We start from the raw sequence: 66,801 nt of genomic DNA, 5'->3' as shown, positions 1-66,801 counted from the left end.
ATTTCTTCATTTATAATTATCCCCGATTTATCAGAAAATCTTTTCCTAAGGACTGAAAACCATGTGCCGTAATAGAATAAAATAAAATCAAGGTCATAAAATGAACTAAAGAGGGGCCCTCTGGAACTCCCCAGGGCCGTAGCTAAGTCTCAACAAATTTTTGGATTTTTTCAATCCTTTTGAATTGTTTTTTTTTTTATTTTTGTGGGGGCCCCTAGGCATGTGCCTACGATGCCTACCCATAAATCCGGGCCTGCTCACTACGAGAAAAGACTAAACGTTAACCATTACTAAAAAGACGAATTTTTTTCTTGAGTGAAAAATGCCGCCCCAAAGAAGGTGCCGCCCGGGGCGGACCGCCCCTCCCGCCCCCCCTAGGTACGCGTGCGGTGCGCGCTAAAGGTTAAAACCGTTTCTAGTTCAAGCCAGTGGCGTAGCCAGGGGGGGGGGGGGGCGTATGATTGTATGTACAATTTTTTATTTTTGGTTTTACTTTTTTTAATTGTGTGCCCTCTCCGAAACCAAATCCTGGCTACTGGTTCAAGCGCGCGCTGCACGCGGATTTTAGGGCGGAGTTATTCTGAAACCGATTAATTCATGGCCCATGCGAGGTCCTTCGTTCAACGTTCTTGGTATTATGACGGTTTTTGAAATGGCCACCGGGCGGCTTTGGGGCTTTTGTGCTTTGAAAATAAAATGGCATCTTAAGACCGAGCGGGAGGCAACAATTCTAAATTGATTTACTGTTTTTCCTTTTAAATTAAATTGACAATGTAATGTCATTTTGAAGTTACAGATTGTTTAACTAATTCAGTTAAACAATAAATATGAAAAGTTGACAGGGAGCTCAGACCTTTTCACACGAGCCAACTTTTCAAATCAAAATGCTCAGTCAGCAAAAATGGATCAGTGATCCATTTTTTTCTCGCGTACTTTTTTGCTGGATCAACTCATCGAACTTTTATTCACACGAACCAACTAGATGAGTCAACTCAAGTTGACTCATCTAGTGGGATCAAAAAGGCCGAAAAGAAACTTGAGTTTGCAATCTGGATGATAAAGTGTTTTAGCTTCGGCTTTGCTAAAAGCATGGGCCAAATAATGATAAATCATTAATGATTTATCATTATTTGGCCCATGCTAAAATGCAGTCTGCATGTTTTTTATTATTCATATTAACTGGTTTTCATTAAAGAATGAAATAAATTTGTTGTCTAGGAAATAAATGTTATTGTTGAAGGAAAACAAATTAACATTATTGCTCTACCTGAGAAAAAGTATTGAAAACTCTTCTGGAAACAACCAGACCTGTTTCTGTTTTGTTTCCAGTATAATGACAATAATAATCTAATATTGGATATTTATTTAAAAACATAATTCAAATAATATAAATATTAGCATAAGTCTATAATTTTGTACCATAAATTTGTCACTATGGGGAATATTTTACTGAGAGCTAGTAACGGAGTGACGTCATCACAAGAAGAGGGAGTGGGGCATTTCCCCATTTTAGTGATTTTTGGTGATTTTCGAATTTAAATGTACATAATTATTTTACATTAAGACCGACTTGGTGGAAAATTATATTTTGAGTTGGAGCTGATCATTTCTGAAAGTCTACGTTTTCGGTTGCATTAAGAAATTTTAATTTTAAGTGAGATTGCTGGCCAATTCGCAGGACCCTACAACCCGCGTACGCACTATTGTCATATTTGAATTTCGTGCCAATTGATACAGGCGCCATCTAACTCGTTCGTGTTTCGCTACTTTATTTCCCAAACCAGGTATCTCGAAAAATTCGTTTTGTCTAAAAATTGTTTAAAATTAAGAGTGTTCGCGTTTCGCAACCTTATTTCCAAAACCAGGTAACTCGAAAAATTCGTTTTGTCTAAAAATTATTTAAATTAAAGTGTTCGCGTTTCGCAACCTTATTTCCAAAACCAGGTATCTCGAAAAATTATATTCCGTTAAAATTCCTCTTGGTTTTATTAAGTTAATGTACAAGATGATTGGAAATTTCTTCAAATATAATATATATATATATATATATATATATATATATATATATATATAGATAATACATCGGGTGGACTGTAAGTACTTAAATGTCCGTGACATATTATTAGATTTAGTTTCTTCTCTCTTTAAGGTCATTATTACAATTCGTAATACAATACGTGTTGGAAAAAGAAATATTTCAGGCAAACATCATCTCTCATTTCAATTTTGACGACGGGAAAAACCGTTTCTTCGGCTCCGATGTTCACAATGACTTTTTATAGTATTAGCAAAAATCTCTCATTTACCGACTTTTCGTAGGCCTTATTATATGGAATAGTAGGCCCTAGGCACTTTGCCTAGTCTGCCTAATGGATAAGGTGGCCCTGCGAAAGTACATAATATATCTTTTACTACAAAAGTATCCGTTTAAGCCGTAGACACCACGGTATCAGGCCCTATATGGGGGGCGCCAGGGGATGCTCAGCGCCCCCAAATGAATACTTGAGCATCCCCAACCCGACTGACCCAAAAAAATTGATTGATCAACTATCAATATCATATAACATCGGTTACAGGTATTTTTAATAAAATATTCTGTTTTCAACGAAGTCGAAATTCATAAATTAAATAATAACAAAATAAAACCAATATTTACTAATTTCTGGAGTGGGAGTTAAAAATTACGATTTTTAGTACCAAGGCATTGGCGCCCCCCAAAATCAATTGAGCGCCCCCAATTTTTGGCGGTGGTTACCAGGTTACGGGTCTGCATGGTATAGAACCCTGGGGTTTCGCGGAAGGGTCACAGGGGTTCCGAGAATTCGCAGCGCGGCCATCTTTGTTTGTGTCCATAGCAAAAACCAATTGGGAACCGCTGTAACAGAATTTCTATCGGCATGAGACTAGTGTTTCTTGCACTAATGAATACAGGGACGTTTCGATTCTTTTAGCAGGCGCCAAAACTCCACTTTCTATCCCTCAAGTGGGGAAAACAGGCGTCACAGCGACTGCACAAGTGCGAAGGTAGCACCTTGGAGGATTTGGGTTTCACCTGTGTGTTTTCGGCCGCCGAAGCCCCGCCTTCAGAATCGGCGTTATATACAACTCACACCATCTGTGTTGGAATGAATACACGATTTCGACATTTTTAAAAAACATAAACCAGATGGAGCGAGGTCTAAATAACGGGGAGACCTTCGCACATGCGCAGACTGAGTACCACATTTTTAAGTCGGGTGGGGGATGAGAAGAAGTGTGGTTTACGTTTTAAAGGAGCCGAAACCTCGCTGTATTACTCCAAGAGAGTTTCAATAGCGTCAGACGACGTTAGTTTTAAGGAACCAATGCGATGCCGGGACGATTTGATTGATATTTAAGGGGACGAGCATACTGCTAGAGCGTGATGTGAACTGGGAGAAACGCTAAATATAAATAAATTTATTCTTGGTACATAAGTTATAAGGCTTATGACGTAAAATGCGTACAGAATTTTTCGGAATAAAATTTTTAAAAGTCATTATAAGAACGAATTTCCTTCGAACTATCCTGCTCCAGTGATGAGCGCGCTCCTCTAATTTTAGCGGTTTTTGTCATTTTGAAAAATGAGCTATAAAATATCTTTTTAAAAGAGCGCAAAACAGAAATGATAGGAGCGAAAATTTTACCTATTAAAATAGAGTGAAAACTGTACCGCTCAAAAAAGAGCGAAAAGTAAAAGTAGCAAAATTTTAACCGCTCAAAAAAGAGCGAAAAGAGAGGAGCGACACATTAACCGCTCTAAAAAGAGTGAAAAGAGAGGAGCGAAACATTAACTGCTCAAAAAAAAGAGAAAGAGAGGAGCGTATATGGAAAAATCAGCGGAAGTCTGCGCGGGTACATATTTCAAGCGAATAACGTTACCAGTTATCACAACATTAACATTTTACAAACATCATAAGTAATATAACCAATTAGGCAAAATTTATCACCGAAAAACAGTTCGTTAAAAACATAATAATTAATTATTTTTCAACGGTTTCGAAAAAAACCATATTTAGTGGTATAGAGTTATTTTGTTACTTCTCATAATATACTTCTGGTCTAAGTATCATCATTAATTTATATTAATCACGTTCACTGTACCAATTTTGGACAGTGTTGGGCATTTTTGTCAAAGAGCCGCTCAGCTCATTCACCTCTCGCACTCGCTAGCATAATATCCGCTCACGCTCGGGAATTTTTGAGTGGTAAGATAAGCGCTCCTCTCTTTCCGCTCTTTTTTGAGCGGTAAAATAAGCGCTCCTCTCTTTCCGCTCTTTTTTGAGCGGTAAAATAAGCGCTCCTCTCTTTCCGCTCTTTTTTGAGCGGTAAAATAAGCGCTCCTCTCTTTTCGCTCTTTTTGAGCACTGAAATTGGCGCTCCGCTCATTTTTGTTTCGCGATCTTTAAAAAAAAACATTTTGCCGCTCAATTTTGCTCATAATAACAAAAGCGCTCACAATGAGAGGAGCGGTGCCCATCACTGATGTTACGCTTAAGAAATGTTTAGATTTAAGTCTATATAGCTACGTTCACACTTACCCCGAAATTCGCTTCGTTTAGATAACTGATTTTTAAAACCAACGTGAGAAATCGCTTCGTACGTGTTTGTTCGGGAAGCAACTCGTCCAAGTCGGTTCGCTTAGAATCGCTTTCAAAACGACAAGGCAGGGAAGTAAAATTGCTCGTATTTTCAAAAATAATGGGGATAAAATTCTAAAATAATGTCAAATTATATTACTATATGTATAGTAAACATGATTAACTAATTGTTTTGGGATACATTTTAGAATTTTCAAAATTCTAGTCATAATTAGAAATGGCGTTAAGCCTTGGCTATAAGCGAACCGGGTGAAGCGATTTCGCACGTGTGAACTAAGAATTAACGTAGGCGGTCAAAACTGCCATACAAACCGACCTAAACTGGGTTTTAGGCTCTAGTGTGAACGTGGCTTATCTGTCACGTTTACTGTACCCATTTTGGACGAAACCAACATTAAAGAAATCGCGACTTTAAGCTCAAGAAATTTTAAGATTTAAGTCTATATTCGTCACGTTTACTGTACCCATTTTGGACGAAACCTATCATTAAAAAAATCGTGACGTTAGGCTTAAGAAATTTTCAGATTTAAGTCTATATTTGTCACGTTTACTGTACCCATTTTGGACGAAACCTATCATTAAAAAAAATCGTGACGTTAGGCTTAAGAAATTTTCAGATTTAAGTCTATATTTGTCACGTTTACTGTACCCATTTTGGACGAAACCTATCATTAAAAAAATCGTGACGTTAGGCTTAAGATATTTTCAGATTTAAGTCTATATTCGTCAAGTTAACTGTACCAATTTTGGGGGCGAACAATCATCAAAAGAAGGCGACTATAGCCCCCCAAAAAGTGTACGGAAGAATGCATTATTTCCGCCCATTTCTATCACCCTAAAAGAACACGCGAAAACGAAACGTAAAAAATCTTTATCATCTTTTATAATTGCTTTAAATTATTACCTCGGCTTCGGCAAAATAGTCTTAATGTCTTAGTCAGCCCTAAACAAAATATGCGAGGCGTATACAGTTACGAAAAATGTTGAACAAAGTGCGTCTAGGATCAGCATAATCGCATCCTCGACACTCATCGCCTAATGGGAATTCTTCGTAAATCACTGCTCGCTTTCGCTGGAAAACATTACTCGCGTTTCATCTTCCCCGTTAGCGGCACGCGTCGACAAATTCTTCCTCATTAAACCGTACACTCTCATGTTAGTCGTGCATTAGAACCAGCGAGTTGAGGATTGCCAACCGAGTGTTTACGTAAAAACGAGTAGCTAATGTTACAAAATGTTGCAGAAAGAGTTGTTGAAACCTTTAAAGAATCTCTTTGTGTTATTGTTAGCTTCACCGTTGTACACCTTAGCGCCGACTTCCTTAAAGGACTTACAAACTAGTGTGGTATTCGAGAATGGATTGGGCAGTAAAACGCAGACGGTGAAGCACGTTACAAAGTCCGTGGTGCAACTCGTATTTGCCACGTTTTTGTCCAAAAAATTCGGGGTCAAGTACATTTTGGTTATAGCAACCATGGTGAGCAGGGTTGGCAAGTTTTAAACAAAATGTTTAAAACAAGGGTTTAAAACACGTTTAAAACAAATATTTTAAACAAACACCAATTTGTTTTAAACGTTTTAAACTATCTGTTTTAAACATGTTTTTTATAAGGTAAAGTTTCATTGTTTTTTTGTAATATTTTGGTTATTCAATATGAGGGAAAAGGTAGAAAAAACCATTCCAAGGCTCTAAGAAAGGTAAATTGTATTGATAACGGCTAGTTGGATTTTAAGATTATCTGAAAAGAGCGACTGAAAGGGCTCGATATGATTTCATAAATTTCCTACCAGTGCAAAAACCCTACGAACGCGTTGAATTTTGTCTTTTTGTTTAAATAGAATGTATATAGCGGCCAATATATACATCTACTTGGGACCCTACCTATGCACGAGATAAGAAACACGGCCGGTCTGGACAGATCGGGTTAATACCAACTAGGCAGCACTCCTAGATAAAAATTAAGGGATTCGGTCGATTTTTTTGAAATTTTATGAAGTGATGGAAGTTTTAAGATTATAGAGGTATCTAAGTTCTTATTTTTTATAAAATTGTTTATTTGTGATAATTTATGACTGCAGACGTGCACATTTCAGTAAACCAAAACTAAAAACCATGTGTGGATAACTAGCTATTTCCCTTTCTTAGTACTTTGCGACCGAAAATTCCAGGATGATAGCTATATTGAAAACTCTACTACAGGTTAGGTAGTATTTGCGTGGGGCATCGAAAACCCTTAGGCCGTCATGGCCCGTCAATGGTTGGTCGAAATTCTTGTCTAGTTTAAATAAGCGTGTACTCTTTAGATCTTCGCCCTGTGAGTTTATTTATAATACCATAAGTGGCATAATTACCCTAAGTGTGCCAATAGGAGCCTTTCCCACAGAAAATCTTCAATTAGAGCTGGTTCTAAAAAGACCAAAGAAACGTAGGACTCGCAAATTTCGTCACTGGAAAACATGACGTCATTTACGTCACTTTCGTTAAACAAGGTATCATTGAAAAAATCATCTTATTGATACACTTAGGGTAATTAGGCCACTTATGATAATACGTTTAATGATACGTAATATTTCTTTAAATGAGTTTACTCGTGAGTCTGATTCATAAGTATAATGAATAGTTTAAAACGTGTTTTAAACATAGTTTTTTATTGTTTATTATGTGTTTTTTATTGTTTGATTTAAAAACAGTTAAAAACAATGAATCTTGTTTAAAACAATAAAAAACATTGTTTTTGTTCTTTTTGAAAAAAACAAGGATTTTGCCAACCCTGATGGTGAGGTGCATTTTCCCGTTCGCTTTACTCTATCCAGCCTGGTATGTACTCTATCCATCCGCGCTAATCGATGGAATGGCCGCTGCACCTATGAGTTCAACCAGGTACGTTTGTCTTGTTAGAATTTTGTAAATCTTTATGTTGAAAATTAATTTCTGTAGTATCTGCATTTTTTAAATCCAAAATTTATCGATATCAGTCGAAATCCATATTTTACCGATTTTTCAATCGATATAATATATTTTATGGATATTTGAATTTTATTAATACATCAATAGAAATTTTTATTTTACCCATATCCGAATGTTGCCGATAATAAATCAATAGAAATTTTATTTTACCGATAAATCAATAGAAATTTTATTTTACCGATAAATCAATAGAAATTTTATTTTACCGATAAATCAATAGTAATTTTATTTTACCGATAAATCAATAGAAATTTTATTTTACCGATAAATCAATAGAAATTTTATTTTACCGATAAATCAATAGAAATTTTATTTTACCGATAAATCAATAGAAATTTTATTTTACCGATAAATCAATAGAAATTTTATTTTACCGATGAATCAATAGAAATTTTATTTTACCGATAAATCAATAGAAATTTTATTTTACCGATAAATCAATAGAAATTTTATTTTACCGATAAATCAATAGAAATTTTATTTTACCGATAAATCAATAGAAATTTTATTTTACCGATAAATCAATAGAAATTTTATTTTACCGATAAATCAATAGAAATTTTATTTTACCGATAAATCAATAGAAATTTTATTTTACCGATAAATCAATAGAAATTTTATTTCACCTATATATCAATCTAAATTCGTGTTTTTCTGATATTCTAAGTCGTCATATCCGTAATTATTTATATTTCAATTAATATCTTTCTAAATGTGAAAATAAAGCAATTTTTTATTGATCTAATAATATCTGAGCGTAAATGTAGATAATATAATATCTGATCTATCGTAGTTATTTCGGTTATATCGGTTGAAAGCACTAACTATATTGCATTATTTTAATCGGCAAAAACAGAGGCTATCGGAGACTCAAAAAGAGAAGTCGGGTTGAGTTGGCCCCTGCTAAAAATTTCGACTGGTTCCACATTTAAAGCGCCATCTAGTGAGACTAGTGACACGAGCTTTATGCAGAGTGATGAAGTATTCATAATTTTGCTTTTTATTGTGTTTAATATTGTTGATATTTGAAAAAGTAACTAATTTCAATTTGGCTAAATCAATGCGAATTATCTTTTTGTGTTAACTTAATTTTTGGGTTATTTTACCACGTTACTAATGCTATGAATTATCTTGATTTTCATAGTTGTATGCGTACTCATAATATGACATTACCTTACGTTATAGTAGATTATAAAGTGTACGTCATACTAAAACATTTAGCAGAAGTACATAAAATATTCATACGAGAGAAGTATCCCTCTAGACTAAAAAGATTTCACGGACATTTAAGCACACAATCCCTCGATGTTTTAAATTATTTAAATATATTATATAGGGGCTGAGAAGAAAAACTGAAATACAAAGGATAATTTTTTAAATATTTTTTTTTTAAATCAAAATGTGGTTCACGGGTTCTGATATATACATACCACCTCGGTCACCAGATAGTCAAAAACGACAAAATTTAAAAACAAGTATGCCGTAACCTAGCCTTCTTCATAACTGCAGTCTTATTTATTTCAATATCTGGTGGCGTTCTTTAAAAGGGACTTTCCTTACAAGTGACGTTCCTTACAAGTGACGTTCCTTACACGTGTAGATCCTTACAAGTGACGTTCCTTACACGTGTAGATCCTTACAAGTGTAGATCCTTACAAGTGACGTTCCTTACACGTGTAGATCCTTACAAGTGACGTTCCTTACACGTGTAGATCCTTACAAGTGACGTTCCTTACAATGGACGATCCTAACAAGGGACGTTCCTTACAATGGACGATCCTAACAAGGGACGTTTCTAGCAAGGGACGATCGTAACAAGGGACGTTCCTAGCAAGGGTCGACCCTAATTTAAATTAATTATAAGACAAACCGAATTTTTCGATTTATAAGTATAGCGAAACGCAAATATTTTTTGGAGTTAGATGACAATAGTGCGTACGCGGGTTATGAGTTCCCGCGAATTGGCCAGAAATCTCTGACAGGCTGACTTATCCCTGACTTTTTACGATATTAATTAAATCCCTGACTTTTTCCCCAATTTGAGAATCCCTGACTTATCCAGGTTATCAAGGATATCCAGGTTTCGTACGAACCCTGAACTTGTAACTTCGTCTTGAAGGCCTATCGGCCGAAGTGCCTCGTGTCGGTTTTAACCAAGGATCCTATATGTTAGAAGGATATGACGCGAGGGACGAAAAATGGCAGCGCCGTCGGTGGGTCATGCGCGATAGAGAATCCGTCTTTAGAAACAAGACGTCCCACGTTTACAGGCTCTCTTAATATCGACGGCGCTGCCGGCGTTTTGAAAAAACGGGCTGGCCGGAGGGCTACCTATCCTTCTAACATATAGGATCCTTGTTTTAACTTAATACATACGCACCATTTTTTTCTTCAGAAAAGTATTTTGAAAAATAAGCCGCAGCTTGCGAATAACATCAGCAGTAAATGGAGATATATTATGCAAGACATATGGTTAGGCGTGAGAAGCGTTTCATGTACACGCTATACAGTAATTTAACACTGCACGAGAAGGAAAAAATTTTCCTGAAGCAAAAATTAATACACTTTTATTCCACGTATATGCTTTCAATAGGGAGCTCCTTGAAAAATTGGATAGTAGGTGGTAGACTAAAGATTTGAATGCAAAAATAGTAGAACATACCCAAAAAAAGTGCCCCATTGCTCCGTAAGTTATGATATACTTGTAACTTCAGCTTTGGTAAAATAATTTGCAAAAACTTCGGAAAAATTGCTACCGAGCTGAATTTTTGCAGGTACCTTCATTTTTAATAATATATAAAATGCCAAAAGTCCCCATCATTTGTATGTGAGCACAATTTTTTCTGGCAGGAAACAGGCCCACAAAAATGGGTTTGCTGAAAAAAAAGCGTTTATTTAATAGGCTACTATTTTATCATTCCAATTTTTTTGTTTACCACCTATCGGTAAGGGCGGTGGCGCAATGGGAGATGTTAGCTCTGATCAAATGGTCCTATCTCCAATTCCGACTTCGGTCAGGTTTGGGCTGGAAACTGAGCTTCGACTCCGGCTAACGGAGAGGGTCCAGGCAAACTGTGTAGCCTGCTGTGGGGTGGCGGGTAGAGACGAGTCAGGCCACCAATTGAATTGGGCTTTTTATGCCCGACCCGGCCCGAGCCCGGCCGGGTCAGATAGAAATTAATTTTAATTTTTACGGGTCGGGTCGGGCAAATTTAATTTTTGAAAATTTCGGGTCAGGCTAATTTTCAATCGGGTCCGGGTCGGGCCGGGTTTTTTTATTTTAAAATTAAATGGACCGGGTCGGGCCGGGCCAATTTTCAAAAGGGCCGGGCTTTTAAATAAAGGCGTAAAGCTTGGTTTCCACCAACGCGCGTAAAGCCCCATTTTCATGCTCGCTGGTAGCGGGTAAAAATCGACAAAATCCGCTTCCGCTACACATTTTTTCACTTTCCACGTCGATCTGTTTCAAACAGATATTTTAGCTTCATTTTCACGCTTGCGAGTGGCGGAAGCGAATTTTGACGATTTTTATCCGCTACCAGCGAGCATGAAAATGGGGCTTAAGAGCGCGTCATAATGTTAATTTTTTGTCGCGCGTAAAAACGTTTGCACGTTTCAAAGTTGAGTGTCGCTTTTTGACGCGTGCTGGTGGAAACCAAACTTTAAGCTTGTTTTCCACTAGCGCGCGTCATAATGTTATTTTCTTTACGCGCGTAAAAACGTTTAAACTTTTCAAAGCTGAGAAACGCGTCTTGCGCGCGCCAGTGGAAAACAAACTTAACCCGCGACTGCGTACTGCGTAGGGCGTGTGAAATGTTTCGGCCCTTCGGGTGTTGTACGAAGAGAGATCGAGGAAGAGAGAGGGTGTGGGTGAGAAATAGACGTAGTGACGTAATGCGTAAGTACTGCGAGCAACGCGACTAGCGTCTATTGACTATCATTTCAAGGTCGTCTCAGTCGTCCGATTAGCCTAAACTTCTCTTACGTTTAGTTTTGGTTTTACTTTCGATTTCCCGGCGTTAAATTGCGAATTTGCAAGTCGCGTGTCTCGGCATACTTTTAAAAAATATAGCTAAAAGAATTCTAGGTATTCCCGCGTCAGCGGCGTCACAAACGAGTGACGAACGTGAATTTCCCAGCACGGGACTGACACTTGGTCCTCGAAGAAAAAATTTAAAAGGTTCAACTCTTTCGCAACTAACTGTTCTTCACAAAAATGGTTTAAATAAATAAATGCCTCTTGTTATATTTTATATTGCACATCTACATCTACACTATATAATAAAATGAAAAAAAGCTTCATGCTATGTGTTGCGGCGGTTCTTCGGGTCTTACCGGGTTTCCGGGTCGGGTCGGGTTTTCGGGAATTATCTGGTTTTCGGGTCTAGTCGTGTTTCCGGGGCGTGCCGGGCAAAATCGATTTTTTAATTTATCGGGTCGGGCAAAAATTATTTTTACTTTTTACGGGTCGGGTCGAGTTAAATTTATTTTTTCGTTTTTCGGGTCGGGTCGGGTCGGGCCGGAAAAAAAATGGGGCCGACTCGTCTCTAGCGGCGGGTCTCCGTATGAGGCGCAGTGGTCCTGTTTCCCAGCCTTTTGGGGCATACCGGGATATCCGGTGCCAGCTGTGCCGGTTATGTGGACCGTGGTGTGCCCGTCTTTTCCCTTTAGGAGCTCTCTCCAAAGGGTATGACTCTTTACCTACGTAGGTAGGGTGTCGGCTGGAGTTGCTATAGCATCCATTCTTACTCCCACTGCTGTGTGCGAAGGGATGATTGGTTCCCCCATTGCTGCACCTAAGCACCTTCTGCTGGGTTGAGTGGCTTGCGTCAAAGGTGCGACCAACAGTAGTAGGGTACTACCTCCCATGCTGGATTTGTCACCTGTCCGGGCTTATGGACCCTGGCGTAGGACACTATGATGATAGTTACCTGTTACTAGGTACACGGGGCTATAAATTCTGACACACCACCTATCGGCGAAAAAATCCATAATCCAAAACCGTGAAATATTGTAAAATATCTCCTAAATTTACAAATTAAAGATTTCCCCATTGAAAACATTAAATTTGTTTGTTTTAAATTTGGTACCAAGAACTCGTACCCTCATTTTGGAAAAATAAACGGCTTGAAGAAATTAATAACCTGACTTTTTGATCAGTAAAACAAAATCATCCGTAATTCAAAAACTTTTTTTTTAAATCCATGAACCCTGCATTTACAGAATCGTATGATTTGTAAATAGTATATTTAGTACTTTCATCAATCTTTTCTTAAATTTATTCTGATTGGTTATCCCAAGGAACCTATCTGAACTGAACTGCTATAATTGACTCATCAGATTCTGTTAGCTGAACAGTGGTCTGACTTCTAACAAAGGAGAGTACCTGAGGTGTTTATCGCTGATTTTGTTCAAAGTTGGGCGTAATGAGATATGAAATTTCCCAAAAGGAGACGTTGCACTACCCATTCAATTTGCCGTGGCAACCGAAAATGTTTTTGAACACTTAAAGCAAAAAAATCTCGATTTAAAAAAGCATTTGATTTTTTAAAATTTTTTTAAATTTTAAATTTTTATTAGCCATTTCGTGCTTAAAATTTCAACTGGTTCCACATTTAAAGCGCCATCTAGTGAGACTAGTGGCACGATGAAAAAATAATCGAGCATTAGGAAGAATGATGAAGGATTCATAATTTAGTTTTTTTTGATAATTTATGTCAGATACTCGTATACCATGGAACTGGTGGAGTCCTTCTCGAGGGAAAGTGGCAAGAAACTGTTCTTAGTGTCGTCTGTATTCTTCGGCGCTCTCAACTTCACGAACTCTTTGGGACACATGATCGGTTGCTTATTTTCCTATTTCGTGCTGAGCCGGAACGACCAAACGCAAATTCAAACCAGCGACGATCTGTCCTTATGCGGTTCATCATTCTGCGACGACACTGGCATCGCCAACATCAGTCGCTTCCGGGAATTACCGGAAACTACGTCGTACGCCCTATACGGCGGATTTGCCAGTTGCACTTTCCTGTCCGGGTTGCTGATCCTGTTCTTCTTGGATCCGCAAGTTGAAAAGCATACAGAGCAAACTAATTCATCCGTGGCCAAAGTGTCCCTCACGGACACTCTACAAGTATTCAGCGACAAATTTTACTTGCTACTGAGTCCTACGTCCGTTTTTAAAGGCATGATGGCCGGCTTCGTCAGCGGAGAATTTTCCAAAGTACGTATTGACAAGAGGTCATTCTACTCAATGAACTATCGACCATAACAATGGCTTTGTCTTTGCAGGCTTACGTCAGTTGCACCTTCGGCGTGGACCAAGTTGGAATGGTTCTACTTCTGTTCACCATTACCGATTGCCTGGGTTCTTTCGTCAGCAGTTTCGTCAACAGTCGATTAAGCCGCGTTTTATCACTGATCTTCGCTTACGTATCTACAGCGTGTATATTAATAATTCTTCTGGTGTGGGAGCCACGTCCGGACCAGAAGTACATCCTGTTCTTGGCTTCGGCAATCATGGGATTCAGTAACGCCGTGGTTCGATGCCAACTCACTTGTAAGTCAATGTGTTCCTTACGTTTTTTTTTTAAAAAGGCCAAATGTTTTTGAAAAACATTGTTGGTCAACGAAAGTCGCAAAATGAGTTGCTCCGTGTGAATATTTCCACAACGTGTTGACCAGGTTTTTTTTACTCCAAATATTTAAACTATTAACTTTCGAGCACATCCTTTAGATGGCACAAAACTAATTGAAAATATTAATATGACATACCTTTACTAATATAAATTGATATATTCGGTGGTTGACAAGGTGTTTTCGCCGATTAACGCGTGAAATCTCAGCTATTATTTCGTGGAGAGCGTGAACAAAAACGAACTCCAGTCGAAAATTTTGCTCACCAACCATAGACGAATAATTACTGGACTCAAAACCTAAGAAAAATCCCCGGTTCCACAATTTGCATCGCCCGTCAGCGCTCCTAGCGAGAGAATCGCGGAATGTTTCTATCCAAATACGAAACACGTGCGTAAAAATGTCAGATGACCCGCATTCCGTCGTCTGCTCTGCTGTTTTTATTAGAAGTGAGGCTTTTGAAATTTTAATAAGCTTTAGATTATTCAGTAATAATTGTATAGTAATAAAAATGAATAGGTAATGATCTAATGAATTTAAATAGGAAGTTCGCTTTAATGTTATTGCATATACAGTTTGCGTGAAGGTTTAAATAGACTATAAATTTAAAAATGCCTAGTCAAAATGGAAATAAAGGTGTAAGCTTTGACGATAATGACGAGCTAAGAACGCTAGACCTAACGTCGGCCGCTAATATTGGGCACGTGTTTAGTATTTGGATAGAAATCTATCCAATACTTGATACTACGGGCTACAAGCGGCGCTGCCGTAAAATTACCAAGCGCGCCATTTAGTTTCGGGTCCAGTAATTATTCGTCCCAGCACCAACTAAGTTGACCAAAAATGTTGTCTCTTCAGTCAATGTGTTCTTAATCTTAACTTGGACTAAGAGTTAGGGACTGCGAAAAAAGAAGTTTAAGTTACGTCTAACTTGCAGTGGTGTAGTCCTAAAAAAAGAACCGGGGCGCTACCTGGGTACAGCCCACTTTGATTTCGCGCGTAATCGAAATGGGCTGTACCAGCCGCTATAAATGTACGGCCAACTCCGATTGTTAGCGTGATCGAAGCTGGCCGTACATAGGTAACAAAATTTGTAATAAATTCACACACCCTCGAGAAAAATGATTTACGAAATTGAATTAAGGCGCGCCCTGGCAAGTTGAAAAAAAGAGGCAGGGCGCCCTGGCAAAATTATAATTGAGAAAAGCACCGGGGCGACACCCTGGCCCAACTACACCACTGCTAACTTGATGATAAAACGGTAATCGTGAATCGTTCCAAGAATTTCTTCATCCGTGACCTTGAAGATTACTAATTTTTTCCCGCAGCGTTCTACGGTCTGTTATTCAACGAAGTAAAAGAGGCTGGGTTCAACATGTTCGCCATCTTGGAAGATCTGGGTGAAATCATAGCTTGGGCTTACAGCAGCTACTTGTGCGTTGAAATAAAACTGTACATCTTAGCTCCGTTCCTCTTACTGGGGCTGTTGGGATACGTCATCGCCGAGTACGTCCATGTTTCCGGCGAAAGACGATTCTCGGTTACCGACCTCCAGGAAGGACCGTAAACCGAGGCTTAGTCTAAAAACAGTGCGGATTTATGTTCGCACGAAGTTAAAGGTCAACAGCAACAAAAACCAATTGGCCACCGTGTCAAGTCAACCGCGAAATTGTCGCTGAAGTTCGTTGTCTATCAAATATGAGAGACATACTCTAGTCTTAATATGAATTCCAACAGGATCAAGAGTACGACATTTTGAAATTTGGCTCAAGGCACGAGCCTCGGGAGAGCGCTGGAAGTATCAGGGGATGCTCATGCGCCAAATCACGTTAAAAATATCACATTTAGCATCAACGCGTAAGAGCTTCTTAGGCCAAATAGAGAAATTCCCAAAATGATTACAGAGAGGCCATAAGAGGTTCGATTTTTATGCATTTATTTATACTAGATGGCGCCAATTTAAATATTTGGGGGGGGGGGGGAAGGAATAAATGACTGCTTAATTAAAAAAACATTTGAAACCGTCGGCATAATGAACATTTTAAATTAAATTAAAAGTCCAGGTTGGGTAAAAAATGGGTCTATTTGAAAGATCATGTTTAAATATACTCAAAAATATCAGTCGTAAAATTGTATCTTTTTTAATGACGATAAATTAATTTTTAAACGAGCGAAATTTACCAGCCAAGCGATCTGCTATTTTGTTTCGAGGTGAAGTTTTAGGACTTTAATCACTCGATGTTCGCGCTATAACAGCGCTCTGTTCCCCGCGCGCGCTTGCTCCGCGTGCGGTCTGCGGAGGGAAGGCGGAAGAAAATGGCAGCTCGATTGGCGGGTAAATTTCGCTCGTTTAAAAATTAATTTATCGTCATTAAAAAAAGATACAATTTTACGACTGATATTTTGAGTATATTTAAACATGATCTTCCAAATAGACCCAAGTTTTACCCAACCTGGACTTTTTCTTTAAATGTTTAACCGTTAGTTTTTAGATAAATTTAAGCGCCAGCTATAGTACACTTAACGAATGCTCAAAAATAGGTATTGAGGTAAACTATGCGATGCACCCAAAAAATAAATGCCGGCCATAGGGTTGTAGAGCATTAAATTCAGTTCAATAATATATATTACTTTACTATTTTATCTATTTTCCTTAGCACTTTTGTTTTCAAATCGTTAGCGCCCAAAATTGTTGGTAGGACTGGAAAAACATCATCTTTTTTTGTTATGTTTCGACGCCATATAATAAATAATAAAATAATACATCATTGGAAGGTAAATAATCTAATTTTTTATTAATTTAAGTAATTTTTAGCTGTTTTATTGAAGATTTATTGTATCTAACATAAATAATAGACGGCGATCGCTACGATAACGCGTCTGATAGTTTTAATAGACAAGGAGCGTTTCGGCTAGCATTTTGTGACATGGTTATCTTATTTCTACACAAAAATAAATTGTTTTTGCGCTTTACTGCTAGCTATAACCTAATTGGGCACTCATTTGTGCATAGTGAATTAGCAGCTGCACCGGAAGATATCCTGAAAATGTGCCAGCGCGAAGTGTGGCTGCAAAAAAACAAGCCTCAAATGTTCCCCATCATGCCAAAATTGCCAGGGAACTGCCTGAATGGGGTCCCACAAGTTGACTACGAAGATGATGAAGAACAGTGGGATCCTTTGACAGGGGTCCGATGGAGAAGATTGCACAATCATGGTCATAGCAACATATTTTCCCATTAAAATGGTCTAGATCTTCTTTAATTAAGTTTGAGGAACCTGGTCAGCGGGCCCACAAGTATATATTCTAAAATGAGTATCTCTGCTATTTAGACGTCCAGTACTCACTATATGTGTACATAATGGTGCATATTTCGGCCAATACGTTGACTGGGAATGGTGATAAATTGAAAGATTCGTTAGTCGACAGTTGTCGCAAAACTTCAGATTTCACGCTCAACAGTGAAATTGCTTTAACATTTGAAGGAATATAGATTAAACATAAAGTAATATATATTATTGAAGGGAATTTAATGCTCTACAACATTTAGTTTTGGGTGCATCGTTAAAGAGTTATCCGGTCAAAAAGATCAAAAAATGTAAGCCAAAAATGTAATTTTTCCAAAATTACAGCGGATATCTCGAAAACTATACAAGATATCGAAAAACGTGACTGAGTAAACCTTGTAGCAAATGTAATCAGCTTTCATTTTGTATAGAGTGGTCTCAAGGGCTACGGGCGGGGACATTTGATATGTTCACCTCCTAACTAGTCCAAACAAAGTTACGAAGTCAAAAATTGTGTTCCCAACATTTCCCTCTATACCTTTTCGTTGCCTGGACTATCTATATTGTCCGTTTTTATACCGTTCTTCAAAAGAAAGGCTTAGAATGCGTACCAAATTTCCAATGAACAGATAGCACTGTTGCACTATAGCGTTTAATTATTGTACCGCGAGGTGGTGCATCTAGAATTTGTTAAATAACTTGTACACAGTAATAAAATATACATTATAAAACATTTATTGTGTTTTTATGAAAACATTTGAAGCACCTTTTATAACAATTTTTTCTCTTTTTGTTTTAGTTTCTAGCAACCACAAGATTGCTTTTGACTTTTAATTATTTCTCGGAATGTTCTCGAAACAGCTTAGCTTTTTATAAGGTAGGAGGCGCGCTAACTGACTAGGGTGGAGAGTTCGTAACATAGCAAGCTCTTGTATTACATTCCGCGAATGCTTCGGAAGAGCTAATTCCTTCCTCAAAATAATTTGCGGCTTAGAAATTAGTAAATAAACAAAAACAAACTTCTTACGTTACAGAGAACACTTGCAGTATTTTTTTTGTTTATCTGGCCTAATGTCAGACTTTATTCTAAAATGGCCGAGACTTTAATCAAATTAGAGAAAGTGGCGCCTACTAACATAAGCAGCAAAATAACATAAGTAAACAAATAACATCATAACTAAATTAAATACAGGGCTATTCAACTTTTAGGAGGTTAGGTTACTACGCTATTCTGATAAGTCAGACTACTTCCCACCCCAAATGGGTGAAGGAGGTTGATTATATATTGATTTGCGAAGAATGACCTCTATTGCAGATAAACCGAAGCTCGTAAAAATAAGTAAACAGTGATAATAATGTAATAAAAATTATTTACTTTTTAATTTAAATAATAATAAATAAATATTTTCCGTAAATATTTGTTTAAATTATGGCTTAATGAACCTAAATGACACTCGTAATAACGATAAAAGAGGGATAGCAAGTTTGATTTAAGGGCACTACCCAAGAGCTTCAGTAATCTAATCTCCTAAAATTTTAAAACCCTGTTAAATAAATTTAAAATTATTTCACTCCTTGCAAGAGATTTACTAAAATGGATTGTTATCGATTGGTTTGTTCTCTGTTACGTAAATATGTTCTTGATGTTATGTATATATGTGGAAGATAAAGTCAAGTTAACCGCTTCATGATTAACATATTTGATACAATAAATTATTATAATAAATTTTAATCTGTCACATAAATGTGATTAAGACGTAATAATATAGTTATATATCTTCCAAATTGGAAAAAAATTCTTACAAGACTTAAAAATACAATTGAAAACATAAAATTAACCTAACTACATCTTAATTAAAAACGCAATGTATTTACAACATCAATTTTTTTACACTATTTTTACATACACTGACTTGCGCGGTGTTTTAAGATTAAAATTGGGATATAATTCATGGTAAGGCTAAATAGTAACTACATATTTTTAATAGATTAAAATAAATATTTCGCAGAAAATATACATTCAAGATTAAGTTTATTTAACACGCACCTAGAAACGTGTCATGTAGAAAATAGGAAGAAATTCTAGAGCGGGAATAATCATTGTGTTTTGCCCTAAAACGAAAGCTAGTATAATAAATGATTTAAAGCGCGAAAATCATTGTATACTGAATAAAGTTGTACCCTACGATGCGCCCTTAGTGGAATCTTAAAATTTTATTACATTACACGATTTTGGTTTAATAATAGATAAAATAGACCAAATAATTTGCTTTGCATAATGTTTTTTGGTTACTAGGATAGATGGCGCAAAAAGCAGCAGGAATTTTTTCCTCGGTCTGAAACTGACAAACAAGTTGCATAAAAAAGCTGGGACTACGCTGACCTTTCCGTAAAACGATCTTGGTCAAGGCTATAAGATTTTATCGAAAAATTGTCCCGACGTTTTTTCCCGTTCGAGTTATAAGGAGGATATAATTAAAATTTAGAAGTAAATAAGTCAATAAATTAAAATTGATCCAACTCTTGATATTCGCGAACTGGTCAAAACTAAAAGTTCAAAATCCATGATTGATTCCTTCTACGTGCGCACGTTTCAGATGGGTACTAAATATCGAACTCACTAAATATAATTAAATAAATATTATATTCATAGGCACATCAGCATACTCAGTAAATTTAAAGTTAAAATGAATAATAAATTAAAAATATTAAATTCAAATGGAAAATAATTTAAAATTGCACAATCATGGATAGACAGACAAGCTTTCCATTTTGTATAAGACAGATATCGTTGTCTTAGGAGAGGCGTGACGCTACAGTTAGTGCCATCTTTAATTACGAAAGGTCAGTATTAGTTTCATTTATGTTTAAATATTTCTATTAACGTCATTCGGTCTTGGAATATTTAGTGAATATGGATTTATTTGTAACATAACGGTTATTTTGTTACAGGAATACACACTCCTTTTCATCGGACCTAGAGACCTAGAAATGCTCATTAACAAGACAAGAAATGCGTTCTCACGTCGAAGACTTCTAATTTTCTAGAACCACGCAATGGGAATTGGGAGCGGGGAGAAACCCTACTATATTTGGTATTTCTTTTTTACGAATCACTCGTATAGAAAAAGATAGCCATTGTACGCGTTTTAATATACAAATCCGAGTCTAAAAAATTTCAAACCAAGATAGTAGAAATAATACTATTTTAGTCTATTCTTGGCGGATTACACGAAAGATTGATCGCTAACCGAGTGTAAAAATATTCTAACTCAGATTTTTTAAGAAATGTATATTTATTGAAATAGATAGTTAATAGATAAGATGAATTTACTGTACGGTGAATTAGAAAATGTCAGAGCCAAATTATTGTTCCTACATTTTTCCATTAGAAAAAAAACTATATTAATTATAGGGTGAATTAGAAAATTCCAGAGCAAAATTATTGTAACTACATTTTTGCATAGAAAAAGAACTATATTAATTAAAGGGTGAATTACAAAACATCAGAGCAAAATTATTGTAACTACATTTTTGCATAGAAAAAGAACTATATTAATTAAAGGGTGAATTAGAAAACATCAGAGCAAAATTATTGTAACTACATTTTTGCATAGAAAAAGAACTATATTAATTAAAGGGTGAATTAGAAAACATCAGAGCAAAATTATTGTAACTACATTTTTGCATAGAAAAAGAACTTTATTAATTAAAGGGTGAATTAGAAAACATCAGAGCAAAATTATTGTAACTACATTTTTGCATAGAAAAAGAACTATATTAATTAAAGGGTGAATTAGAAAACATCAGAGCAAAATTTTTGGAACTAAATTTTAGCATAAAAATTATCTGCATAGCAAAACATTTAACTTATAGTTAACATATTTTTGAATGCAAATATATTTAATCGAAAAAGTTGGAAATAACCACTTTAAAATTAAAATCACCAATTAAACTAAACCTTGAATTTTTGAGTTAGCATATTTTTCACCGAGGTCACGTGATATAATATTAACGTACTGCCTTATTTACACTTACATTATACATTTATAATAAACTGGGTGCATTTCATTATGAATTACGCTAGAACAAAGCTCAGTTTTTCATTTTTATCACAAGTATAAATAATGCATATCCGTACAAAAGAGTTCATAATAGATACGTTTACCGAGCTACTGCCACCAAACGGCTGCGGGGAGAATCACAATCCAACAGAAGTCACGCCTACGATCAAGTTCATATTTAGACAGCCGCCATTACGGAATATGGTAAGCGTCTATTTTGGTTTGGATTCAGACTGTTATACATCACACGTCAATGTTATTGCGTCATTTTACATTTTTAATTACACAATTCTTAGAAGAATCTTGCGAATATTTATCAACGGAAATTATTACATCCAGGAAATGGAAATTTGTATTTGCTACGGAATCGTAAAAGTTCAAATAATCGTTATTAATCTAATTATAATAATTAATTAATTAATCCATAATTATTTTTACTTAATATTAATGAAAATTAATTTTAACTAACTAAATAAAACAGATCATGATATCCAGGGTTTTATTAGGAATAAAATAGTTTCCCCTTTCACCGTTTGATGGCTCTACCTCAATTTCAGCTCTCTATTTTAGTATATAAATCATTAATTTTCCTAAAATGGAAGATATAGTTCAAATATCATTTCCTTTTGGGAAAATTTAACAAAACCTTTATACATTTTTTTGGTATTTTTTTTAGTTATTATCTATAAAAAGCCACAACTCACACTATTTTTAATTAGTTTTCTACTTATATATTTAAGTACAGTATTTTTTTGGATATGAATACTTTTGTCATTTTCTCAAATATTTATTTATATAAAAAGAGGAAATAAATGAACCGTGAAGACAGGTATACATAGCCACATGGATTTCTTTTGAACGTTACATCTGACGCTATGACAAATAGTTAGGCATACCCGCGTAGATAGTGTCCCACGGTGTCCCTTTGGTTTTGAGATTCTTTTATACATGTTCCTCCTTTTTTGTTTTCCAAATTTCAACTGAACGGAAAGTTTCGTAAAAGTAAAGAACGTTGGAACGAAAGACGCGCGATAATTTTATAGTTAATTAATAACAAATTATAACTAATGAAGCAATCCCTAGCAATTGCAACGGTAAGCGTTTGGGGTTAGTTGTTTGTTTTGATTGAGATCAGCGTTTTCCCACTGCTGCCGCTCCATTTCGTCGAATCTGCTCGCCTGAAAACAACGAAAATAAAATGATCAAAATATTCTACTCGAACGACCATGGACCGAGTCATCTGTAGACGGACTATGAGCTCATTAGTAGTAACACCGTCGGTGCTCCGGACCAAATTTTGACGTTTACAAAACTGAGACTATGTGGGCACTTTTTTAATTAAATAAATATATTGAGTAATGAATTAGAAATATTGAAAATTTTAAATACTATTTATTTCAAATAAAAAATGCAGAATATAATATTCTGGGGGATCTTAAAATTTAGTTTGCGCGTGAAAATACGCCGTCATGTTAGGGTATAAAAGCAGGTAAATAAGCCTGTTATATACTGTCACGGGCAAAAACGTCAATTTGAGCATTTTCGAAGTATTGAGAGCTAGATACATGTATAAGAAATTTGAGAATTTTTTATTAGTTATTTTAACCGGTCTAAACCACCTGTTACAACTGGTTTTAACTATAATGGATTTTTTTAATTAAAAAAGCCGGTTATTTTCCATCCCCGTGTAGGCAACACTCTGTTTTGTGATTTCCGGAAGAAAAACCACGCCCCTCCGTCATATTGGAAGCCAATCATGGAAACAAAGGCGATAGTTGCGGCTACATATTATCTAACTCCAAGGCACTCATTGTAAATCCGATATCCGTTTAATTCTAAACTGTATAGCTCCTGCGATAAGTTGTAAAAACGTAGTATTTAACTTAAATCATAAGCCGTAATGCGTTTCTAAAAAGTAAGGCAGAATCGTCGAGTAAGAAAACGCAAGTTCAGTGGATGTAAGAGAGTAGTGAGTCCCTCTAAATTTTTCTTGGTCCATAAAACAAATAACTAATTTGGATAACGAGTATAGTGTGGTTGGTAGATGCGCAATTGACTATTAGGGTAAAGTGGGGTGGCGTGTGGTTAGCGCTTTCGCTTCGCAGCAAGAGGAGCCGGGTTCGATCCCAGCTTGTGGCACTGGGTTAAAACTCGGAACAACTCCTACTGCGTTGAGTTTGCAAGTTCTCTCCCCACTGAATTAAGGGGTTTTCCCCCGAGCTCTACGGTTTCCCCTTCCATAAAAACTTGTAGAGGTTAACGGTAATAGTTAGTGTAGGGAGCCACCATCCTCCTACGAATTGTAACCCGACCACCTGAATTAATGGATTTAAAAAAGTCGCTTGATGACTTAGGCCTAAGGTGGCGCTGATTATTATTATTAAAAAGGGCCCTACAAGCGTTATTAATAAATTTTTACTTTGGAGTGAAACTTTTCGGTTAAAATCCGGGCCCTAGTAAAACAATACCGGGCCCCAAACAACCGTTATTACTACACGTTTTAGGGGGAAACATTGGGGTACAAATCCCAGCTTCCCCCTCCTCTCTCATCGGGCCCAGATGGTTAAACGGGACCCTGTAAAATGAATATTTTCCCTTACATAAGAAATCTTCTACATCTTCCTAAAACTATCTGGTCAGTGCTTCTCTATTAGTATTTCAGCATAGTTTCTCTAAAAAATATCCACTGTTCTAAAGTTGTTTAAAAGTAACAGCTAATCTCAGTGTAAAGTATTTATTAACGTAAAAAATCAATTCTTAACAAACGTTTGTCCTTAAATTTTAATTTACCAACTATCTCTTTTTGCGAGTTCTCAAAAAAAGTTTCAACGCCCATAAATATTGCGCGAGAGCACCTGACGACAATTTTTTACTGAACTTCACTTCATTCATTGGATTCTCATCGACTGCTGCTTTTTTCGAAGAGTGACCGTGTTTGAGTGACGTATTATAATGATGCTTTTAGTAAGGACTGAATTAGGCGTAGCATTATTTTCCAAATATGGCGTTAATACATTGATTCCGAAAGTCAGTCGGTGAAAATTCGCTTAACCGCATCTTGTGCAGATGACGGAACTGACACAAGACTGAACGCAGCCCGATTTAAGAAAAGTCATGACTTTTTCGTCCTGTTTTGATTAATTTGGGTTAGGTTTAGCTTTAAAGTGTGGTTTAGGTTAAGGTGTGCTTTATGTTATGTTTAGCTTAAGGTGTGGTTTGGGTTAGGTTTAGCTTTAAGGTGTGCTTTAGGTTAAGGTGTGCTTTAGGTGTGGTTTGGGTTAAGTTTAGCTTTAAGGTGTGCTTTAGGTTATGTTTAGCTTAAGGTGTGGTTTGGGATAGGTTTAGCTTTAAGTTGTGCTTTAGGTTATGTTTAGCTTAGGGTGTGGTTTGGGTTAGGTTTAGCTTTAAGGTGTGGTTTGGGATAGGTTTAGCTTTAAGTTGTGCTTTAGGTTATGTTTAGCTTAGGGTGTGGTTTGGGTTAGGTTTAGCTTTAAGGCGTGCTTTAGGTTATGTTTAGCTTAAGGTGTGCTTTAGGTTATGTTTAGCTTAAGGTGTGCTTTAGGTTATGTTTAGCTTAAGGTGTGCTTTAGGTTATGTTTAGCTTAAGGTGTGCTTTGGGTTAGGTTTAGCTTTAGGTTATGTTTAGCTTAAGGTGTGGTTTGGGTTAGGTTTAGCTTTAAGGTGTGCTTTAGGTTATGTTTAGCTTAAGGTGTGGTTTGGGTTAGGTTTAGCTTTAAGGTGTGCTTTAGGTTATGTTTAGCTTAAGGTTTGCTTTAGGTTATGTTTAGCTTAAGGTGTGCTTTAGGTTATGTTTAGCTTAAGGTGTGCTTTGGGTTAGGTTTAGCTTTAGGTTAGGTTTAGCTTTAAAGTGTGCTTTAGGTTATGTTTAGCTTAAGGTGTGGTTTGGGTTAGGTTTAGCTTTAAGGTGTGCTTTAGGTTATGTTTAGCTTAAGGTGTGGTTTGGGTTAGGTTTAGCTTTAAGGTGTGCTTTAGGTTATGTTTAGCTTAAGGTGTGGTTTGGGTTAGGTTTAGCTTTAAAGTGTGGTTTAGGTTATCTTTAGCTAAAGGTGTGATTTAGGTAAGGTTTAGCTTAAGGTGTTATTTAGGTAAGGTTTAGCTTAAGGTGTTATTTAGGTAAGGTTTAGCTTAAGGTGTTATTTAGGTAAGGTTTAGCTTAAGGTGTTATTTAGGTAAGGTTTAATTTAAGGTGTGGTTTAGCTTAGGTTTCTGTTAAGTTTAGGTTTAGCATAAGGTTAGGTTAGGGTTAGGTTTAGCATAAGGTGTGGTTTAGGTTAGGTTTAGCTTAAGGTGTGGTTAAGATTAGGTTTGGGTTAGGTTTAGCATAAGGTTAGGTTTGGGTTAGGTTTAGCATAAGGTTAAGTTATGGTTAGTTTTAGCATAAGGTGTGGTTTAGGTTAGGTTTAGCTAAAGGTGTGGTTAAGATTAGGTTTAGCTTAAGCTGTGGTTAAGATTAGGTTTGGGTTAAGTTTAGCATAAGGTGTGGATTTCAAGATTTAACGTCGGATTTCGAGATTTATCGCTGGATTTCAAGATTTAACGTCGGATTTCGGAATTTCTCACTGGATTTCAAGATTTAACGTCGGATTGCAGAATTTCTCACTGCATTTCCAGATTTAATGTCGGATTTCTGTATTTCAAGATTTAACGTCGGATTGCAGAATTTCTCACTGCATTTCCAGATTTAATGTCGGATTTCTGTATTTCAAGATTTAACGTCGGATTGCAGAATTTCTCACTGGATTTCAAGATTTAACGTCGGATTGCAGAATTTCTCACTGCATTTCCAGATTTAATGTCGGATTTCTGTATTTCAAGATTTAACGTCGGATTGCAGAATTTCTCACTGCATTTCCAGATTTAATGTCGGATTTCTGTATTTCAAGATTTAACGTCGGATTGCGGAATTTCTCGTTGCATTTCGGGATGTCTTGACGAATTTCCTGATTTCGCGATTTCTTACCGTATTTCACGATTTTGTCATTTATCTTCAGATTTCGAGATTTTCTGTTGTATTTCGGATTTTTTGGAAAGTATACACGATTTCTTTTAATGTCCGACCCCTCGGGGTTAGGTTTGGGTTAGATTTAAGTTAAACTTAGTATTAATATAGCAACCAAATTTAACCCATGGTTTTGGTTTTTAAAAAAATACTTTGGGTTGCGAGAGGATTTTTGACCAACGAAAAATGGGGAATCGTAGCTACATTTAGTCACACGTCTTTTAAGACTTACGTAGTCTTTGTGTTAAATACAGTTTTATCTAGACTATGGTTAGAACACGCGCATAAACACGTGATTCCTGGATTTCACGACGGTTATGTTAAAATCACAAGGTATATCAAAGTTTCAAGATACGCAACAAGATGTCGCCACTAATCTAGGATACGTACTCTGTTTTCCCTCTGTTCCCTGATTTTCCTGGCTAATGCGACGAAGGCCTCCTGAATATTGATATTGTGTTTACAGCTGCACTCGAAGAACGGGATGTCGAAGCTTTCAGCCATCTATTTTGGGCAGCCAAGAAAACACAAAGAGAGTTTAAGAAGATATCACGTGCCTGGAATATTCAGGGTTGGCAATAATCAGCCAGGCTGGTTAAAACCACTGTTTTTTTATTAAAAACAATATTGAGAAATAAATTTTCAGAATATAATATTCTGCATTTTTTATTCCAAAACGATACTAAAACTTCACCCTTGGAGGAGGGAAGTATTCTGGAGTGGAAAATCCCATAGCGGTAATAAGAACGTCCTTTCCAGCCTATTGCTGTTAGAATTACCCAGACTACCCCGGTTTTTGGTCGGACGTCAGCTTTATCTACCATCATTCTGGCTTGATGACGTCCGAAAAAAGAGCATGATGGGAATTTTACAAAGCCGCAGGTGGCGCCCGACTTTTCCACTCCAGAATACTTCTCTCCTCCAAGCTTCACCTTCACTTTTTGTCGCCTCACGATGTAATGAGGGCTAGACACGGTTTATATATTTACACAGGTTAGACTACTTGTACCTTCATACGTGCTAGCGTTTTGAGCCTCTTAAGTTCTTCTGACAGGCAACCCTGTTTTCTACTATGCTACTGGTACGCCCTCTAATGTATATAAACAGTACTAATTAATTTATTATAAATTAAATTTTTATAAATTTTAATTATCAATACACTAATGAGCTTCCGTATTTATAATTTGATAATATGTATTTTAAAATTTATTAATTATCTACGATACATTTAAATTTAAAATATAGGTGGCGCTCCATTTAGATATAAGCAATTGGGGATCTTAAAATTCATATTGCACGTGAAAATACGCTGCCATGTTAGGGTATAAAAGCGGGTAAATAAGCCTGCTATACCTCACAATGTAAAGGTAAACGTATTATTGAAATCGGTCAATTTGAGCATTTTCGGAGTAATGAGGACTAGATAAAGCAAATTGACCATTTTTTATTAGTGGCTTTAACCATACTGGATTTTTTAATTTTTAAAAAAGCCGGTTTTTTGCCAACCCTGGAAATAGTGACGTCCTCCCGAGGAGGCGGGGTTTCCACGAAATTTGCCTACGTAAGAGGACTAACAAATGGAAATTTTCCCATTGAAAATAACATGGGATTCTGACCGATTCCTAGGACCCCCCCCCCCCCCCCCCTGTGAAAAATTTGATCAAATTTCAAAATTTGGAAAATGCCAAAAATAGAGAAAATAGATAAAAATTGACAAAAAAACCATAAAAGTTGATCAACTTTTGAGCAATTTGAGGTCAAAATCCCATGTTATTTTCAATGGGAACATTTAATATTTTGTGTTGTGATAAACATTTTTCGTTGCCATGGTAAAACGGTTGCCTATTGAATAAATTCCCTTTAGTATTTTTCAAGTTACATGAAGGTCTACCAATCCCCCGAGTTTGAACAAAATCGGTGGGTTACACTTCGGGATGTCTCCTTGTAAGTGCACCGTGACGTTACGAAATTCATAACATATAACTGAGAACAACTGTCAAGCGAGTCAAAAAAAATCCATTTTCAGTTACTGGGTTTTATATTTATAATAATTGTAATAATAATCGAATAATTGAAATATAGTAAAATAGGTTAGAGTAACATTAATTAATTTATAATGAGATTGTCTAATGTAAGGATTCTTATTTCGAATTTATTTCAAGAGTCACGTATCTCGACACGCTTGACTATAACTCTCAGATAGTCATATTTTGGGTCCAATAGTAACATGTTCTGTTCATTTAAGATGGGTTAAGTTGATAAATACGTGAAAAGGTTTCTACAGGGTTGCCACAATATTTTAAAATTAAAATTCCCTGACTTATCCCTGACCATTTTTCGAGATTTTCCCTGGCCTTATTATGGCCAAAATTAGACAAATTTGTATTTTACTTGATTCAGAAGTTACTGAATTTACTTCGAGCTACAGTTTAGTACAAACTAAAAAAATCATTTTATTGCAACGATTAAAAATGTCTAGAACGTCTAAGGAACTAAATCATAAGTTATCTCAGAACTATAGTAAAATTAACATCATATAATTTATAAATGAAATTAAAATCCCTGGCTTTTATTTTTTTTTAAATTCCCTAACTTTTAACTTTTTAAAAATTCCCTGACTTTTAATTTTTTTTTAAATTCCCCGACTTTTATTTTTTTAAAGATTCGCTAACTTTTAAACTTTTTAAAAATTCGCTGACTTTTTAAATATTTACAACTAAATTCCCCTCAGCAGATTATATTTTCAATCGCAATAATAATTACTAGAATATAAATTTTATAAATACAGAAATAAAATCTTATCAAAGTTTCCAATTATATTATATTGAAAAATAATACAAAATTAATTAGTTATCTATAATAAATATAGATAAGGCTTGCTTTTCTAACACGTGCGAAGCTAAAATACGTTGCTTTCTGTAAACGTATAACAATTAGGGGTGCACCGATATATCGATCTATTTTTCTAATATCGGTATCGGCCAATATCGGCTTAAATGAAGCAGATATTGGCCGATACCGGTATTAGAAAATACTTTCAGAAAAACATTTAAAAATAAGTAAATTATCGATTAACTAACTAATGGTAATATTTTTATTTGACTGGCCGCATCACGTACGTCAAACTTCAGAAGCTAGATCATTCCTTTTTTTATACCGAGGGTTAAAAGTGTAACAGGGTACTGAACCATTTTTTACAATGTTACTTTGTTTTTTATCGGACGATATATCGTCCGATATTACCGCCGATATTATCGACCACCCATATCGGTGCATCCCTAATAACAATCATGAAGGGGAATTAGTGAAAACAATTATAAAGCGCTTAGGATATTGTTTTCTAAAACCCGATAATTATCTAGCATCGATTCTTAATTTTATATTTAGAAACCTGGCAACGCAGTCCTTTGGTTAAATTGCGTAACAATATAGGAAAGGGTGAGTGAGTGCCAGCTATTGACACTCGAAACGAAAACAATTATCGGCGGACAATTCGCGTTTCAATAGCGCGGGTGTCCGTCCACTCGCAGAATTGTTTACCCCACTATCTGACGCTTTTGTACTTTATTGCGAGAACGGCTAAAGAAGGTCTAAGTAGGTGTATCGGGGTTTATCTGGTAAGTAGGTGGACAACACCACGCCGGGAGGAAAACATAGCAGGCAGATGGTTCCAAAAGAGGATTATCGATTCGGAAGAGCGACGTACCTTTTCTCCCCTTTCGTAGTCGATGGCTCTCTGTTGCGTCGCATCGCATTTGTTGCCGACCAGGACCTTGACGACATCAGGAGAAGCGTTCTGCGTGCCACAAAAAAACACAACTTTTTAAGGATTTAAGGGAACCCAGCGGCGCTATAGACCTATCCGTTAGATTACATATCGAGATAGTTTACTGGAAAACGTATTCCCAAAGACACATATGCAGGGCCAGGTCCTGGTAAAAAACTAGGGTTATATCCACCTGGTTAAAACGAATCTGTTACATTGCGCCGAATCCCATTCGACCGAAAAAGCCGCACTTTGGCGGATTTGGGATTCGGTCCAATGGGAAGATACCGTTAAAACAGGTTATACCCACTTGAAAAAAGCAAAAGTTTTTTTTGTTTTTAACTAAACATGTTTTCAATATTTTACTAAAATAATAGCTTTTATTTAATTTAGCTTTTGTTTAATATTTAAACAAATTGGGGTGAGTTCAAATTATCCTCTAATTGAGGGCGACAGGGGTAGGTTTAATGTTCCAACCCTGTAAAATCACTGGTATGGCTTTTTACAAAAAAATCCGGCTTTTATCCAACCCTGTAAAAAACAAGGGCCCCTAGGATGCACGGGCCCCGGGAATTTGTACAAACGCGACAAAAATATCTAGCAGTTCGAGTCTTCTGGTTTTCGGATCCCCTGACCACCTAGGTTTTATTTTAATTTGAAATAGTTTCTAATCAGGGTTGTTTGATTAAAATCAAGTTGATTTAAATCTGTTCCTATAAAAGATTGTTTAAAAGGTATTAACTTTCCATAAATGAGAGATTTACTATTGAATTATTATATTTTAGACCTGATTTGTCATTATATTACACTATTACCTGTCACTACCACGACGATCCCTTCCCCACCTCATTTTTGGTGTTTTGAAAATAATGGACTCTCGGAGGCTGATAAATAAGGAATTGTTTTAAACTGGACCTGTGGCCAGTAGAGCCTAGGTAGTTTAATTAAAAAACTGGCCACTGGCCATTTACCATTTTTAACCTTCAAAATCAGGCTTTCATAATTTATGGTCAAATTATCTACTCTTGACAATATGTGCTAGGGTATAGGCTTAATAGGTTAGTTATTATGGCTATTTCAAAATTTTGGAGTGTTAAATAAAGAACTATAAATCTTGAAGGGAAAAACATTGAATTAATTAAGTTTTCACCAGGGCCACTAACACCCCAGGCATTTAATTTTTAAACTGGCGATTGGCCTGTGATAGTGCCTTATTTCTCACACTGTTTAGTTTTACTTCAAGGTTACTCCTGTGATACAAATATACTTATTTCTTGTAATAAATATTTTTTGACATGATAAAACTGTCTAATATTGAATATTATTTATACAAAAATAATAATTATATCAATAAGCTTATATATTGCTTTTAATAAGTGAAAAAAACCCAAAAATTAATAAAAAATAAAAAAATCGATTAAAGGGAATATAACCCGCAAAGCGATCTTTATGGAAGACCCCTTCAATTTTTCAAATTACCCTGTACAGTAGCGCCAAACATTTCTAAAGCCAAAGGCAAGAGCGGCCAGAGCTGCAAACGTTTGTGTTCCACACCAAATACCTGAGGTTATATTCCCTTTAAAATCAAAAAAATCTGATTAAAATCAAAAAAATCGATGGTTTTTGATTTTTTTTTTAAATCAAAAAATCAACAACCCTGTCTCTAATAATTTTAGTAAACCAAAGTTCATTTTCATATATATTTTAATATAAAAACGTAACTGTGGTTTATTAACGGAGACTAAGCCGATTTTATAACCTTAGTATGAAAAAGGTATTAGCCTACTCGAGAAGACCGTTAAAACTATTTTAATTCGATTTGATTGACCAGCAAAATGGAGATAAATTTGCCCTGAAAACTGATTGCAAGCGATTTACAAATGAGAAAAATCCTTCGGTAGAGCATATTTAAATATAATTATAATTAAATCTTAGTTAGTGACGTGGGTCACTAAGCCATCTGTTTAAGGCATTATAAGTCGCTAGATGACTTAGGCCTAACGTATAATATGACGTCGAGGAGAAAAAATTGTCTTAGGCCTAACGGATAATTTGACATCAAGGAGAAAAATTTGTCTTAGGCCTAACGGATAATTTGACGTCAAGGAGAAAAATTTGTCTTAGGCCTAACGGATAATTTGACGTCAAGGAGAAAAAATTGTCTTAGGCCTTATGGATAAAATGACGTCGCGGAGAAAAAATTGTCTTAGGCCTAACGGATTATTTGGCGTCGATTATAAAAAAATTGTCTTAGGCCTAACGGATAATTTGGCGTCGAGGAAAAAAAAATTGTCTTAAGCCTAACGGATAATTTGACGTCGAGGAGAAAAAATTGTGTTAGGCCTAACGGTTAATTTGACGACTAGGAGAAAAAATTGTGTTAGGCCTAACGGTTAATTTGACGTCGAGGAGGAAAAATGGACGCTCGTTATCGCCCAAATTTTAAAAATTTTAAAAATTTCCAAATTGCGGAAAAAAAATTGTGTTTATAAAGTGAAGAACCTAGCTGACTTGACTTGAGTATGAATTGTAGTTGTCTTCTTTGGCTAACCAGGGCGAAACTGTTAACCGATCAACCGAAAATATTTCATCCAGCGATCCCCTTTTCGCTAAGTGAGAGTGAAACGCTTATTACAACCAGAACCAGACAACTAGCGCCACCTAACTCAACATTTAGATATTGAAATGGGGAATCGAGCCCTTAAATGTGTTTTATCCGCGCGCGTGGTCTAACGGAGAGGTCCATAGTGGAAGTAGGAGAAAAATGGCTCGAAACGGAATAAATAAAAGAACAAATAAAACAAATAAGAGAATCGACCTCTTCGACGTTACGGAACCAGTATGAAAGATGGTTGAAAGAGTCCATGTTTGTGACATCGTACATTACGATAATTCCCTGAAATCATTCGAAAGAAAATATTACACGAAGCAACATTTATCTAGGCTTAAAAAACATTTTGCTCGCTTTAGTATCGAAGTCAACCGTTTCGAGATTGTAAAAGGGATTACCAGTCTCATCTAGACATTTTCACTTATATTCCAGGTAAAATGGCGCATTTTCAGATAAAGGTTGGTACATTTGTTTTAATTAAAATTAACCATTACGAAAATAAAATGGTAGATCAAATTTTATTAAAAAAATATATCAAACATTGGGCAGCTTCAAATTGGATCCCAATTACAATTCATTAAAATAAATTAAATTTATTCCGATTTGATCAAAATTATTGGACCAAACAGAATGCGATGACTCTCGATACCAGTTGGATCCCAGTTTCGACATTAGATCAAGTAATTTTCATAGATAAATCAATATTTTTTAATTTAAATGAGAGTTTTAAGGATTGATAATCAATTAATGGCTTTTTCCCAACTAACAGAAATTAAATTAGCCATCCCTGTTTCAAAATCAATGATTCTTCTTTGGAAATCAATTAATTTGAATCAGCCCACCCTGTTTCAAAATCAATAACCCTATTTCAGAAACCAATTAATTTGAATCAGTCCACCCTGCTTCAAAATCAATGCTTCATTTTTAGGAGCCAATTAATTTGAATCAGTCCACCCTGTTTCAAAATCAATGTTTCATTTTTGGGAGCCAATTAATTTGAATCAGTCGACCCTGTTTCAAAATCAATGTTACTTTTTTAGAAACCAATTAAATTGAATCAGCCCACCCTGTTTCAAAATCAATGTTTCATTTTTAGGAGCCAATTAATTTGAATCAGTCCACCCGGTTTCAAAATCAATGTTTCATTTTTAGGAGCCAATTAATTTGAATCAGTCCACCCTGTTTCAAACTCAATGTTTCATTTTTAGGAGCCAATTAATTTGAATCAGTCCAACCGGTTTCAAAATCAATGTTTCATTTTTAGGAGCCAATTAATTCGAATCAGTCCACCCTGTTTCAGATTTGAATGCAGAATTGGTATCTCTTACCATGGCTCCTCGATAGTAGGCTGTGGTTAACGTTCGGAATCGTTCCTGTCCAGCTGTGTCCCTACAAGAAACATTCATATATCAGCACAAGGTATTTCAGACGAAACTCTTTTTTATACTAGACTTAACTATATATTTTCTGTGGAAAAATATTAACAAAAATGTTTCTGTCAAATTAATATTTTAAGTGAAACGAAGTTATAGGACTAGTGAGAAAGGATCACTAGTAGATGAAATTGTTTTTTAGTGTTTCTGTTTTCAGGGTTGCCGCAATATTTTCAAATTAAAATTATCGACTTTTCGCCGAATTTATCACAGAGCTATTGTAAAATTAGGTATAAAATTATGAAGTAAATTTAAATTTCCTGACTTTCTACAAATTCTTTAAATTCCCTGACTTTCTACAAATTCTTTAAATTCCCTGACTTTCTACAAATTCTTTAAATTCCCTGACTTTCTACAAATTCTTTCAATTCACTGACTTTCTACAAATTCTTTCAATTCCCTGACTTTCTACAAATTCTTTCAATTCCCTGACTTTCTACAAATTCTTTCAATTCCCTGACTTTCTACAAATTCTTTCAATTCCCTGACTTTCTACAAATTCTTTCAATTCACTGACTTTCTACAAATTCTTTCAATTCCCTGACTTGCTACAAATTCTTTCAATTCCCTGACTTGCTACAAATTCTTTCAATTCCCTGACTTGCTACAAATTCTTTCAATTCCCTGACTTGCTACAAATTCTTTCAATTCCCTGACTTGCTACAAATTCTTTCAATTCCCTGACTTTCTACAAATTATTTCAATTCCCTGACTTTCTACAAATTCTTTCAATTCCCTGACTTGCTACAAATTCTTTCAATTCCCTGACTTGCTACAAATTCTTTCAATTCCCTGACTTGCTACAAATTCTTTCAATTCCCTGACTTGCTACAAATTCTTTCAATTCCCTGACTTGCTACAAATTCTTTCAATTCCCTGACTTGCTACAAATTCTTTCAATTCCCTGACTTGCTACAAATTCTTTCAATTCCCTGACTTGCTACAAATTCTTTCAATTCCCTGACTTGCTACAAATTCTTTCAATTCCCTGACTTGCTACAAATTCTTTCAATTCCCTGACTTGCTACAAATTCTTTCAATTCCCTGACTTGCTACATATTCTTTCAATTCCCTGACTTTCTACAAATTCGGTTAAAAATGGCAAGGTCCTTTACACTAGGCCATAAAAGTAGTGAAATCAAATAACGGGCAAGATCTGTAATTATATTCCCATAAACGTCATAAACTGGACTTATTTATCGTTAAGTTAAAAGGAACCACCTATGGACTGCATTGTAAAGGATGATAAAATTGGCGAATAAGTAGATAAGTCCATAATGAAAAGGGATAATAAAGCTAAACCCTAAACAAATTTGAAGAAATTTAAAAACTTACTAATAGCTCGTACCGATAGGTCTTCGAGCAAACAAAAACGCGAAACTCGGACCAAATAGATCTTCGAGTGAATAGAGTAATGGCACTCCGTAGCTTTGTCCATGGTCTCCATTTTGGTCGCGATTTTTTATCTATAGGAGAAAGCATGGGTGACGTACCGTGACGTCACACTGCCATAACTCTATAATTAAATTAATTAATTAATTATTCACTCGAAGATCTATTTGGTCCGAGTTTCGCTTTTTTTATTTGCTCGAAGACCTATTAGTAAGTTTTTAAATTTCTTCAAATTTGTTTAGGGTTTAGCATTATTATCCCTTTTCATTATGGAATAATCTACTTATTTGCCAATTTTATCATCCTATGGACTTATTTATCGACAAGTGATGTGCTCTGAAGTAATATGCTAGACCTTGCGCGTCCTAAGTGTTTTACTGAGTTAAAATCACTTGTAAAACCATAAAATATTTCAAAGAGAATGGCTAATATTAGAATCGCATTGTATCAAATATATTGTTTAGATCGAAATATATTATCTACTTTGTTTAAATTTACTCTTTTACCTTAAAACCATAATTAAATAAAGCAGACCAGTTGTTGACTGCAGTAATTACGTCAGTAGAAGGAAAGTGAGGGTCTGGCGCCGAACCCGGGTTCGGGTTTGGGTTCGGGATCGAAATCCGGGATTTAAGGGATGAAATGGGGGTAAAATCATCGAAAAGTCAATGTATTTAGGGTATTTCTCGCGACGATTTGTTTTCCCGTATATCAACTAATTGTGTCCAGGCCAACTTGTTCATTTATCTACGCTTATCTCGAAAGATACTTGAACGTATATCTTATCAAGCTTTATCGTACGGAATAAGTTGAAATGATGTAAAAATTGATAACCTAGGCGGCGCGTGCGCAGATTACCCCGGGGGACGCGGTTAATTTGAATTGAAGTGTTTTGACGTCATGGAATATTCGTTGTTAAAGTAGAATGGAAATATTTTTAAACTTCATTTTAATATCATTGTAGTACGCTTGACACTTGAACCAATCTCACGAGTATTTCTTAAAACGAATATCTCGATCGCGTTTTATCGTACGAAATAAGTGGAAATTATGTAAGTTGTATGATTAATAACCTAGGCAGGAAGATAGCGCGCGCGTGCGTGGATTACCTGGGAGGCGCGGATTGCCCGGGCGCGCGGTTAATTTGAATTTAAAACATGGATTACCTCTCCGAAATAATTCATGTACCCAAAATTGGACCGCAAGTTTTTTTCTTTTTAGGGGAATCTCTATGGGAGTTTAACATTACAATAAAGCTAATAGGTCCAGTTTGGGGTACTTTTGGTCCGAAATGGGGTACATAGGGCCGAAAACAATTTTTATTTAACTATTGGTTATTTAAATAAATACCACTTTTATTCAAATAAATGCTTGGTTGGGTAAAAAACACAATTAAATAAGTTAAAATGATATTCTTTTTACCAACGTTTTTTAAATAAATCGGAAAATTTGTGGAAAAAAATTAATCGACTGCCGAACACTAGAAGCAATTCTAATTTAAATGCGTATATTTAAATAGGAAAAAATGAACGATTCGATCGGAGGCATATCATTAATTTAACGTATTGAACGTAGAGTAAGAGGCTTTTGTAGTAATTACTACCTATATTTGCATTTCAGAAATCTATTTTAACATATTGAACGCCAAGAAAAGAGGCTTTTGTAGTATTTACTACCTATATTTGCATTTCAGAAATCTATTTTAACATATTGAACGCCAAGAAAAGAGGCTTTTGTAGTATTTACTACCTATATTTGCATTTCAGAAATGGATTATAGGTGCGTAATCTACTATTAGACCAAACGGATTAAAAAATACTTAAAGTAAGTGGTTTTACTGATAAACTAAAGGAATTTAACTTTAAAGGGTATCTTAGATTATTGTTTTTAATATTATTCAAGTTCAAAACGTATAAAGAGTCCTTCAAAGTAATTTAAAAGAATTTTATTTACGAACTAAATCTATATTTTAGAAGTTAGTTTGTATGAAATACTTACTAATACCTGAAAAATGGACTTTAGAGTTGATAAGATTTGTAAATATCATTTGAAACTAATAATTTTCACGCTTTATTTAAGTCAAGCAATTACATTTTTAAAAATGAAAGAAGTTAAACAATATAAAAATTTGTAAATATTGTAAATATTTTTAGGTAATAAAGAAATTAAGAAATGTTTTAATTAAAATATCTTTCATTTTCTACTACATTTTTAAAAATGAAAGAAGTTTAACAATATAATTATTCTAATATAATTTCAAAATCAGGTATTATTTAAAGTACAAATGCATAATTTAGTGAAGCAATTCTTATTTAAATACTTTTATTTAATTAATTTGTGTATCTGAAATGTATTAATTGAAAAATAAGTGGGTTTTACTATTTATCACGGTTTTTTATATATATATATATATATATATATATATATATATATATATATATATATATATATATATATTGGAATTGTTACAAAAGGTTCTTTTAAACGTAACTTAGTACATTAATTTATTTTGGAAGTTCAAAACGTATTAAGAGCCCTTCAGAGTACTATAAAAGGATTTCATTTACAAATTAAATTAATATTTTCTTCAAACTTTCAATTCGTTATAATTTGAATTTAAATGAAAACATCATGGGTTATAGGTGCGTAATCTACTATTAGACCGAACTAATTAAAAAAAATACTTAAAGTAAGTGGTTTTACTGATAAACTCTAAAGGAATTTTGGAATTTTCTAGAATAGCAAAGTAAAACTAAAACGTAAACCAAGTTTAAAACGAAACTAATAACTGGGAGAAAGGTTGAAGTAAGTAATTTTTTTGATTTTTCGTTTTTTAATTTTTGAGTTCCCTATATTATTATAAACTAAATTAAATATAATTTTTGAAAATTTGTGATAAAAGATCTGCTCCTTCGTGTTTTACATATATTTAAAAACTCGAGATTTTAATGAATTGTTTTCAAAGCATGAAAAATATAGCAGATCCTTTGATTTTAATTGTAGTTAGTAGTTACTTAAAAAAAAGTCGCTAGCTGACTTGGAGCTGGTGTAGTTAAATTTTAAAAATGTGTATTTTAAATTTTGTTTGTAAAAGTTTTTTTTGAAAAAGTTTAGTATTATAGTTTAAATTTACTAAATAAAATAAAATATAAATTATACATTTGGTTTAGTATTTTACTATTGCAAGTAAAATTAATAGTAATTTCAATTACTTTTTTAGTTTTTTTTTGACAAATATAACTATTTAGTTATTTCAAAAACAAATACGTCGAATTATTTGGTATTCGAAATACTATTGGTTAGTTTTTATATATTTAATTTTATTTTTCAGAACAATTTCTCTTTGTCTAGCTTCTTCTAACTTTAATTTAGATCGCCTTAAAGCCAAGTATTTAACAAATTTTGTAACCAAGTAGATGGAGCTTTAAACAATTTTTCAGTCATGTAGTCAAGGAAATGTTCAAATATATGAAATAACTAAATAGTTATATTTGTCAAAAAAAAAAACTAAAAAAGTAATTGAAATTACTATTAATTTTACTTGCAATAGTAAAATACTAAACCAAATGTATAATTTATATTTTATTTTATTTAATAAATTTAAACTATAATACTAAACTTTTTCAAAAAAAACTTTTACAAACAAAATTTAAAATACACATTTTTAAAATTTAACTACACCAGCTCCAAGTCAGCTAGCGACTTTTTTTAAGTAACTACTAACTACAATTAAAATCAAAGGATCTGCTATATTTTTCATGCTTTGAAAACAATTCATTAAAATCTCGAGTTTTTAAATATATGTAAAACACGAAGGAGCAGATCTTTTATCACAAATTTTCAAAAATTATATTTAATTTAGTTTATAATAATATAGGGAACTCAAAAATTAAAAAACGAAAAATCAAAAAAATTACTTACTTCAACCTTTCTCCCAGTTATTAGTTTCGTTTTAAACTTGGTTTACGTTTTAGTTTTACTTTGCTATTCTAGAAAATTCCAAAATTCCTTTAGAGTTTATCAGTAAAACCACTTACTTTAAGTATTTTTTTTAATTAGTTCGGTCTAATAGTAGATTACGCACCTATAACCCATGATGTTTTCATTTTAATTCAAATTATAACGAATTGAAAGTTTGAAGAAAATATTAATTTAATTTGTAAATTAAATCCTTTTATAGTACTCTGAAGGGCTCTTAATACGTTTTGAACTTCCAAAATAAATTAATGTACTAAGTTACGTTTAAAAGAACCTTTTGTAACAATTCCAATATATATATATATATATATATATATATATATATATATATATATATATATATATATATATATAAAAAACCGTGATAAATAGTAAAACCCACTTATTTTTCAATAAATACATTTCAGATACACAAATTAATTAAATAAAAGTATTTAAATAAGAATTGCTTCACTAAATTATGCATTTGTACTTTAAATAATACCTGATTTTGAAATTATATTAGAATAATTATATTGTTAAACTTCTTTCATTTTTAAAAATGTAGTAGAAAATGAAAGATATTTTAATTAAAACATTTCTTAATTTCTTTATTACCTAAAAATATTTACAATATTTACAAATTTTTATATTGTTTAACTTCTTTCATTTTTAAAAATGTAATTGCTTGACTTAACACCTTTTATAGTACTCTGAAGGGCTCTTAATACGTTTTGAACTTCCAAAATAAATTTATGTACTAAGTTACGTTTAAAAGAACCTTTTGTAACAATTCCAATATATATATATATATATATATATATATATATATATATATATATATATATATATATATAAAACCGTGATAAATAGTAAAACCCACTTATTTTTCAATAAATACATTTCAGATACACAAATTAATTAAATAAATACTTAATTAGTGTACTAAGTTACGTTTAAAAGAACCTTTTGTAACAATTCCAATATGTAAATATAGGTATAAGGATTGAAAAAATACTTAAAGTGGTTTTACTGATAAACTCTAAAGGAATTTAACTTTAAAGGGTATCTTAGATTATTGTTTTTAATTTTATTCAAGTTGAAAACGTATTAAGAGTCCTTCAAAATACTATAGAAGGATTTTATTTACGAACTTAATTCATATTTTCTTCAAACTTTCAATTCGCTTTTATTACTATTTAAATACGGTAAAATATAATTCTTATACACAAATATAGTCATTTTGAAACTAATAACTTTCACGCTTTATTAAGTCAAGCCAATAAAAACAATTACCTATATTTTAAATACGGTAAAATATAAATACATTTCCGATATGTAAATAGGTAGAATAACACTATGAAAAGTTCCTTTTTCTTCTTTTAATACGACAACACACAACTCTGATACGCAAATATATAAAGAAAATATAAAAAAAAAATTTACTCTACGTTCGATACGTTAAAATACATTTCCGATACACAAATATAGATAAAGAAATACTATAAAATGTAAAAAGGTAGAAAAATACTACACATTAACCATTATGAATTTAAGCTTACAACATCCTTCACGTATAGAGCATAACATATATGTTCAGAGTTAACTTGTTTCCTCGTTATCTTTATCGCATGTGTTTTAAATAGCGTATGGAATAAGTTAATAATGTACTGAAATGGTGTATGTTTAAACCTCGTAGAATAAAGAGTAAAACATATGTTCAGAGTCGGCTTGATTACTAAAGCGAATAACACAGAGACGTTTCCGGTGTAGTCACGTAGGAAGAAAAATACTACAACACTCTCTATACTCTACATTCAACACGTTAAAATATACTTCCGAAATGCCAATATAGGTAGTAAAATACTACAAAATCTCTATACTTTACCTTCAATACGTTAAATTACATTCTAATATGTAAATATAGGTAGTAAATACTACAAAAGCCTCTTTTCTTGGCGCTCAATATGTTAAAATAGATTTCTGAAATGCAAATATAGGTAGTAAATACTACAAAAGCCTCTTTTCTTGGCGTTCAATATGTTAAAATAGATTTCTGAAATGCAAATATAGGTAGTAATTACTACAAAAGCCTCTTACTCTACGTTCAATACGTTAAATTAATGATATGCCTCCGATCGAATCGTTCATTTTTTCCTATTTAAATATACGCATTTAAATTAGAATTGCTTCTAGTGTTCGGCAGTCGATTAATTTTTATCCACAAATTTTCCGATTTATTTAAAAAACGTTGGTAAAAAGAATATCATTTTAACTTATTTAATTGTGTTTTTTACCCAACCAAGCATTTATTTGAATAAAAGTGGTATTTATTTAAATAACCAATAGTTAAATAAAAATTGTTTTCGGCCCTATGTACCCCATTTCGGACCAAAAGTACCCCAAACTGGACCTATTAGCTTTATTGTAATGTTAAACTCCCATAGAGATTCCCCTAAAAAGAAAAAAACTTGCGGTCCAATTTTGGGTACATGAATTATTTCGGAGAGGTAATCCATGTTTTAAATTCAAATTAACCGCGCGCCCGGGCAATCCGCGCCTCCCAGGTAATCCACGCACGCGCGCGCTATCTTCCTGCCTAGGTTATTAATCATACAACTTACATAATTTCCACTTATTTCGTACGATAAAACGCGATCGAGATATTCGTTTTAAGAAATACTCGTGAGATTGGTTCAAGTGTCAAGCGTACTACAATGATATTAAAATGAAGTTTAAAAATATTTCCATTCTACTTTAACAACGAATATTCCATGACGTCAAAACACTTCAATTCAAATTAACCGCGTCCCCCGGGGTAATCTGCGCACGCGGCGCCTAGGTTATCAATTTTTACATCATTTCAACTTATTCCGTACGATAAAGCTTGATAAGATATACGTTCAAGTATCTTTCGAGATAAGCGTAGATAAATGAACAAGTTGGCCTGGACACAATATGTTGATATACGGGAAAACAAATCGTCGCGAGAAATACCCTAAATACATTGACTTTTCGATGATTTTACCCCCATTTCATCCCTTAAATCCCGGATTTCGATCCCGAACCCGGGTTCGGCGTGTCGACCTCACTTTCCCTCTACTTACGTCACTGCAGTCAACAACTTGTCTGCTTTCAGTAATTTGCCAGTTTCAATAGTCGCAGTGTCGCACCGCCACCTATCGATAATGTACAGAAATGTTCGAGTACCATTAGTACGGACAGTTTCAGTAATTTTATCGAGTGTTTTTATTTTGTCTCGGTTGGCCAAGGTGGTACTTTGAGCGAGACAAGAATTAAACACGTGCCAACGTTTATTTCACTGCCAAGTTATGTTGACTCTGATTATTGAAACTCGTTCACTATGCTTTTAAGGTAAAAGAGTAAATCTAAACAGAGTAGATAATATTTTTCGATCTAAACAATATATGCACCTATAAATAAAAAAAACAAGCCAGGCCACGTTTTGCGAGAACGAAAGAAAACTTTAAAGTCGGGAGGTTGAAATGGTCCCGTGATTAGGTAATGCTGCCATCTACATCGTTTTTAGGAACTAATTCTTGATATTTATGCTTGCCTTTCGTCCGCTACGTTTAAATTTTTTTATTTGTTCACTCTTTATACATTCTTAAGAAAACATTTTATCTTATATTGACCTTTTTCTTTAATTAACTTGGTAAATTATTTAACGTATTTGGTATTATTAGAATCGTTACAGCTAAGCTAAGAAAACTTGTCACGGCCATCGAGCCGAAAATACGTTCTAGCGCATGAGCGAGAGATAGCATTTTCAGCCAATATGGCGTTTCTTTCTTTCCCAGAATGCTTTGCGAACACCCCAAGAACCGTTGAAAATTTTACAACCAATTTATTTAACGGTGTATTTGAATCATGCGATTCTAATATTAGCCATTCTCTTTGAAATGTTTTATGGTTGTACAAAGGTTTTGAACTCAGTAAAACACTTAGGACGTGCAAGGTCTAGCATATTACTTCAGAGCACATCACTTGTCGATAAATAAGTCCAGTTTATGACGTTTATGGGAATATAATTACAGATCTTGCCCGTTATTTGACTTCACTACTTTTATGGCCTAGAATAATATAGGACGTGACGTTTTTGTTTAAAGGACCTTGCCATTTTTAACCGAATGGTTTTTGGGAGGATTTTACGCCTTTTTGTTTATAACAATAGAATCTGTAGAAGTTTAAACTCTAACATTTTGAAAACGTCAAGTTGGTTCGAAAAAACGTACGCTATGCATTATACGAAACTATACGTTTCTGTTGCAACGTTATTATTATTTACATCAATGATTTATTTATTTAATGTCAGTCGCGTTACGAGTGGCTTTCGATTTTGTCGTGATTGCCAATTCAGCAAGTAATTTATACTTGAAGTTAATACGAATTAAGTTTCAAATATATCCTAATAGTTTTCCAATACTATCATTTCCTTTTTATAAAATGCATTACAGCTAGAATAAAAATTTCAAAACAGCGAGAAAATTTAATGGTTTTAAACGCGCATCTATCAAAGTGGAAGCAAATATCGAACGTAACATTTCGCTCTTTCTACTTTCAAAGTTTAAGGGGGAAGACTACTGTGGCCATTGTCTACTTTCAAGCTATTTCAAGCTCAACTCTTTTAATTTTGTATTTTAACTTATAAAATTAATATTTAAGTGTAGAGCAGCTTCTTGTTTAGTGATTAAAATAATTTTCACAATTTTAAATTTAAAAGTAATTAAGTAAGTACGTTTTAATTCAGACCCCCGGAGTTAAACAAGTTGGGCAAGTGCCAAACTAGCCTTTAGTTAGGACCTTATATCCCGTTAACTATTAATATTAGAATTATCAAAATTATTTTAAGCACTAGAGGAAGGTTCAGCCTAATAAGAAAAATATAATTCAATTATGTAATTGTTAAAACAGAAACGTTCAGCTTGAACGAAAAAGAGGATTTTACTGTATTCTTCCCCCTTAATGGAAATAAACTTAGCGCCGTTTCGCTGTGGATCAATTCTTTAACTCTGCATTCGACTTTTTATAGCCAGCCGGATACGCCACAGACAAGTAGGTCACTAATTCAAGTTCGCCGTATTTGGGTCGAGCGTATCAGAAAACTGGGTGACGTCATTCAGACCTACTTCCGGATCATATTCTCCTTCAACATTCGTCATCGGGCTTATTTTCTAAATAGGTGAAACGAGTAACCCTTATTTTGACACGTTTAAGGAAATTAATTATAAACACGTGCTAAAAATGTTACTTTTAACCTAATTTCCTTTCGAAAGAGAAGATCCGTTTTAAGCACGGGCATAACTGCCCTAGAAAACGTAAACATGTTTGTTAGGTATCTACCCATTTAGATTCACTCCTGACGTCGCAATTTATTATAATTAAAGATTGGAATTGATGCGATTCTAGTTTCAGTTTCTATGGCAACACTAACAACATTAAATCTAAGCAATTTCTTCAAGACGTAATAGAAAATCTTAAGCAATTTCTTCAAGACCTGACAATAAATGTGAACAATTTTTACAAGGTCTACGTTATATTAATTCTAAGCAAATGTGTTCAAGACGTAATACTAAATCTAAGCAAATTCTTCAAGAAATAATATTAAATCCAAATTGCTTAAAAACTAAGATTAAATTTGAACAATTTGTTTGAGACCTAACATTAAATTTGAACAATTTGTTTGAGACCTAACATTAAATTTGAACAATTTGTATGAGACCTAACATTAAATTTGAACAATTTGTTTGAGACCTAACATTAAATTTGAACAATTAGTTTGAGACCTAATATTAAATTTGAACAATTTTTTTGAGACCTAATATTAAATTTGAACAATTTGTTCAAAGCCTATTATTAAATCTTAACTTCTTGTTCAAGATTTAACATTACAACAGCTAGGAGGGAAATCGGTCATTAAAAATTTGCATCACCACACTAAGAACAACAGCAGCTACAGTTAACGCTAATGCAATAGTTTTTATTTTATTCATAGCGCAAAATAAAAAACCTAAAAAAGTGGTCGAAAATGGGATAAAGAATAAGGTGGTCATGGGCCATGGCTCTTCACTTTTTCCAAAATAAGAAATAAACGATCACTAATTTGATAGAAAAAAATTTCGGGGAAGAGCGCAGAGCCGACTAGTTTTTTTGTCTGTTTAGATTCATTTAATCGATTAGCTTTTTACATACGGAGGGAAACTGAAGGGAGTGGGTCTTTAAATACGTATCAGTCCATTCTTTATTCCTGAACGTTTTTAGCCAAGGACTGTGCGTGGTTTAAAAGGAAAAAGCAACGAAAGAACAAACACACTGAATCGCTTGTTTTAGCGATTCCATTTTATTTTCAGGGATTTTAAAATGGGAGAGACGTTATTACAATGATACTCTATGTAATAGTTGTAGTAGTAGGTTTAGGTTTTATTTTCTTTCCTTATGAGAGACTACGCAGTTGGTGTATACCTCCGCTATAGCTTTTTGCACTAGTTACAGTACTACGTTAATCAGAATTAATTGACAACCTATTTTTTGAGAAAACAAAACACCGTCGTTAATTGTCTAAATTTACCACAACAAATTGAGAAACAAAAAAAAATCAAAATTGCGGAAAAGCCAAGCCATAAAAAACCAAAACTAAAAAAATTTAAAAGTTGCTAAAAAAGAAATTCGAAAAAAAAACACGACATTTGGTAAAAACAACAAAAAATCGAATTTGAAAAAAAAAAAACAATTTGTTAAGAAATGTGTGAATATTTTCAAATTTCACAAAAAAAATTAAACGGAACGAAAGTCAAAATTATATAAAAAAAACCAAAATGGTGTTAACTAACAAAGGAGACATCCCAAGGTTTTTCTTCCCGATTTTTTTCAAACTCGGGGTTTAAGTCATGTACCTTGAAAGCTCCTAATGGTCATTCGTTTTGCCATGGCAACCAAAAATGTTTTTCACAACTCAAGTTTAAACTTTATCTACGTAAAATATCATGGAATTGCCATTTTCAAAAAATTGTAAATTTAAATTTTGGCAAAGCAATTGAGTAAATTCGATAAAATTGGGTAAAATCAATTAAATACAATCCGTGATAACGTAGATAACGATGGCAAAACTTTTCCCTTTAGGAGCTTTCAAGGTACATTAAGGTCTACTTAACCCCCCGAGTTTGAAAAAATCGGGAAGAAACACCTCGGGATGTATCCTTGTCAGTTATGGGCTATAAGTCGTTGATGACTTAATAAAATTAAACACAAGTGTAACTATCAACTGAATAACGAATAAATGTGAAATTAAATATAAAAATTCTGATCTACTTTAATTTCATAAAATTTCCGAATAAAATTCGGATGAAAGGTTTTTATTATTATTTTAATTTTCTTTGAACAAAAGTGGGTGAAACGGATTGCTATACTGAATCATCCGTATTGTTTGAAAGGGCCATTCATTTAGCGTTTCTACCTTCATTGGGGGAGCAAATGTAAAAATCAATAGCATGGAAAATCCGATCCCTGAGAGAGTCGACGGGGCGGGGAACTGCGGGAATTTCCCCTTTTAACAGGAAATCAACAAGGCAAGCAGGCGCCTAGAAACACTCCCGTTTTCCGTGTCAAGGGGGGGGGGGAGGTATTTGCCTCTTCGGGAGACAAGGCTTAGAGGGCCTGCACTATTAATTGCACGGTCTGCACTGGAAATAAATGTTCCCAGCGAGTGTTAACGCGTTAGTGCGAGGGTCATTTAACGTTTGACAGACTTAGTATCGTCTAAGGTTTATTTCTAATATAGGCCGTAGTTAAATATAATTCACGTCGTGATACCAACGTCACCTGCAAATAAAAGCTCGCTGTAATCTTTCATGGTGTGGAAAAATTGCTAAAATAAAATTTCTTAATGTGGAATAATTAAGAACAGGGATTGTTTGATTTAAATCACCTATTATACTTTAATGTATTTATGAAAGTGTACAATACTTTTCATAGTAATGCCAATTCAGAGAAAACTAATATATGAATAATTTAATAAGGAATAATTAAAATTTTAGCTTACAATTGTAATCCACGCAAATTATTCATCATATTATCAAGAAGAAAAACAGACAAAATATTTGAAAATAAAAAATTCGATTTAAATAAAAAACTGATTTAAATCAAAGAGATCCGATTTAAATAAAAAACTGATTTAAATAAAAAACTGATTTAAATAAAAAACGGATTTAAATAAAAAACTGATTTAAATAAAAAACTGATTTAAATCAAAGAGATCCGATTTAAATCAAAGAGATCCGATTTAAATCAAAGAGATCCGATTTAAATCAAAGAGATCCGATTTAAATCAAAGAGATCCAATTTAAATCAAAGAGATCCAATTTAAATCAAAGAGATTCGATTGAAATCAAAGAGATTCGATTGAAATCCAAGAGATCCAATTTAAATCAAAGAGATCCAATTTAAATCAAAGATATACAATTTAAATCAAAGAGATCCAATTTAAATCAAAGAGATCCAATATTCCAATTTAAATCAAAGATATACAATTTAAATCAAAGAGATCCGATTTAAGTCAAAGAAATAAATTTTTCGATGTTTTAAAAAACCAATCCAAAAAAAACAAACCTGCTTAAGAGTTAGTTTCAGAATTTCTCAATTTCAAGAGTACTAATGACCTAATGTTGATAAGAATTATTGAAAGAACAATGCAAAAAGTCTTAAGTTTTCGCCAAAGTGACAATTTTTAAACCGAAAATAAAGAATTGTCTCGTTGTTCTTGCAAGATTTGTCAGAATCTTCTTAGATAGTTTACAACAAGAATGTAAGTAATTGAAGAATTGAAGTAATCTTATTTTTTTCTTGCAAAAACATGTTGTTAAACTAAGAGCACATTCTCGTCTACTTAACTCACCCCTGGTTTATGTAAAATCTCTTTCCCCCACACCAGCTTTCAAATCTAAGCCTTGGCCCTAAAGAAAGCAATAAACCTGCCATAATAACAAAACGAAAAACTGTCTAAGAGATGATTCCGAAAGGGTGACTTCAAAGGACACATATCAGTGAAAATAGGAAAGGAGTACTAGGAAATTCGGAGGATTTCTAGAAAAAAAGATGGTTCTATTTTTTTGCGTCTTCCGCGAATCCGCTAATGCAATATTTTCATATTCCGCAAAGAGCGAATTCTGGGTTTATCTAATTTAGGATTTTCTGAAAATTACATTTCTTCTTTTTACGGTTTATACGGAATTGAGTTACAGGTGGGGAATAACGCGTCGCTTTTTATAAAGCCCTAATGGAGCCCGGCCAAGGCTTAACGAGAAAATACATCCGTAGACGCGAAACGAAAAACGCGTCTTAACTCACGGCGAGTGAAATAGCTTTTGGTCCTCGACTGGTTGCTAGGCCTAATACAGCCTTTTTCTCTCTCTTATAAAATGAAGGTATCAGATAGGCCTAAGGAAAAAATACAATACATAAATGCATATATTCTTAAATTTGGTTCTGCCCCTTCTCCGAATGTTAGATATAGAATCGTCCACGTAGTAAATCCGAAAACTTTAAAAGTTGGAAATTCGATATTGAACTCGCCATAAGTAAATATTGCTTTGTAGACAATTTGGGTGTTTTAATTAAAAAAGTTATTTATTTCCAAAAAAAACATATCTAAGTTGAAATTTTTTGTTACTTTTAAATCATTATATTCAATGCCAATGTTTTAAGGAAGCTGCCATCTTGAATTCTCGTAGTAAACTACCCCAAAATCATTCGAAAAAAAATTGTACAAAACAGTGCCTCACTGAGAATCAATTATTTCTTGCAGAAATTCTTATCAACTTGACGTACTTATTTGGCACCATAAACAACCATTAATTTATCAATTTCATTATTAATTTTATTTTATTTTATGGGTCATCTGATTTAATTTAGTTTGATATAAATCAAATGATTTATTAATTAATTGATTTAAATTACTATAAATTTTAATTTTATTTCTATGCATTAATGAAAAAGTAAAAACTGATTGCCGTAGCAATGAAACTTCAGAACCAACTAAGTAGTACCAAATAAATTTAATTTGGTTTACCCCCATTTCGCCCAAAATAGTTCTCCCAATTCCAATTTCTCCCAATCCTATTCGTCCCAATCCCATTTGTCCCAAAATAGTTATCACAAATCCCATTTGTCCCAAAATAGTTATCCCAAATCCCATTTGTCCCAAAATTACACTTGGTATAAACATGAATCTAAGTTTTATTTTAATATGCAAGTACATCAAATTTTGCCCATATGAATATGGTAAACCTAACCTAACCTAACCTAACCTAACCTAACGCCAAGACAATTCACATATGGGCCCCTTCCTATTTTATTAGACAATGTCGTCAAAAAATATAATGCCGTCAAAATGTTACGCTGTATTTTTTTCGACATATCGACTCGTACCGATGAGATCTAAAACCGCGCAATTACCATATATTTGGAAAATAATGATTGGGAGAAAGGGGAATCCATATTTTTGGGAATATTGATCGTTGGGAGAAATGGGAATCAATTTTTTTGGGAAACTTGATCGTTGGGAAAAATGGGAATACATATTTTTGGGTTAAATGAACTCCGGTTCGGAGAAATGGAATTGGGTCAAATGGGACACCACGTTTTTGGGAGAACTGATAACTTTAGGAGAAGGTAAAATTGGGATAAATGGGAACATACCTTTAATTTAGACTAATTAAAATTTTTGGTTTACATAAGCAATTAATGCAAATTATCAGTTAATTTGCTATGGAAAATGATACATAAAATGATTAAGGGGGGTAGAAACTAAATTGAAAAATTCATTATGAAGCTTCTGTTAAACCTAGCGCCAGAAATGTTAAATGCATTACTCCACAATAAAAAAGAAAGTTCATACTCCCTTTAAATATCAATTAAAATAAATCAATAAAATCAAAAAATCCCATTTCGATAAAATAATTCGATATTTTTTCCGATATAAAAATTACACAAATAAATGTAGCTCCAGCATTTTTGAACTAAGGATTTCAGATAGCGTATATGGTCCAAAGGAAAGTTTACTTGGCTTTATAATAACGCTTGGCATCATTAGGATCGCGCGCAGAACAAGGCAAGTTAGCCTTGACACAAATAAAGGAAAAACACACAATTCTTCAAAATCAATTTTATCGTTACGGCGCGGCGTTTGTGTAGCCGTAACGTGAAGCTTTTGGGGCATAAACTATGAAGTCAGCGAGTAAGTAGATTTGGAAAGCGTGAGATTAAAATCCCGGGATTAGGCCTACTGCAGCGGTGAAAATGGAGCATAATTTGAGGCGTTCACTCGGTAACGACGTAATTAAATTTAGGACAAAGGAGGATCTGCTAAACGACTTAGGAGGTGTCGCCGTAAAAGATTAACGCTTTAATTACATTCTGAATATTAAAGACTGTTGTTTATTGTTTACTGTTGTTTGTGTTATGTAAAAAATATAATATCCCAAAAAGGAACCTTTTTGCCATTTTTAGGGGCTTTCAGTTTACTACGAAAGCTGAACGCAGAAATGCTGTATCTCATTTTTCCAAAACATATTCATACGCCATATTGAAAAGTTGCGTAACGAAAACCAAATCGACTTTATCTATACCTGTATTACAATAGCACCATATAATAAAAAATAATTATATTTTTTGAAAATTAAGTGAATGTATTTATCGTTTTACCTCTAGAAAACTAAGCATACTATTTATTATAAATGAAAAAAAAAACAAAGTATTACCTTTCTAGTGTACCTTAAAATAATTAAAAATTAAGATTTCTACATAAAACTATAATATGTGACGTAACTTATGAACTAGAAATTATTTGATATAGTTTTTTTTATAAATTAAGATTTTTATTTTTAAATCGTTTTTCCCGGAATATGTTTGGGGCTAATAAGCCTAAAGTTGTGAAAATTTACATCAACGGCTAGAAAATGGTACTGAATGTCTCTAACATAATTACCAGACGATTTCGCCCTACGCGTTTTCTAGCGTGGGTTTAACCTATCTTTTAATGTTGTCACCAGTTGCAAAATGATCGTTTTTATACCCAAGGCTTAACTACAAATATTTTAAAACATTTTAAATTATGGACCAAGAATCTAAGGCGACTCTGCGTTCAGGCTTTAAAAAGCAGGCGTTAATACTGGGGAAATCACGGGCAATTTTAGTTTAATGTGGAAAAACTTGGCGTCGTTAAATTCGATTTCCGGCGTAGTTTCGTAGATAAACTTGAGCGTTCACGTTCAAAATGGCACCGTTGTTGTCGGTTAAATGATTAGGCTTAGTAAGTTTTGGGCCCTTCTTTTAAATTGGTTCTTTAAAAGTTTATGTAATGGTAATTAACCATTGTGATAAGTAAAAATATCTAATAAGCTGCATTTGCCTGAGGTTTTTTTTTATCAAATTCACTGGAATCCATTTTATTTCTTAACTTAAAAAATTTAATGAACTAAGCCTAACCTAACTTTATCGCACGTACTGTCGCCTAAGCCCAGACTAAGCCTCTCATAGTGATAGTTGAACAGCATTCTTGAGGCGTTTCAAAGCGGCTGATGTACCTCAGTAAGCCTTCCGATTTAGGCCACACCTACCGTGTCAAAATATCGGGAACCCTTAGATTCTTGGTCCATGTTTAAATCTATATTACTTGAACTGTTTACATAGTCTTCTTTAAACAAAATTTAATGACATATTAATATTGCGCTTAAATGTCAATAGAGCATTAGTGGGAACCAGCTATTAAACTAATAGCGCGAGCGACCCCGCAAGAACGACTTCAAAGGGATCTCGCACCACTTCCCCCCATAGATGGAGTTAGTGGACCATACTCTGTAAATTAACTGCTCCCTGAACACTGGTGTAAAGCATGTCGAACACTTCTACAGGAGCACTTTATAGTCAACTATTCGCTACCCACGAAAATTTAAGGCTACAGTTGTGGTTTCATATTATTTGTCAATCTGAATACATTCCTAAATGTAGCTGCTATCTTATGGATAAGTATTTGATAACTAAATATTTTATAGTTTTAAATACAAGTTATACAACTTTATACAAATATAATTTAGGGTAACAGATAATAAATCATTGTAAAACTCACCATATTTGTAATTTGATAGGCATTCCATCTAAATTTATAATTTTCTGTTTGAAGTCGATACCTGCGTAATAGAAAACCATTTAAGACAAGTTGAATAAGGAAAAATGCATATACAATAGCTAAATAGAAATTTCAATCAATTGTTTTGCGTTATATTTTCATTCTGCGGGCTTCAATCCCTATTGGAATCAACTTAAAATTAAATGGGTCAAATATGTCTAAATGTTATAACGTATTGATTATCCCATTTTTCGCGAAATATAAAGCTTTAGAAATATATATATATATATTTTTTTATTGGTGGATTCTTTTCGATTATAAGATATTTTTATCTTCAACAAAACTGTTTTATTCCCGTAATATTTTTATTTTGGTAGATATTTCATTATAGCATAAGTAACATAATACACAATATTATGTTACTTATGATTATAGTAAAAAGTATTTTCCTAAGTGGAAAAGTGGGGAAAAACTACCGCAAAAGGATTCTATAGAGTTCAAAAGCATCAATTTGAAACCACTGACAAGTTAATTGTAAGAATTAAGCCAATCTATATGTAGAAATTTTGAGAGACTAATTTTTATATTTCCTGTAATGCTAGTAGAGAGTTTAAGTCCTCGACTTTATGAATGCGATTTTCTCAATATTTTCATATAACTATAACAGGGTTGCCACAATATTTTACGATTCCCTGTTTTCCCAGAATATTTTTAAAAATAAACTGACGTTTTAAAAATCCTTAAATATCCACAACGTTTTAAAAATCCTTAAATATCCCCGACGTTTTAAAAATCCTTAAAATTATCCCACGTTTTAAAATTTCGTGATGTTTGAAAATTCTTAAAATTCCAAGAAATTTTAAAAATTCTTAAAATTCCCCGACATTTTTAAGATTTTTAAAATTCCAAGACATTTTTAAGATTCTTAAAATTCCCCGACATTTAAAAAATTCCCTGTCATTTTAGGTCTACTCTCCAGCTCTCTGACCTTTCCCTGACCCGTGACAGCCCTGTGTATTTACGAGTTCACGTATAACTGTCCCGTTGGCGCGGTATATTTAGTGGCGACTAGAGTTGTTGGCAACGTAAGGTAACAGCACTCCTTCGCTGTCAGCTATCAATAATATTCCAATAAAGCTGACAAAAGAACACTCGTAACATAACGCGCCAGTGGAGCTCCAGAGCGAGGTGAGCTAATATTTCATAATGCCTTTATTACGGAGCCCGTCGTTTCGCCGGAAATAACGAAACAAATGTCACTCGCAAGCGGAAATCTGACACGAGGGCCGACGAATCGACCAGAGTTTTGGACAGTCTAGGATACGTCAAATCGCGTTTGTTTCTCGACTATGGTCAGGCCTATTATTAACATAGACGGAATTGCTAATTTGCGACGCGCCATCTGGCGTCGCTTTTCTTACTACAACGAGATCACAGCCGCGTACATAATTACTGTCAGAGTGTCGACGGAATGAACCGTAGTATGGTTCGCAACAGAGTGTCAATTTTAGTCGCTTCCTTCCAAATGACGCAGCGGTGAGATCGTGTAGGATTGTAAATGTAGTCTTATTGCGCACGTTTTTCTTAATCGTGTTTTAGCGCGAGTTTCACCTGTGTAATAATCGGGGTAGGTTAAAACGAGTTTCAATAATCACACTGCCTTTAGCAATTAAGATGTTCCTGGTCCCTTAAGCTGACGTCACTGTAGCATTCTCTTCACCCAATGCGACTAGCAGAGGATACTTATATGAATGAAGTGTGCGAGTTAGAAACACCACAGGGTTCGTACAAAATTCCGGAATTAAATTCATTTCCAGATTATTCCTGACCAAATTGACAATTTTCCCCTGACCATAAATAAATAAATGATTTTTTTAGGTTAAATCTTTAAAAATATTGATTATGTATTTTTAATGCATCTTTCAAAAATGTAATTGCCCGATTTTCTTTTTGGGTCATTTTAAAATTCCCTTACTCTTGTGGACCATTTTAAAATTCCCTGACTATTCCCTGACCATTTGTAATCATTTTCAAATTCCCTGCCTTTTCCCTAACCTTTGGGAATCATTTTCAAATTCCCTGCCTTTTCCCTGACCTTTTTGAATCATTTTCAAATTCTCTGACTTTTCCAGGTTTTCCAGGTCGTGTACGAACCGTGCACAATATTCATAATTAAGAACCGCCTACGCATTCTTGTTAAACGTTTCATTGTGCGGGCTTCGTTTACCCTGGCCTACAATCCGCATTGGCATCGCAAAGATTAAGGCCCTGCAATAACAAGTGAGTGACAGAGCTAATTTATCGACCCGACGCGAAGGTTATTAGGACACCCTCGTATGATTAAATCTAATTAAAATCCAATCGGCAGCTTTGGCCGTGTAAAGATTAAAAATTATTAAATCATCTTTACATTTTTCATCTTGATTATTCGAACACCCTGTAACCTAGGAGCAACAAACGCAAGGAGAACGCAGCTAGCCTTCAAACACGCTAACGCAGTGTTGTGTACAAATATAGTTTTGTTGAAAAATCTGACGCTCTTTTCCGTTTATGGAAGTAATCAAATATCTCCTTTCACTCTCCTCTCTCTTTGTGAAACTCCTCTCACGCTCTTTGAAGTTTTGCGTATCTCACCTCCTCTCAGATTCTCATCACACTGCTCTCACAGGGGTAGAAAAACGACCATGACTGGCCGGTGGCCACGTTAGATTTACTGTCTTTAACTTCTTTATAACCTTCTAATGTTATTTTCGCTAATTGTACGTTTTGGCTTCGATATGGGCCAAAGTTACATAATTATTTTCAAGAACGTCATATTCTTATTTTTCCTTTGTTTTTGGTTTTCTTACATATAAACTCAAACTCACCAATTTTGACAAGTTAATGGTTGGAGATTATCGGTTTATTTGGGCCCAGCGTTAAGAGATTCACGGGCCCCAAAGCAGAAAGCGATGAGTGGGGCCCCACTGTGAAGTCTCATGCGAAAATATTCTGTTTATAAAGTATTGCTTAAACTATCAAGTTTTTGAATAATGTTACATCAAAATTAAACGGTTTAAATGCTTAGTGCTTGTATTTTTCGTTGAAAATTGTCTATCGAATTCGCTCAAACTGAAATCAATTGAATCAACTGAACCAATTTGCGCAAACCCACATAGCTAAAATGTGAAAATAGACCGAACCACCGTCAAGTTAATACTATATAAAACTCACTCAAAAATCGAAACCCGCAAAACCAATAAAATTTCCTATTTAACTGTCCAAGATGTCGAAACAGGTAAAACCAACCAAAAACCAATAAACCTTCCCGAGTCAATAAAATATCTGATGAAAATTAAAACAGTTCAAACGTTGTAAGCCCTCAAAACAGACCAACTGAAACCAACTTTCTTAATTTCAAAACTAAACTTTAAGTCTAAAAGACAAGTCTTTTATTAATTTCTAAGTTGCTATTAAATCTAGAAAAATATATATAAGTTAACAGTCTTTTGGTTTGAAATATTATTAATGTTTTGTTTATGATATAATCGTGAGGCCCAAAGTCCCTTAAATCAATGGGGCCCAAAGTCGTTTGCACGGTTTGAATTTCTGGACATTTTATTGTTTAATGTCACCATAATAATATCATTCTTGTAGCAAAATTAAGAAAGCACTACACGCATTTTACAATACAACACCTAATTTCTAATAAATTAAAAAATTAAGTTTCTCATTAAGGATTTCAGTATTAAAACTCCAATATCTAGAAAGATCAGGTAGTCTCGATATTACCAAGCTTCATAAAATCTAGACTAATTAAACGCCTTTAATCGTGAAATTATGCGTAAATTTAATAGGCTAATTATAACATCGATGTTATAGCTAACGGTTTCAATTTAGCGTGCCGTAAATCGGGCATCGAATCATTATAGTCTCTGTTTATCGCGTAGTAAAAGGCCGTCAGCTGGTCTACTAGACCCCAACGCGTCAGAAAATATCGATTTCTTATGAGTCATTTCACTAAAGTCACCAAAACCAGTCACGTGGTTTAGACTAGCAAAACCACCAAATCTTCTAAACGCGGAAGTAGCGACGAAGCGGATAAACTGGACAAACGATACCGAAAACAATTGGACAGCTTACGCCGAAATTGACCTTTACGTATTGAAAGAAAAACGAAATACAATACTAGCGGGTCCACCTTGCCCGTTTTACGCTCAAAATAAACACAGGCGCCAGAGTGGCGAGAGTCTCAAAGCGGAATATCTGGCGACTGACTGCCGACGTTTTAGCAACGTCCAAATTACATTTCCACCGTCATATTTAAAACATTAAAAAAATTGAAATAATAAAGGTTGTTATTTAAATCAATTAGTTAATATTGGCAAGGCTAAAATTTGGAAAAGGCTAAATTGACAATTACCCTTGAAAAAGCTCGGTCCATGCCTTATATTTTGGCATACGCGCCAAGGCAAACAACGCGTTAGGCTTAGCGTTTGACGGCTAAAATAGGCCAATTTTGTAAATTGAAAGGGTGAAAAACTCACCGATCGTGGAGATGTACGTATCGTAGAACCTTTCGTCGCAAAATCTGTGCACGATGCATGTTTTACCGACATTACTATCGCCTAAAACGAGTACTTTGTAGGTAGCTGCGAAATCCACCGCCATATTACGCTAGTTTGTTCGGAGTGAGCCGACGACTGTGTTCCAGGCTCTCGCGTGTATCGATCTCTAGGTTCCCGAGCTCTATGTGATTTTGTGTGAAGGTCTATTCTCTTTAAAGGCTGTTGTTGGCCTTAAGCTCCGGCCGCTTTCTTATTGGAGGGAAATTACGTCATCTCTTCGTGTAGGCGGCGCTACCACTCAAAGTTTCTTTGTTTTTTATATCCAACACTTGTAGTCAAATTGTCTTGCCATCAATGTTTTATTCTTGCATGTTGGGAAGATAAATGTTGCTTAAATTTAACATTTAACTTAATTAGTTATTTAGTTGGTTAACTGATTTATATTATATCGTGACGTACTTTGCCTTACGAATACGTCATACGTTACGTAAAGGGTGGCCTCTGGAAAAACGATCTAAGGCAAATTACGTTATCTCTCCGTGTAGGTGGCGCTCCCACTCAAAGTTTCTTTGTTTTCTTTTGTCACGAAAAATTCGCCAAAATCGTTATTTCCGACACCTGTAGTCAAATCGTCTTGCTGTTAATCAAGTTTTTATTTCTTAAAAACGATGCGATGGACAGGTAAACGTTAATCGTTTTAAACAATGAGGTATAACATAAGTGTTTAATATTGTTACACTTACATAAGTGTGTCACTTCCTATTCTTCACATGCAAAAGTTTTACTGATAAGGTGATATCCCAAGGTGTTTCTCCCCGATTTGTTTCAAACTCGGGGGTTTAGTAGACCTTCATGTATCTTGAAAGCTCCTAAAGGGAAAAGTTTCAAGGGCCATCCATTTTGCCATGGCAACCAAAAATGTTTTTCACAACTCAAGTTTAAAGTTTCTCTACGTAAAATAGCATGGCAAAATCACGGATTGTAGACCCTTGCGATTTGACCAAAATTTTATTGATTTTACACATTTTTATCGATTTTACCCAATTTTATCAATTTTACCAAAATTTTAATTTTTAGAAATTGTGATTTTACCATGTTATTTTACGTAGATAATGTTTAAACTTGAGTTGTGAAAAAAATGTTTGGTTGCCATGGCAAAACGAATGGCCATTGAAACTTTTTCCTTTAGGAGCTTTCAAGGTACATGAAGGTCTCGGGATGTCTCCTTGTGAGAGCTATTGTCAAGACAGACTGCATTACGGGCTTCGTCGACGTATTGCGTCCGCGTGCTAACGCGTCACACGTAGAATTTGACAGCGCCTCGCTAGGGGGAGATTTTCTTCTTGTGATGATGTCACTCCGTTACTAGCTCCCAGTAAAATACTCCCCAAAGTGACAAATTTATGGTATAATTTAATACCTTTGCAAACTAGATGGACATCGTGACCAGTGGCTTAGCCAGGATTTTGGTTCGGGAGGGGGGGGGGGGCACACCATTGAAACAAAGTAAAAAAATAAAATAATTGTACATAAGACCATACGTTTACCCCTCTCCCCTGGCTACGCCACTGATCTGACGTATTTTGCCATATGAATACAACAAAATGTTTCGTTATAGGCCGTATTAAATATCTATGGTCCTTGATCCAAATTGTTCCAAACTTGATAATGACCTATATACACTTTGTTTAGCGCCAAAAAGTGGACGCCGCACTACTGCTCTCAATTGGGAGTTGTGATTCTTATAATATTATCACAATTAGCGGCGGATCAACCGCAACACGGGCTCCTAGGCTTGAGCTTTAAATATGGGCCCCCTACCTTTGCTATAGCCTCGAACACCGGTCCCTAGGCTTGAGCTTTAATATGGGCCCCCTACCTTTGCTATAGCCTCGAACACCGGTCCCTAGGCTTGAGCTTTAATATGGGCCCCTACCTTTGCTATAGCCTCGAACACCGGTCCCTAGGCTTGAGCTTTAATATGGGCCCCTACCTTTGCTATAGCCTCGAACACCGCCCCCTAGGCTTGAGCTTTAATATGGGCCCCTACCTTTGCTATAGCCTCGAACACCGGTCCCTAGGCTTGAGCTTTAATATGGGCCCCTACCTTTGCTATAGCCTCGAACACCGGTCCCTAGGCTTGAGCTTTAATATGGGCCCCCTAACTTTGCTATTAAATGATAAAATGGTGATTCGAATGATAAAATCGTGATTTGAATGATAAAATCATGATACGAATGATTAAATCGTGATTTGAATGATTAAGTCATGATTTGAATGATTAAGTCGTGATTTGAATGATTAAGTCGTGATTTGAATGATTAAGTCGTAATTTGAATGATTAAGTCGTAATTTGAATGATTAAGTCGTAATTCGAATGATTAAATCGTGATTCGAATGATTAAGTCGTGATTCGAATGATTAAGTCGTGATTCGAATGATTAAGTCGTGATTTGAATGATTAAGTCGTGATTTGAATGATTAAATCGTGATTCGAATGATTAAATCGTGATTTGAATGATTAAATCGTGATTTTAATGATTAAATCGTGATTTTAATGATTAAATCGTGATTTTAATGATTAAATCGTGATTTGAATGATTAAATCGTGATTTGAATGATATAATCGTGATTTAAATGATATAATCGTGATTTAAATGATTAAATAGCGATTTAAATGATTAAATAGCGATTTAAATTATTAAATCGTAATTTGAATGATTAAATCGTGATTAGAATGATTAAATCGTGATTAGAATGATTAAATCGTGATTAGAATGATTAAATCGTGATTAGAATGATTAAATCGTGATTAGAATGATTAAGTCGTGATTTGAATGATTAAGACGTGATTTGAATGATTAAGTCGTGATTTGAATGATTAAGTCGTGATTTGAATGATTAAATCGTAATTTGAATGATATAATCGTGATTTGAATGATTAAGTCGTGATTTGAATGATTAAGTCGTGATTTGAATGATTAAGTCGTGATTTGAATGATTAAGTCGTGATTTGAATGATTAAGTCGTGATTTGAATGATTAAGTCGTGATTTGAATGATTAAGTCGTGATTTGAATGATTAAGTCGTGATTTGAATGATTAAGTCGTGATTTGAATGATTAAGTCGTGATTTGAATGATTAAGTCGTGATTTGAATGATTAAGTCGTGATTTGAATGATTAAGTCGTGATTTAAATGATATAATCGTGATTTAAATGATTAAATAGCGATTTAAATTATTAAATCGTGATTTGAATGATTAAATCGTAATTTGAATGATTAAGTCGTGATTTGAATGATTAAGTCGTGATTTGAATGATTAAGTCGTGATTTGAATGATTAAGTCGTGATTTGAATGATTAAGTCGTGATTTGAATGATTAAGTCGTGATTTGAATGATTAAGTCGTGATTTGAATGATTAAGTCGTGATTTGAATGATTAAGTCGTGATTTAAATTATTAAATCGTGATTTAAATTATTAAATCGTGATTTGAATGATTAAATCGTAATTTGAATGATTAAATCGTAATTTGAATGATTAAATCGTGATTAGAATGATTAAATCGTGATTAGAATGATTAAATCGTGATTAGAATGATTAAATCGTGATTTGAATGATTAAGTCGTGATTTGAATGATTAAGTCGTGATTTGAATGATTAAGTCGTGATTTGAATGATTAAGTCGTGATTTGAATGATTAAATCGTAATTTGAATGATATAATCGTGATTTAAATGATATAATCGTGATTTAAATGATATAATCGTGATTTAAATGATTAAATCGTAATTTGAATGATTAAATCGTGATTAGAATGATTAAATCGTGATTAGAATGATTAAATCGTGATTAGAATGATTAAATCGTGATTAGAATGATTAAATCGTGATTAGAATGATTAAATCGTGATTAGAATGATTAAATCGTGATTAGAATGATTAAATCGTGATTAGAATGATTAAGTCGTGATTTGAATGATTAAGTCGTGATTTGAATGATTAAGTCGTGATTTGAATGATTAAGTCGTGATTTGAATGATTAAGTCGTGATTTGAATGATTAAGTCGTGATTTGAATGATTAAGTCGTGATTTGAATGATTAAGTCGTGATTTGAATGATTAAGTCGTGATTTGAATGATTAAGTCGTGATTTGAATGATTAAGTCGTGATTTGAATGATTAAGTCGTGATTTGAATGATTAAGTCGTGATTTGAATGATTAAGTCGTGATTTGAATGATTAAGTCGTGATTTGAATGATTAAGTCGTGATTTGAATGATTAAGTCGTGATTTGAATGATTAAATCGTGATTTGAATGATTAAATCGTGATTTGAATGATTAAGTCGTGATTCGAATGATTAAGTCGTGATTCGAATGATTAAGTCGTGATTCGAATGATTAAGTCGTGATTCGAATGATTAAGTCGTGATTCGAATGATTAAGTCGTGATTAGAATGATTAAATCGTGATTAGAATGATTAAATCGTGATTAGAATGATTAAATCGTGATTAGAATGATTAAGTCGTGATTTGAATGATTAAGACGTGATTTGAATGATTAAGTCGTGATTTGAATGATTAAGTCGTGATTTGAATGATTAAATCGTAATTTGAATGATATAATCGTGATTTGAATGATTAAGTCGTGATTTGAATGATTAAGTCGTGATTTGAATGATTAAGTCGTGATTTGAATGATTAAGTCGTGATTTGAATGATTAAGTCGTGATTTGAATGATTAAGTCGTGATTTGAATGATTAAGTCGTGATTTGAATGATTAAGTCGTGATTTGAATGATTAAGTCGTGATTTGAATGATTAAGTCGTGATTTGAATGATTAAGTCGTGATTTGAATGATTAAGTCGTGATTTAAATGATATAATCGTGATTTAAATGATTAAATAGCGATTTAAATTATTAAATCGTGATTTGAATGATTAAATCGTGATTTGAATGATATAATCGTGATTTGAATGATTAAGTCGTGATTTGAATGATTAAGTCGTGATTTGAATGATATAATCGTGATTTAAATGATATAATCGTGATTTAAATGATTAAATAGCGATTTAAATTATTAAATCGTGATTAAATTGAATTTATCCTAGAAGTAAGCCGTGGTTATGATATATTGGTTTCGCAGATATAGTAGGCGCATCGGATGTCCGTCCGTCGGTGTAAAGCCTCGGTCACACGATCGACTAAAATCGATTTAATACTGCGTTTAAAACTAGCCACGAAAACGGTTTCGACGATAGTTTTTCTAAAGTAGTTCACACGAGCCTCAGAAAACTACAAGTATTTCAAAAGATGGCTTATTATAATTTTTTTTGGTAAAAGCAGGATACACGACAACGAAGTAGTGAGACTGGACTATATTCCTATGTAGTACGGGTAAAAGAGCGTAGATCACCGGCAAAATTCGTCCCAACTTGCAATGGGGCTTAAAAATTCTATTTTGGTGTCTACTTTGAGGATCCGATGAGTCCGCAGCGATGCGGGGTGGACAACACCAAAATTCTATTTTGGTGTCTACTTTGAGGATCTGATGAGTCCGCAGCGATGCGGGTGGACAACACAGTTTTTGGGGTGCAAGGGGGGCAGGAGGGGGCAGTTGCCCCCGAAATTTGCTTTCACTAATAGCCTATTTTGTTGCGTATCCTCGAGCAAGCGTCAGAGGTGCAAGCGACGATTTCGGATTTTCGACGAACTACGTGTGGACCACTCTTCACAATCACAACTTCCATCCGTATCGAGCGACCCTCCACCAAACTCTGCACGAAGGAGATATGTAACGTAGATTTGATTTCTACAACTGGCTAATAACCATGTCTGATGAGAACCCAAATTTCATCAATCAGGTGGGGTGACTGAGTGGTTAGCACTATAGCCTCGCAGCAAGAGGAGCCGGGTTCGACCCCAGCTAGTGGCACTGGGTGAAAATCCGGAACCACTCCTTCTGCGTAGAGTTTGTAAGTTCTCTCCCCACTGGTTAAAGGGGTTTTCCACCGAGATCTTCGGTTTCCCCTTCCCATAAAAACTTGCTGAGGTTAACGGTAATAGTTAGTGTAGGGAGCTGTTGGCTCGCGGGGCATGAAGGGCTTGGCACCACCCTCCTACGCATTGTAACCCGGCCACCTATTACTTGATCACGCACAAGCAACATTGCTTATGTGGTCGAAGGTGGTGCCTTGGGTATTAGCTCTATTTAAAAAAAAAATCCTGGTGACCGACGAGTGTTCCTTTGGGAGAGATGGGCCTTTCAACCATCAAAACACCCACATGTGGTAAGACGAAAATCCTCACTGGGGTTTTCCTCACCATCTTCAACAACAACTCCGACTGAATGTGTGGGCGGGTTTGCTCGGGGATCGGGTTACTGTCCCATTTTTCCTCCCAGCTCGTCTTAATGGACAACGCTACTTGGAGCTTTTGCAGAACGCAATAGCAGACGCTTTAGTGTTTAGAAGATATTCCACTGGAAGCTTACAGACAGATGTGGTACCAACATGACGGCGCACCACCCCACGTACCTAGTTGTGTAGTGGAGCATCTTAACAATCGAGTTCTCTCAGCATTGGGTTGGCAGGAACGGTCACGTTCGATGGCCTGCGAGGTCTCCGGATCCAACTCCGATGGACTTGTTCTTGTGGGGGTTCATCAAAGCACAAGTTTACGTGACGCTCGTTCAGAACATCGAAGATTTGCGTCACCGAATCATAGCAGCCTTCGAATTTGTCACTCCTGATATGATCAGACGCTCGTTTCAAAACATGCGTCATCGTGCCCAAACATGTATCTCGGCAAACGGAGGTATCATAGAACCTCACTTGTAAAATTCTTGTTTATTCGAATAAAATGTGTAATTAAATCTTTCCGACATTTCTTTCATTTACGTATACAAAAATGCGAAGGCTATTGGCCCCTATGAACAGCTTTTTTTTAATCAGCTCATATCTTCGTAAAAAAGTGTTCTATTCCAATGAAACCAATTTCTTTGAACATTTTCACAGCACTCTACAACTTCTCACTGAAACGTTTTTTCGAGCACCTACCAGTGAAAAAATATTTTTTTACAAAAACCCGAAATTATTTTCGATATTTCTGAAATTTAGGATTTAAAGCGATCCCACACTAGAAATAATACACTGAAAATTTCGCAACTCTATCTCTTGCAGTTTCTGAAACAAATTCCCAGTCAGAGCAATTCAAAACACACTGTATAATTCTTTAATTATTTTGTTTAAACATCCCTAATATAGGCGAAATGCGAAATACTAAAACACAGTACGTTACTTAATTTAGAAGGTTGGTGTTTTGATTTGGTTAAGTAGATATTACACTATGATCAAGTAGAATTCCATTTAACAAGGTTTTGCATTTACTTTTTTGAGATGGAGATATAAGTTATTTAAAAGTTTACGTTTTATTTCTTATTCGCGAATCTGTGGGAGCTCTTACTCCATCTAGTGGGAGTCACCAGTACTAATAGGAATATCTAAGGAAGACTATGGTGGCTCTGATGGTTAACAGCTGAGATTTCGCTATTGCGACATTCATAGCTAGATTCGGCTTCTACGTGTATTCGAAATCAAGATTTGTCTCGAGTAGAAGTTCACTTACCTTCGGCGCTCTATTTTAACCATCAAAATCCACGATTTTACGCGTAACTAGATCAGTTCCCCGAACAACGTGACAAATTCTCCAAAATCTTCATTGTGAGAACTAATCGGAGTTTCTTAAATCCATTTTCTGGTCACTTTATTTTCTTTCTTCTTAGCGACTGCAGCCAGCCAATGAATTCGAAGCAACGCGTGACGTCTTATATTCGACGCAGTTTACGCCCCGCCCGTTTCTGTAGATGCTTTCGTAGTACGGTGCCAAAATATCCTGGTACTAAGCATTCGCGGGTTTCAATTAAAAGCACTGCATATTGTACTGAACCCTTTTCACCTATGGCAGAACGGAAGAGTGACGCCCAAGTAATTGCTGGTTCCGTTAAAGCCATTGTTCACTAAAAGCATTCGTAAAGACGGTCCGAAGCTTACCATACGACCATAAGTATGAAAGCTCCTATACCCACCATGTTAAAATTCGCGAACTACACGGTTTCACCACAAATTCCTGGCGTGGGAAAGAATATTTTTTAATTTAATTGTTATAACTAAATAAAACCAAAAATATTTTCAGTGATACTTGGGGAAAATGACTACGTTGAGACGATCCGCTAGCACCATTTTCTCCGTCACGAAAGGGGGAAGGAAAAACGTCTTCGTTGTGCGCTTCAGTCGCGAACGTACGTTTTATAGGTTTTACAGAACCGATGAGGCATAGGGCTGATATGATTTTTCACTATAAATAAGAACTTCAAATTCAAATGTATTATTATCCTTAGCAATACAGCTACTCATTCTAAGTTTTCATTATCTCGCCAAAATGTGAGTGCCGCCATTTTGTACAAACCATGATCGGCAACAGGGCTTCAATGGTTTTTATTAGTAGCAAAAGTGGATATGACTTCATACAAAGTCTCGCTCTCGCTTGATTTCGTACCTTTCACTATTAATTTTAGATAGCAAATTTTAAAGATATCGCTAATTTTAAGACTGAAATTCATTGAATTATTTTTAATCACGGCAGAGCCCCTGTAAGGTCGTATGTACCTGCGATAGTCGGCTTCAACTCTGGCGAGAAAATAGTATTCATCCGTCTATGAGGGGGGGGGGAGCCATAGAAATAACACGTTTCTTGGCCGACGGCAAGAGCGAGACTTTTGGTATGAAGTCATATCCACTTTTGTTAGTTGTCAGTATAAATGGTTATTTCCCAAATTAGCGGACAAAGGTCGACTTTTATATATAGCTAAGGTTTGCTGTTGTTCAGAAACTGTGCTTCGGTTCAGGCTAACGGGGTGGTCCTCGCCTGCCCGGGCTCTGGCGGAGTTGGTGCTCAGGCCCTTGTTTGCACCACCACGATATCCGGTGCCAGCTGAGGGGGGGGGCTGGAACTCAGTGCACCCATGTCCGCTTTTTGGTATCTTCACTTCCGGGCGTTGACTGCCGTCCTTTCTACAGCATCCATCCTTATTCCCAACAGCTGTGAGCGAAGAAGGGAATGGTCGTCCCACTGCTGCGCCTTTCGGAAGGTTGAATCGCTCGAGTCAACGGTGTGACTGTCAAGTTTATCAGAATTTATAGCCCGGTGTACCTAGTAACAGAGACCATACCACCGGAGGCCTATCATCATAGTGCCCTACGCCAGCGTCCCCAAGCCCGGACAGGTGACAAATCCAGCATGGGTAGCAGAACCCTACTACTGATGGTCGCACCTTTGACGCAAGCCACTCAACCCAGCAG

The 66,801-nt window shown here is 34.7% G+C and overlaps 2 protein-coding genes across 2 annotated transcripts; one reads left to right on the top strand and one right to left on the bottom strand.

Moving 5' to 3' along the window:
* The first annotated feature begins 13,321 nt into the window (after window positions 1–13,321).
* On the top strand, window positions 13,322–17,716 carry LOC149921970 (N-acetylglucosamine transporter UNC93A-like). The gene is made up of 5 exons (XM_090162200.1): window positions 13,322–13,810; window positions 13,879–14,146; window positions 15,552–15,786; window positions 17,237–17,439; window positions 17,556–17,716. The coding sequence occupies exons 1-5, from the start codon at window positions 13,322–13,324 to the stop codon at window positions 17,714–17,716; spliced, it is 1,356 nt and encodes a 451-aa protein (XP_090018326.1).
* A 3,764-nt stretch (window positions 17,717–21,480) lies between these two features.
* On the bottom strand, window positions 21,481–57,578 carry RabX4 (RAS oncogene family member RabX4). Its single transcript, XM_090163151.1, has 7 exons — window positions 57,421–57,578; window positions 52,895–52,955; window positions 34,300–34,360; window positions 33,179–33,256; window positions 30,301–30,390; window positions 26,985–27,098; window positions 21,481–22,752 (listed from the first exon to the last, which is right to left on the bottom strand). Exons 1-7 carry the CDS (start codon window positions 57,542–57,544, stop codon window positions 22,654–22,656), a joined length of 627 nt encoding a protein of 208 aa, XP_090019277.1. The 5' UTR covers window positions 57,545–57,578; the 3' UTR covers window positions 21,481–22,653.
* Window positions 57,579–66,801: the final 9,223 nt, after the last annotated feature.

This window comes from Leiobunum rupestre, chromosome 11, assembly GCF_980474605.1.
Source record: "Leiobunum rupestre chromosome 11, qqLeiRupe1.1.hap1, whole genome shotgun sequence".
Lineage (NCBI taxonomy): Eukaryota > Metazoa > Arthropoda > Arachnida > Opiliones > Sclerosomatidae > Leiobunum > Leiobunum rupestre.
Note: the sequence above shows the minus strand (reverse complement) of the source record. Positions and strands in the feature narration are given on the sequence as shown.

Excerpts from the sequence above, each read along its gene's own strand:
- RabX4 (XM_090163151.1), bottom strand. The coding sequence starts at position 57,544 with ATGGCGGTGGATTTCGCAGCTACCTACAAAGTACTCGTTTTAGGCGAT. Across the intron at positions 52,956-57,420 it reads TACGTACATCTCCACGATCG|GTATCGACTTCAAACAGAAA; the intron begins GTGAGTTTTTCA and ends TCTATTACGCAG. Across the intron at positions 33,257-34,299 it reads CCTACTATCGAGGAGCCATG|GGAATTATCGTAATGTACGA; the intron begins GTAAGAGATACC and ends GAATGATTTCAG.
- LOC149921970 (XM_090162200.1), top strand. The coding sequence starts at position 13,322 with ATGGAACTGGTGGAGTCCTTCTCGAGGGAAAGTGGCAAGAAACTGTTC. Across the intron at positions 13,811-13,878 it reads TCAGCGGAGAATTTTCCAAA|GCTTACGTCAGTTGCACCTT; the intron begins GTACGTATTGAC and ends TTGTCTTTGCAG. Across the intron at positions 15,787-17,236 it reads ACCGACCTCCAGGAAGGACC|TGAATTAGCAGCTGCACCGG; the intron begins GTAAACCGAGGC and ends ATTTGTGCATAG.